Genomic DNA, 72,089 nt, shown 5'->3' on the forward strand with positions numbered 1-72,089 from the left:
ACAGTGTGGGTAACAGTGGTTAATACAACATTACTATTCAGAGAATGCAACACTAAAAATGCCATACGATACCAGAGTAAACACAACCAGTCCAGGATTTAGAGCTTTATTGCCAGGCAGTTACAGTTTTATTTAAATACATCCTATAAGGGACTATTACTGTCATATTGTCTGGTTCATTCAGTGCAACCCATACACAAAACAGTTTTTGTACTGGCAGCTGACTTTCTGCTACTTTTATATTTATTTGGTATGACTACTACAAGCAGATTGCTACTCACCAGCCTCACGATGCAGCCTTTGCAGCCTACTCACATGCGTTTCCTGATTCACAGCCCACTCAGCTGCAGTTGTAAGAGAAATAGAGAAATATTTAGCCATACCTATCTATCATATACACAGGCTGGACATTATTAAACAGTCACTGGTATGAATACTTAGACACTGCTGGGACATCACCCCTCTGCCTTGATTCTTGGATCCACTGATCAAAGAGCTCCCTCTTCCTCTGTTTCAAGTCGGCATAGTGGTGCTTGACCTGCTCACCAGTCCGAGGGATAACAGTGGCACTGGTGAGGTCATGGGCGAGACTGTCCCAGGGTTCCGCTTTATATTGGGATCCTTTGTACTATCCCTGCAGCAGTATCTCATCATGTTTTTTTACCAGAAGTCCTACCATGACCTTGGACTCATTGATGCCCCAGTGCTGCACCTGGAAGCACAATCCCTCTCCAACTGCACCCATGCTGCCTACAGTGGGAAGCTGCAACCAGTTATGAGCTGTATTCCTGCCAGTGGGGTTTAAATACAGCTAGTTTCCTGCCATTTGCAGTGATTGGACAGTTTTGAATATGCTGAGCTAAGCTATTTTATATATATATATATATATTGCTGTGTCTTCTCGGGCTTATCCCGTTGGTCACAGCCGAACTCCGGTCCGCCAATGTTTTGCAGTGGATTTTTACGCAGAGTTACCAGCCCTGACGACAACCTTCAACGGCACGCTTCATTCATGAATGCCTCCCACACAGAAGACGCTTTAGTTGAGAATCTAACCACAACGCCTTGCTGTGAGGTGACAACGCTACGGCAGCACGACTACCGTGGGGTATATATATATATATATATATATATATATAGATATATATATACATACATACATACATACATCTGCAAATAAAATACATCTTCCCTACTGTTGAATGACTCTGCTAAAATGATATGTTGGAGAAAACATCACATTTCTATTTTAAGGTGAGGAGAGTGGAATGTTGGGGAAGGATAGTAGCCATATTTGGGGAGGTAGCTTGGGTAGAAAGCACAGACAAGACAGACAAGACAGCATACAGGGGTAGTATAGAAATACATGTGCGGAGCTAAACACCTTGACAGGGAAAGGTGGCTTGGAAGTCGGAAGCCCATGAGTCCCCAAATGGAAACAGGGGACTGGAGGTCCCTGAATTCCATGGGCAGTCACTACTGCACCTTCATATTCCCAGAAGTGGCTGTGCTGGGGCTGTAGGGAGGGGGAGGCTGACCTCATCACACGGCCCCCTGCTGGCATCGCAGATCTCCCACCTGAGGAGCTCACTTCACACAGCAAGCCCCGGACCCCGACTCTGGGTGACAGTTTTCTGTCCACTCACCTCGGGTGAGCCCTATCCCTTGAGGGAGGTTCCACCCAAAGGTGGTGCAGGACCAGTGAACCAGGGAGGTCCCGGGTTAATCCCAGATGTGCTGGAGCCCAGTGCCATGTCCAGATGTGGTGGGAGAAATTGGTCCGCTGTGTCTGGCTTTCCCAAATGTGCTATGACGTTGCAGTTTTAAAACATATGTGGGTTAGTAATAGTCAACATAATCTAGGATTAAAATATCCAAGAGCAGATAAATCCACCAACAGAAGCAGGAACCAGCGTGAATAAAATAAATATAAATATCACAGTCACCATGTACGCTGTTCCAAACGGCAATAAAACGCCTTTCACTGTGTAAGCAACAAGATAACTGGCCTTGACCAAATAATCCAAGCAGGAACAAGTTGTAAAACAAACAGTCACTTTTATTATGGAACAAAAGTAAGCTTTCTCTCAGCCAACAGGCTTCTTCAGACTTAGATAAAAAATTACAACTAAGAAAGCTCTTAAAAGAACTGTCATTTGTCCTGATTGGTTGCAGAATTAGCAAAATTCATGTTTCTTAAAAATTTAAAGTTAAACACACAAGATAAGTCATACAAATCCATCTAAATGCTCAATTCACTAAAACGAGCATCTGCACAACAGATAGCCACATTATGTAACAAACAGATCACGGCACAAATACATATTAAAAAATACTAAAGTAAAAGAATGTGCAACTTCATAGGTTACTATTAAATATTAAACTAAAAAACAGTGCAAAGCAACCTAAATAATAGATCGATTCACAACCTACCTAAAATCTCTAACCAGTGTTCAAATCTCAGCACTTACATCAGACTAAAGTAAGGTTTAATTTGCACTCATATACTTCTCTGTGTAAGTTTAACAGCACAGGCAGACTGCTTTCATGAATATGCAAGGTGCTCTGCCATGCTGTATAGGAGCAGTTCCTGCCGTGCAGGAATAATTGATTCCTGCAACGCTGCTTGCTGAATCCCAGGGTGAATTTGTAGGTGAACCACTGAAATATAAAGTTGTTTGCTAGCAGCAACCTCTTTATTTGTTACAGATTTCATTAATGTGGTATTATTCAGATGATTTTTACTTCTGCAGAGATGATTGAGATTGATGGAATGGAATGACAAAAGTTTGAGCAGACATATTGTTGAAATGTTTTGAATTGGGAAGTTTTGTCTTTATTGCTTCATACATTTAGTTTCATTGCTTACTAGAAAAATGTTCAACACTACAAATTTAAAACATGGTCTAACAAATGATGCTTTATTATGCAAGGAAAATAATTTAATGCAATCAAGAAGGTGAATTAAAGAGCGCATGCATGTATGTTTCAGCCTAAAAATGTGTGCAAAGGGTTTACAATTTGAAAACAGCCCAAAGTAAACTTTATCCACCATTGACCAGATGCATTTTCTTTGAATAGGGGTTTCAATGCTGTTTCAATGAATGTGAATTTCAAAGGCAGAGAAGTTTTAATGCTAAGTCTGTTTTCCATTGTGAGACCATATTGCTTTGTTTAACAAATGTCCATCAGTGTTCATGCTTGAAAATGTGAAATAAAAGTTGTAAATTACATCCAAATCATCATTGTAGAACTAAAGCAGAAAACAGTATACACACTGAGAGGTCTGAACAGTGTTTATGGTAACTGGAGAAAAACAGACAATTATGGGATACTGAAATTGCTGCGGGAGCTCTGTATGGGGAGGGCCCAAACCATTACTCTGCCTAGAGCCCAATTTCTGGCTCTGGATTCATGGTTGCATTTCTGTTTATTTTTACATGAAGAATGAGGCCAGTAGTATTACTAATGGCAGCGGCAGCTTTCCCATAGATGGGCACAGCATTCTGACACAACAAGAAGCTATTGCCTGTACCTTCTATTAGGAATGACAAGAGTGGCTTTCCATTGCCTACTGAACGGACCTCAACAGCAACAGAGGACATCCTAACCCCTTGTCCATAGTTGCTGTAGGTGCTACACCAGAAGGATCTAGGGTAAAAGATGAGTAATATGAGGTACAGCAAAGATTTGGAGGATCTAAAGGAGCAGCACTCATCTGTCTCAGCAATCAAGTAAACATTTGTGAAGACACAAATTGCTCCTGAGATTTCTTCAGTTTCATTAGGTTATGTTAATAACATCTGTAACTTTCAACAGACAACAAAAAATTGGGATTGAGTTTCCCCACCTAATAAGAGCATTGGCAGAAAAATAGAAAGAAGCTACCTTTGAAATCAGAACCACCCCTAAAGTAAATAGACACCATCCCTGGTCCATATTTATAATATGTATATGGATATATATATATATATATATATATATATATATATATATATATATATATATATATATGGATCTACTGGGTCTATATTAGATCACCGATCGTTTAAAAAAGCGAATGGTAATTAATCAACCCTATGTAAGTGAAAGCTTACAATTTCAAACTGTCAGAACAGAGATTTTTTTCCTAGGGAAAAAATTCGCTGTTCCAAATCACATACACACAACACAGGCACACAAAACAAACAGCAATCCACACACATACACCTAAAATCTTACACCTAACCCTACACTAAACTATACACACACCACTAACTATCCACTTACCTTAACTCAAACCCTAACTCTAAGGTCCGTCACTATCACACACTCACCTCACCCGCTCCCTAACCCTAACTCACCTAACCCGCCAATACCCTCACATCCACACAATCGCACACATACCTAACCCGCACCTTAACCCTAACTCACCTAACCCACCCTAACCCTCACGTCCACACAATCGCACACTTACCTGAACCCGACCCGTAACTTTCCACCACAGCACTGAAAATACAGAAGTAACGGAAACAGACACCCAAATTCTTTCCCTAGGAAAAAAATTGTTTTTCTGTTGCTTTGATATTTTAAGCTTTCACTGCATAGGGTTTGATATTAGAACATACGAAGGTTTGAAACCTCGATGTTCTAATATAGACCCAGATCTACTTCACATAATCGAACATCCAAATGTTCGACTGTCATATAGCTGAGACCATATGTTTCAACATCTGAATGTTCGAAAATGTGAAGAAAAAAAAAAAAAAAAAAAAAAACTAAACATTGCTAGTAGGGGGAAAGGCCCCCTGCACCCCCACACCCCCTGTTATTTAAATATACCAACGCCGAGATTGCACTACATTGCAGTAAAGGGAAATTTTCCTTTTCCATGCTCTATGGAGATCCCCATTTAGACTGTTCGAACTTTTAAAAGTTCGATCATATGGTCTCGGTCATATGAAAGTCGAGCTTTTAAAAGTTTTACCATCTGAAGGTGACCCATATATATATATATATATATATATATATATATATATATATATATATATATATATATATATATATGTGTGTGTGTGTGTGTATATATATAAAATATATATATATATATATATATATATATATATTTTTTTTTTTTTTTTTTACATACATATGAATATATACATACACATGTGCAGACAGAGATGCGAAACAAAATTCAAACCAGTTGATGCCATATCACAATACATTAGGAACAACTTGTCATTCCTTGAATCCAATGTTTGTCAGTCAATTACTTATGACATACTTTAATTCAGTGAAAACTCATGTGGCACACATCCATTCATCCATTCCCTACTACAGAAGCATAAGTGAAAGTGAATAAGTATACTGAATGTCAAATAATTCTGACTGTGGCACAAACTGTGATACAAGCAAATCCCATGACTCAGGCAATTCATCTGTCTCATCTGTACATTCCTGAAGTGCTCTGCCTTCACTGCCCATGTCTCCCTACAATACAGTAGTACTGCAGCCATCAATGGTTTGTATGTCTCACTCTTCACCTTATTTTGGCAGTCAAGTGTCGTACATCACCTTTGACATTGTGCCAGCAAATTGAAGCCACTGCAGTTGTAGCTTCACCCTCAACATTCAGCGTTTTCTTCAGAACCACCCCTCCCACATACTTGTATCACTTCACATTTTCCACAATTTTCATTACTGCCTTACTTTTCAGATTATATGGAGTTCTGCATTTGAGGATATAACAGCTGTGGTGTCTGAATTACATTTCATCCTGTGTGCCTTCATTAGTGCATCCCCTTCCTCTATCACTTGCAAAAATCCATGTTCAGACTTTATTTGTAATGCCACATTATCTGCATAGGGCAACCTTCAGTCTCTTGGGTGATGTAGTCCATAAACAATATGAACAGCAATGGACTCAAAGCTGGAACCTAATGCACACAGTCCCATTAGGTGCCCACTCCCTGAGTTGGAACAGTGTCTGTACTTGTGTCATTGCCTCCTTGTACATAAAATGAAGTAATTCTTGCAATACTGCTGTGACTTCAAATCACTGAAGGACTACCCCAAAAAAGTTTTATTGGGAACTTGTTAACTGCTTTATCCAATTCTGTGAATAGTTAGTTGCAGTCTGTCCTCATTTATACACTCTTCTGAAATATGAATTTTTTAATAAAAATATTAATTTAGCATGTTTGCAATATATACAAAGAAACAAAAAAAAATCAACATCACATGTAGTTATACAGTAATAAGAATACATTGAATCATCAAGGTAATCTTATACAATTAACACATTAAGAGTCTTGGTATTTCAACAGTGACATTTCAAAATTATCCCAACCACTAAAAGTCTTAGTATGATTTATAGATCTTATTCTGATTACTTATTTTTCAGTTTCACACAGTATTGTTGTTAATCTTAAAAATTCTTTGAAAGTAGAAACTGAGTTTGATTTCAATTATTTTTTGTAATAACTTTTCTAGCAACAGTCTAGAGAGCCCAACACATTTTAGTTGTTTGGCTTTTGCGGATGCAGGGAGTAGAACATTCATTAGTATTACTGATCTAGTTAAAGATCAATTATGAGACCATAAACACTTAAAAATATAAAAAACATACTCATCTCTTCCCAATATACATGTAATTTTTCACAATCCATAAATGTGTCCAATCAGCTTTTACATCTTTACCATATTTCCAACAAATTGATTTACTGAACTTCAGAGATTTTATAGGGAATAACAAAACATTTCATGTATATTTCCACATAAAAACTTTCCAGTATAAACTTGAAGAAGTTTGACTAACTGATTTACATAACAAAGTTTTATTCTTATCATCTATTGAGTCACTCAATCCACTACTATCAAAAAGTTCCAGAAATTAGTATCAAAATTATTATTTTAATTATTATTTATAATTTATAATTAAGTTATATAACTTGAACAACCTTCCTTTGTAGATCAATCTACCTTCAGTGATAGCATTCATATATTTATATAATGGGAACTAGTGTTCTGTTCCTCTTCCCTAATATTATCTACAAATTCATTTAACTTCTTACTAATGGATAATATTACCTGGTTAGCAGACTCATCCAACTTATATTTTTTTCATTAAATATTCTGGTGACTTAGTTTTTACTTTTAAAAAGCAATCAGACCATAATACTAATCCACTTATTTTTAGTAAATTCATTTCAGTGTTATTTTGAGTTTCCTTAAATCTAGAGGGAAAGCACAAAAAAAATCCATTCTGATATTAATGATGTTTTAAAAAGATATTTCTTAACTATTTTAAGAATTGAGTTCATATATGTAGAGTCAAAACTTTGAAACAAATTTACTTCTAAGTTAAATTGTGTTAACCAGATGAAAGCATTGTTACATATTTCTAATTTAACATATTTAATAAACTAATACAAATGTAGTATAATCTCCAGCTTGATGGTTTTCTACTGACTAGTGTAAGTTGATTATATCCAGAGTATAACAGAGTTAAAATTTGCAACAATTGAATAAGATTCTACATCTGGGAAACTAATACAACTATACTCCTATAATCTTATACATTTTCTATATGGAATTCTCAACTTTTTAGGATACCATCAGAATGAAGTTATTTTTTTTTCCATTTTCTTTAAACCTTTTCTGTCAGGTATTGAAGCTATTCAATTGTGTGTGTGTGTGTGTGTGTGTGTGTGTGTGTGTGTGCGTGTGTGTGCGTGTGTGTGTGTGCGTGTGTGTGCGTGTGTGTGTATGTTTTTGTCAAGTATTAAAGCTGGTATGCAACATATAATATATATATATATATATATATATATATATATATATACACACACACACACACACACACACACACACACACACACACACACACACACACACACACACACACACACACACACACACACACACATATGTATTGTTTTATCATGGTGTGGATGGGAGGAGAAATGGCGTAGGAGTTATTCTGAAGGAACAGTATGCTGAGAGTGTTTTGGAGGTGAAAAGGGTGTCAGATAGAGTGATGTTTATGAAGCTGGAAATTGATGGTGTAATGATGAATGTTGTTAGTGCATATGCTCCACAAGTTGGGTGTGCAATGGATGAGAAAGAAAAATTTTGGAGTGAATTAGATGAAGTGGTGATGACTGTACCCAAGGGTGAGAGAGTGGTGATTGGAGCAGATTTCAATGGGCATGTTGGTGAAGGGAACAGAGGGGATGAGGAAGTGATGGGTAGGTATGATGTTAAACAAAGGAATGCAGAAGGTCAGATGGTAGTGGATTTTGCGAAAAGGATGGACATGGCTGTGGTGAATACATATTTTAACAAGAGGGAGGAGCATAGGGTGATACCAAGAGTGGAGGAAGATGCACACAGGTGGATTATATCTTATGTAGGAGGGCCAGTATGAAGGAGATTGGAGACTGTAAATTGGTGACCGGAGAAAGTGTTGTTAGGCAGCATAGGATAGTGGTTTGTAGGATGACGTTGGTTATCAAGAAGAGGAGGAGTGTGAGGGCAGCACCAAGGATCAAGTGGTGGAAATTGAAAAAGGGTAATTGTGAGGTGGAGTTCAGGGATGAGTTAAGGCAGGCACTGGGTGGCAGTGAAGAGTTACCAAATAGCTGGGTAACTACAGCAGAGCTAGTAAGGGAGATTGCTAGAAAGGTGCTTGGTATCACATCTGGACAGAGGAAGGATGACAAGGAGACATGCTGGTGGAATGAGGAAGTACAGGAGCCTATACAGAGAAAGAGGTTGGCAAAGAAGTGGGATTGTCAGAGAGATGAAGAAAGTAGACAGGAGTATAAGGAGATGAGGTGCATGGCAAAGAGAGAGGTGGCGAAGGCTAAGGATAAGGCATATGAAGAGTTGTATGAAAGGTTGGACACTAAGGAGGGAGAAAAGGACGTGTACCGATTGGCTAGATAGAGGGACCGAGCTAGGAAAGATGTGCAGCAGGTAAAGGTGATAACGGATAATGAGGGGAAACATACTCACAAGTGAGGAGAGTGTGTTGAGGAGATGGAAAGAGTACTTTGAGGGGTTGATGAATGAAGAGAATGAGAGGGAGAGAAGGTTGGCTGATGTAGGGATAGTAAATCATGAAGTACAATGGATTAGCAAGGAGGAAGTAAGGATAGCTATGAAGAGAATGAAGAATGGAAAGGCTGTTGGCCCAGATGACATACCTGTGGAAGCATGGAGGTGTTTAGGTGAAATGGCAGTGGAGTTTTTAACCAGATTGTTTAATGAAATCTTGGAAAGTGAGAGGATGCCTGAGGAATGGAGAAAAAGTGTTTTGGTACCGATTTTTAAGAATAAGGGTGATGTGCAGAACTGTAGTAACTACAGAGGGATAAAATTGATCAGTCACAGCATGAAGTTATGGGAAAGAGTAGTGGAAACAAGGTTAAGAAGGGACGTGATAATTAGTGATCAGCAGTATGGTTTCATGCCAGAAAAGAACACTACAGATGCGATCTTTGCTCTGAGAGTGTTGATGGAGAAGTACAGAGAATGTCGGAAGGAGTTGCATTGTGTTTTTGTAGACTTAGAGAAAGCTTATGACAGGGTGCCTAGAGAGGCATTGTGGTATTGTATGAGGAAGTCAGAAGTGTCAGAAAAGTATGTAAGACTGGTACAGGATATGTATGAGGGTAGTGTGACAGCGGTGAGGTCTGCGGTGGGAGTGACGGATGCGTTTAAGGTGGAGGTAGGGTTACATCAAGGATCAGCTCTGAGCCCTTTCTTATTTGCAATGGTGATGGACAGGTTGACAGACGAGATCAGACAGGAGTCCCCGTGGACTATGGTGTTTGCAGATGACATTGTGTTCTGTAGTGAGAGTAGGGAACAGGTGGAGGAGACCCTGGAGAGATGGAGATATGCTCTAGAGAGAAGAGGAATGAAGTTCAGCAGGACTAAGACAGAATATATGTGTGTGAATGAGAGGGAGGATAGAGGAATGGTGAGGATGCAAGGAGTAGAGGTGGCAAAGGTGGATGAGTTTAAATACTTGGGGTCAATAGTTCAGAGTAATGGTGAGTGTGGAAGAGAGGTGAAGAAGAGAGTACAGGCAGGATGGAGTGGCTGGACAAGAGTGTCAGGAGTGATTTGTGACAGACGAGTACCTGTAAGAGTGAAAGGGAAGGTCTACAAGAGGGTAGTGAGACCAGCTATGTTATATGGGTTGGAGACAGTGGCATTGACAAAAAAGCAGGTGTTTGAGCTGGATGTGGCAGAATTAAAGATGTTAAGATTTGCACTGGGTGTGACGAGGGTGGACAGGATTAGGAATAAGTATATTAGAGTGTCAGCCCAGGTTGGAAGGTTTGGAGACAAAGCCAGAGAGGCATGATTACATTGGTTTGGACATGTGCTGAGGAGGGATGCTGAGTATATTGGGAAAAAGATGCTAAGGATGAAGCTACCAGGTAACAGGAAAAGAGGAAGGCCTAAGATAAGGTTTATGGATGTGGTGAGAGAGGACATGTAGGTGGTTGGTGTGACAGAGCAAGATGCAGAGTACAGGAAGAAATGGAAACAGGTGATCTGCTGTGGCGACCCCTAACTGGAACAGCCAAAAGAAGATGATGATGATATATATATATATATATATATATATATATATATATATATATATATATATATATAGGTAGAGAGATAGTCTTGAGTAATATAATCATTGTAATAAATACTAATCAATCTCCAAAGAGGAAAAATCAATTCCATTTTTTTAATAGAAGTAACACTTCTTCAATTATTGTTTTCAAAATTATTAATAATCTTATTTACATATTGATAGATTATTTATTCCTAATTTTTTTAGTTCTTTGCCTTCCTAATTATATTTATCTTTAAACATACTATCAATCAATGTATTTAATACTAAAGTTTCAGTTTTATTCCTATTAAATTTCAGCAGAGATGCTTCTTGAAACTTTTCAATATCCTCATCTATTTCTTTGAATAATTCAAATCTCCTATAGTTAGTAAAATATCATCTGGAAAAAGTTGTATTTCAGATTAACAATCTCTGTTAATTATGAATCCATTTTTTTCATTGCTTCCTATTCTATTAGCTAAGGGTTTGATAACTACTGCAAATTGTAGAGGGGACAAGGGACACCCTTACTTTGTGCTATTGTATAAAAGGAGTTTTTGAGAAATGTAAGATTCAATTTTAACACATGCTTTGAAATCTCCTTTTTTAATATTACAATAAATTGTTCTGGAAATGCAAACACTTTTAAAGTTTTAAACAAGTAGTTCCACTCTAAAGAATCAAATGCTCTCTTGAGATCTAAGCTAATTAGGGACAATTTCTTGTTCATTCCTTTTGTTACATTTAAGATAGTTACTACCCTTTTTATATTATTATACATTACTCTACTTTATTAATTAATCTGCTATATCACTTAATCATGTAGCAAAAATGGAAGTAAATATTTCATAGTCTACATTTAATACCAAAATAGGTCTATATGAGAAAACTAACATCCTTAAAACACAAAGCCCTTCATTCACTGCTGGAAAAACCACAAAACTCAAAGTATAATAATGTATAATAACCAGAAAACTAAGGGCCACTGCTGAAGTGTTTTTAATACTTTCATTCATTTTATTTTTAAGAACTTCCTCAGAAAACATTTAACATGCTCAGCAAGGTATTAATATAGCAATTAAGTATGATATCATCTAAAATCTGTCCAGTAGGGTCACATTAAAATTCAAAAATTTCTTAATTATACTCTAGAGTTAAATATATACACACCTAAATTATGCACCTCAACATCTTCTTTGTAAAACTGATCAAATTCATTTAAATTATAATATCATATATCATAAAATATTTTTCACAGAAAGTGTTTTATTTAAGCCAGGTAGAAAATCAGTTCTGAGAAAAATTTGTCACCTAAGTTCTTGTTATCTTAACTTATTATCCTTTCATTGTTTAGTAATAGGTGAAATTACCAAAAATGAGAGATTATTTTGTCACTCTGTATTATCCTAAACAAGTCACTCAGTAATTCTAAAATATTTCATGGAAGCACACTAATATTTCCATTCTTAAACTATCTAACCCTGGAGCATACCATTTTCACTTTTTTAAACCTTTAATATCTTTCAGTGTAATAGGCTTATTCTACAGACATATTTGTTGGCCATTAAGTTTATAGGTTCATAGGTTCATAGGATGGTACTTGGCTATCAGCCCTAGGGCCTATACAAGCATAGCCATAACAATTCCCTGGCCTTTTCTTCCCACACTATTTACTTCCCTGGACCCCTGTCTAGCAGGACGACTGACGTGATACCCGGGGTGAATTTCCTTTCTTCCATCCAATCATCAAGGTTCCTTTTGAAGAGGGGCAAAGAGGCACTCTGCTTGACATGTATGGGCAGTCTATTCCAAAGTCTGGGGAGTCTCTGGGTCAGGAACCTCTCCGTCCAGCATGTTTTGTTTATTGTGATGACAAGGTTTAGATCCCTGGAGCATGTGGCTCTGAGGGATTGGGATTTCTTTAAGTGTAACATGTCCAACAGCTCTGGGTTTGACATGGCCTTGTATGTTAATCAGAGATCGCCTCGGAGTAGACGATATGTGACAGAATATAGCTGGAGTTTTTTAAGGCGGTCAGCATAGGGCATCTGCTTTAGGCCTGTGATTCTTTTAATGAGGTATTTCTGCGGCCTTTCCAGTTGTTGCAGATGTCTTGAGAGGTACATACCAAATGAGCCATTGTATTCTATAATGGGTCTAATGAGAGATGAATACAGTGGGACAATGACCTCCCTTTTTTTTGGATGAAAAGCCCTTAGTGATGAGGTGTGCCACATAGAAAGATTTCCTGACTGTTATGGTGATGTGGTTATTGAAGGTGATACCACTGTCGACCTGTGTCCCTAAGTCTCTTATCACACTTTCGGTGTTTAGTGTACTGCCACCTATGTGGTAATTCACGGGTACATGTTTTTTCCCAAAGGGGATAACTATACATTTCATGGCATTGAGCTTGAGCCCATGGTTCTGGCACCAAGCATCTGTCTCTGTAAGGCCCTTTTGTAGAGTATCAACATCATTTAGTAATATTTTCTTTAAATACTTGTCAGTTTGTAATCATCAGGATTATTTTTATCTTTATTAAGATCCTCATGATTTTTTTTTAAATTAATATACATCATTTCCTCTATGTCTGAAGTAAGCTTATTAGTTTGAGAATTTTGGGTATTTTTTTGTGCCTTTTTCTACACATCTTACTCCTATTAGATTATATTAGCTTATATATGTAGATTTTTCAAAGTCACTGCTTATCTGTTAAATTTTATTTTTTCTAAAGATATCACCACTTTGTGTTAAAACTGTTTGATTTTTGTCATTATTTTTAATTACTTCAAAATTATATAATTTCTTTATTTGTTGTTCAAACCTCACTTTGTGTAGTTCATCATGCATTTCTAACAACATTTTATCCCACTCTTTCATTTTTTTACTACCCATCTTCACATTCTATCTTTAATATGCATTATTAAGGAGTCCCATAGTATGACTTTACTAACCAGACCATTATCATTCAAAGATAAAAAGAAAATCTTGATTTGCTCCTTAAGGTAACTCTTAAATTCTGTTAATTTCATATATATACTGGTATTCTAAAAATAATATGAATTTTCCTTATATTCATTAACATATTAATAATTAGTGCATTATGATCAGATAAAGTACAAGGAATAGTTTTAAAATAATCCACTTTACTAAGTAAATCTATAGAGGCATAAATCCTACAAATTCTAGTCTGAGAACCATTCACATAAAAATAATGAGAGAAGAACAATGAGTTATCTTCTGCTTTTACTAGTAAATCAGCTAAATTACTACTATTCAATCTGTCAGTGCTTTAGCCAGTATTTTAGCTTTTTCTTGTCAACTTGTATCTTGTATATTAGATATGCTTTTCAAATCTCCTGCTAAAATTAAACTACCTTTCCAATGATTTTGTAATAAGTTTAAGTAATGATTAGCCACTCTTGCACCTATTCCAGGGATCCAGGAAAATTAACTAGCGTATAGAGTTTGCCATTATATTTAATTATTACAAATGTATACATTCCTTTGGTATCATTAATAGATTCCCTGGCCTTAAGCGTTACATTAGATTTTCTCCAAAGTATAGCAGTTCCTCTCCTCCTTTTGTTAAAAGAAGCAGATGATAATGTCTCATAAACTAATTTATTTAAATATTGCATCTTTATATATCAAGTGTATGCCTTGCAAGAATATAATGTATCCTGTATTTAATTTTAGATATCTCATGAATGATTTCCTTTTGTTATCATTATTTAGTCCATCTGCATTAATAGATAATCGATTAAAACTATCCATACTGTGTATTTAATAAGATTTACTTCAAAAGATAATATGACACATTTATCTACCATATTATTTAATTATAAAAAAGACTCTAATGCATTCCTCCAACACTATCTTAACAGTCCACATTTTTTTAATTCTTCATTTCTACAAACTCAACTGCTAAAATGTATAAATAAAAGCAAAGACAAGCCTACAACTATAACTGTATACATTTCTAATAAAACACTACCTGCCATGGATACCAAAGTTCCTAGTTTGCCCATTGAATAGACAATCTACTATACTACATCTCTACCTACAATAGCTAAAAATTCATCAAAAAACTAGCCAAATGCTACCTTTCCATATCAATAATTAATATAATATTATATTTAAGTCAAAACTAAACAGGTATTAATTTAGTTACATTGTTTGCCATATAAAACTATGAAAACTATCCCCATCTTTACATAAAAGTTTAATAATCTTTCAATCAAAAATATGAAATATTCCAAAAAATAGTGTACTATATACCTATTTATGTAATAGTAGCATAAATTAACCATTAAATATTCCTAAATATTCACTCATTCAACATTATTGCAACTAAATATGTAAATAAATTAGTTGAACACAGAGGGACCTGAAGAAATAAAGACATCTTTAAACGTAAAGGTGAAAGGTGATTTTTATCATAACTAAACTATTTATCATGCTAAAAGATGCACACATATTTTATACATCTAACAAAAGCTCTGAATTAACTTTTAATCTGGAAGTGTCTATATCTCAAAATTGTGAAACACTGTTAACATAACAAATGTCAAAATATGTAAAAAAATCCTTTAGCCTATTTAACTAATTCATAAAAATAAGTACATTACTAAGGATGAAGAGCATGTCTTGCTATTTCTATGGAGTCAAAAAACTACTTGCAATCTATATTACATTAAAACGATACACCCCTGGATTCACTAATCTACACTGCAGGACTAGCTTAGTCCTGCAGAGAAGCACCCATGTAGGAGGAGGACGGCAGCGTGCCATGCATATTAATGAAGACACACTGACCAAGCTCCTAGGCTTACATGGAGTATGTACGACTGCAGGGGGCGTGTCTGAGACCAGAGCTCTCAGAATATATACGCCCCTGCAATGAAGGACTGCAGAAAGGTAGTAAACAATGAGTAAGACCACCCATAGATGTAAGCACACCCCCAGCAACATCCCTCCACATGTATAAGGGCAATAGTGAATAAAGAAAATAAAAAGAAATATGTATTTGTAATTAAACGGACAAAGTTTAACCATACATGCGTGGGTTTGCCCATCGCTTAGTTACGGTTAATGCGGCTTAAATAACAAAAAGAGGATAAACCGCAAGCTATATGCAAATGAAGCAGTACAGCAATACTCTAGTGGGTAGGGCATTTGCCTCACGAGCAGTCAATCCCGGTTCGAATCTCACTGCAGCACAGTCTTTTTTACATGGCAAAGCACGGTATAACCAATAGTTTTGTTGCAAAACCCACTAAATAACACATATGTATGAACTAGAGTACTGCAGGAAATGTACATGTGAAGTAGCAGTGTCATAATGAATAAGGAACTAGTAACCAGATGTAAGCACAACTAAGCAGTATTAAGCATATATAAGCACTAGTAAGCATGTTTATGTGTGTTTGCGTGGAGGTAAGCACTGCCTAGACAGATTAAGCAATGTGGAAGCTAACTGAGAAAATGAAACTATAACCGAAAGTTAGCAGTGCTTAGCTACGTGCAAACCGGCATACAACTGGTTTAAAGTGCCTTAATCACTCTGTATCCAACGGCGCATGTTCTGCCCAGCCACAAAATAAACAGCCTCTGCAAGGATCAAACCCAGGACCATGCACACCATACATAAAGTTATTTAACAGTAAGCCATGCCAGATATACATAAATCTGATGTTTTCAGAAACATAACATCCAGCCCAGTCATGCAACAGTACAGCAAATGTATACCTACATCTAGATGTATGTGTGTGTAAATATAACAGAAACGACACATCCATATATGTAGTTTTATATATATATATATATATATATATATATATATATATATATATATATATATAAATATCCAGTAATATACACACACACACACACACACACACACACACACACACACACACACACACACACACATATATATATATATATATATATATATATATATATATATATATACATATATACATGCAAATGCTGACATCTACACATATATATGTCAACACCTATATGTCCACATATATACTGCAAGTTACATATATGTACACAGACACATATCTCGGTAGGTATAGACGGACATAGTTATAGATATGTAGGCAAATATATATATATATATATATATATATATATATATATATATATATATATATATATATATATATATATACCCATATAGGTATATATGGCCAGACATCTGTAGATAGCAATGGCAGATTAACAGAAACATATATGTCCACATGCACTGTTAATGGGGTTGGGAGGCCCCAAACAATATAAGTCTCGTACAAATTGGCATATTCCCCCCAGCCCAACACGTCCGCCCTGTAATACACTAACAAGTTAATTTTATTGTAAGTGTTTAATTTAAATAAGGATTTAAATTAGTCTTCTTTTATGTTTCACATGTTTATATCACATTCCCCTCTTCCCCACCCACTAGATTTGCTGACCAGTACAGGCCCATCGAACCCAGCCTCTCCCATATTTACTTTACCCACAGTTCCACCTCTCCCCCGCTGCACACATGCAGCCACCATCCCTTCCCTGTTTACCAGCCCGTATCTATCACACTACCACAAATTGACCACCCTCCACTCCTCCTCCCCTCGGGACTCATCCTGTATGTTGTCCCGACCCAAATATCCTAGGTCTGCCACATGCTGTATTCCATGCACATAGCCATGCGTACCTTTGCAGACATGCTTTTAGAAGAAAGTAGAATACCCAATTTTTGTGTTGTCCCACATGGGATGAATGTTTCCTTGGTAATAATAGACTTCATGTGTGACTTTGTTTACACTAACGGTTTTATTTGTAGGTATCGCAAAGCATACGTGGCACACAAGGTTGCCTGGTATGCACACGAAACCTAATAGCAATGTCTAATTCAGGTATACGGGAAACACACAAACCTGGTATACACACAGCACTACAGGTTCCCCTCCTGATAACTAAATTATTGTCTAATGAAGATGCACTGCTTTAAAGTGCTGTAATCAGTCAGTATCCAACGGCCCATGTTCTGCCCAGCAAGATACCCAATTTTTGTGTTGTCCCACATGGGATGAATGTTTCCTTGTTAATAATAGACTTCATGTGTGACTTTGTTTACACTAACGGTTTTATTTGTAGGTATCGCAAAGCATACGTGGCACACAAGGTTGCCTGGTATGCACACAAAACCTAATAGCAATGTCTAATTCAGGTATACGGGAAACACACAAACCTGGTATACACACAGTACTACAGGTTCCCCTCCTGATAACTAAATTATTGTCTAATGAAGATGCACTGCTTTAAAGTGCTGCAATCAGTCAGTATCCAACGGCCCATGTTCTGCCCAGCAACAAACTCAACAGTCTCTGCAAGGCTCGAACCCAAGACCATTCACACCATACCCAAAGTGATTTACCACTAAGCCATGGCAGTTATACATAACTCTGATGTTGTCATTAACATAACATCCAGCCCAGTCATGCAACAGTACAGAGAATGTATACCAACATCTAGAGGTATGTGTGTAATTATATCCATATCTAAACCGATACTACATATCTATATATGTAGATATATATATATATATATATATATATATATATATATATATATATAGTCTGAAATATACACATAGATATAGATATATATGAACATATATACATGCAAATCTACACACACATATATATATATATATATATATATATATATATATATATATATATATATATATATATATATATATATATATATATATATATATGAGACAACACCTATATGTCCACATATACACAGCAGGTTGCATATATGTACGCAGATGTATATCTCCATAGGTATATACGGACATAGTTAGAAATATGAAAGCCAATATATATACATGTATAGGTATATATAGGCATACGTTCATAGATAGCAATGGTAGATTAACAGAAACATATATGTCCACATGGACCATCAATGGGGGTGGGAGGCCCCAAACAATATACATATTGCAGTAATTGGCAACCCCCCCACCACAGCCAAACACGTCTGCCCTGCAATACACTACCAAGTGTTGCAGATCCCATAACCAGGACCTGACATGACATGGGCACAAGATGTTAACAGTACTACATCCCACCTGTATGATGTCAGGCTGGTTTTGGTAACATATCATGCAGTACAGTCTGGCTCCCATAAGAAATATAATATGTGGAAGCCTTCAACATCCCCAGGATACAGATACACAGACACAGATATGCAGATATAGATACACACACACACACACACACACACACACACACACACATATATATATATATATATATATTATATAGATAGACAGATAGATATGCATGTGACTGCACATACACACGCAGATATATGTACAGTGAGATACATATGTAGAAGATGCACACAATATGGAACAGCCATTAGGCCTACAGTTAACTCCTGAACAACTGGACACTGTATGGGCCACCCATACAAATGACAATCAATGCCTGCAACATATACCCACAGAGAGGTCATAGGAAAAACACCACACACAGGTTTACAGAAATGGAAAGCCTTTAATTGTGTACTATTACAGTTCCATATGCCATGTCATATAGCTGCTCAGACACTGACAACAATATAAACAGGGTAATGCAACTGTAAAACAGTTACACTAATACAGTAGTCTGGAAAGGTTCACAACTGTTGCTGTCAAGGCCAAGCCCTTCATATTGTGCAAGAGTGAAGACAGACTGGGCCACAGGATACCAAACAATCAACAGTATGTAATGCAGGTGTATAGTTCAGCAGCCTCTATCTCCACTCTGTACAAACTCAGTAGGTGGTAAAGATGTCATAACTGACACCATCATGAGTACACCGACAAACAGAACAGTCTGTATGGCAGGAGGCAGTAGGCTTGCATTAACCCAGTTCATGTAAGTAATGTAAATATAGGTGAAGTATACAGTACTGTACATCAAGATACCTTAAGGCAGCTCACCCCTGATACCTCCACATTTTGTAACAGCCTAGGTCATTTATGGTGCTCCCCCCAGACTCAATAATACAAGGCCATATACCACTGTTACATACTCTGGCCTCTGGAGTGCATACGGGCACACATGTATTGTGTAGGTAACGCCCACACATATATGGCCCCCAGCCCCACTACATGTGTGGGGGGATACAACAGCAGTGGAATGAAGGCAGCAATGGCAGTGTGATATACTCACAGCCCACTACAGAACAACCCCCAACAGCATGACATATGTGCAAAGCTTGGTATGTAGGTGGAGGACAGAGACTGGAACACAGGCACATATGTGGAAAACTGTTGCCATACACTAAGCAAGTTGCTGGTGTTACAGGATAGTCTGCAACATACCATTAGTCAGGGAATTGAGGTTAGAAACAGAAATGGATGTAGCCACATACTGATAACACTCAACACACACACTGCCAGTGTAATATCTGGTACAGGACCTGTGTGGTGGACAGACAAAACATGATAGGTATACCTCTGGCCAGCAAGAGGATAGGCCCACAGTTGTGAGCTATGGAGACAGACTGCATTCCATGGTAAACTAGTATGTACACGCACACCCTGTAACACCAGTACTATACAAAGCATAACACAACTCTACTCACAGTCTGTCTGTAGTTCCTGATCCTCCTACAAATATGTGGCTGCCCTGAGTGTGCCGGTTCTCCTGTAAGAAGTATTGCTACCTTCTGTCTGTAACACTGATGCCCACACACAGGAAGGATGTCCATCACACAGGAAATGTAAAGGGACCACGCCCACATGAAGTAGGGATGTATAGTGGGTGGTTGCCATGACAGTGGTAACTGGATGTACTACACATGTGTAATTATATATATATATATATATATATATATATATATATATATATATATAGCTATCTGGATAAGTATATGTACATATATATCCAACATATGTCCTAGACATGGAGTGTAGCCCTACCCCAGCCCCTATAGTCCCAAAGTCATAGTGCAAGGCGATGTCAGGTATGTATAGCAGGTATATTAGTAGACTATTGCTACTGTCATTGGGATTGTCGTCACAGACATGGTGTGTGTGGGAGGTCACATCTGCTTATAACATGTGTGCCATTGGCTACTGACAGACATCCTAAGGAGATCATTGTAAAGTATCGCTGCTAGCACATAGTGCCCCTGTGGACTGCAGCAGAGATATTGGCCAATAAATATGGAAATTCTGACACACTCTGTACAGTCCAGAGGTATACACATAAGCCCTTAGTGCAAAACATGTGTACCATGCCTGACAATATGGATGTAGATAGCCATGTAGATGGGTTTAGCACATAATGACTGGTATACATTTGCCACCATAGGTTATGCATTCACACATCCCTGTTTGGCCTGACACATAATGACCACTGGTACAGGGGTGCCATGGCCACATACTACCCACTAGATATTGACATACATCTGTACAGCATCCCACTGCTCTGTCTGACATACATGACTTTTAAGGGAGGCCCAACAGCAGTAGATCTGGCAAGTATCTGCACATGACATCTCATTGGGTAAGTACACTAAGCTGCTAGGCATGTAACAATGTACTGTGCAAGCTACAGGCAGACTGGCTCAACACTGGCCTACATCTCCTATGGAGGAATGCACATGTACCTGAATATATAGCATGCTCAACAGGCATGTCACAGCACAGGGTAAGATATACCTGTATGAAAGTGTGTAACCACAACCAATGTGAACACAGCCACAGCCACATATGGTAAGCCAGCATAATATTACAGTATATGAACTATCTGTTCTACACCATCCTCATATATGCCACTCACAGACTGACCCTGCATATACTGGGCTGCTACACGTTGTGGTCTGATGGCTGTCTGTGGTATGGGACATGTGTGTGTATGCCCCTACAAACATGTACACCAATACGGTACCATACAGTGGAGCAGCATGTAACATCAGATAGGAGGGGAACTAGAACAATGACATCTACCACAGTCTGTACACAGACTAAAGTACATATTAACAATACACACACTGTAGACATTTACTATAAGTACACGGACCTCAGTACTGTACAAACATCCACAGAATGTCCAGGTTATGTCATGTAATATAACCCCAACTGTACATAACATGTGCAGCAGTCTAATATATCACTGGCTTGTTATCAGAAATGATGACACTAATTATGGTGTACAGCACATATGCACCACTTCATGCACAACATATGTACGAAGGTTGACAGAGGTGTGGCTGGAAGCACATACACAGGGCCAATATTGACACGTTGCTCTGATAACCTCATAAATTTATTGTTGTAATGGGATTTGTTGCAACATATGTCCTATGAGGGATGTGAAGTCACTAACTGTTACAGCTTTCACCATCTACAGACTGCAATCCTCACGCTACCTTTTGCAGTCCGCAGATAGATGCTCCTTGGGTAACACATGAAACCAAAGGCACAACACTGCCCAGTCTGCAGATGACCCTGCAGATGGGGATCCCTCATAAACATGGAACTGACATGGCAGGTATTGAGACATGTAGGACAGCCATATCCACACACACTGTTAAACCAACATTACTCCAAATTCAGTATAGCAGCACTTATAGTCTGTAGTCAGGTCAGGCACATCCCTCTCCTGTTTGTTGCCCTGTTTCCACAGTGTATGTTGTTAGAGGTAAATACCCAATCCATCTGAGATGCTGTTTGCCAAACAACATATGTAGTTCCTGCTCACCGTGAATGAAAAGGGCCAACACCACCATGATGTTCCTAGATATTGGAGTGTGTTTCCAATTGGCTATGGGAATGTTACCACAGCAGTTCCGCATGCAATCAGCTAGGGGAGGGCTGAAATTCATGCAGTGGTCATCAGCTGATCATGAGCATCACTTGTAATACACATGCTGCTGCCTAAGTAAAGCAGGTGTAGGTCTTCATATTCACCAGAGAGGCAGACAGAGACAAAGACATGTCAGGGAGGGGTGGAAGAGTAAAACTGAAGCATGTTTGTGTCACACACCTACCAGCACAGGGTATCGAACCCCTGACAACTATGTAGTGCTATTACAGTTCTATGCAGTTATTGAATGTGCCACATGGGTTTCCTGTTGTGGAGCACTCAGAACATATATGTGATTGTGAGTGACAACTGCAACAGGGATACGTTAGCTATACGGTAGGTGACGTACACGTGCCTGTCCGCATGAACAGGTGCCATAGTCAGCACAGCCACACTCTCACAGGGATGCACACACATTGACACACTTGGCAGGGCCAGGAGTACAACTCATCAGTAGTGGTATTGCCAGAACACATCACTGTGCAGGTATCACATGCACCACATGGGTCATACGGAGGTTGTATGGACAAAGGGTATGAAGAGGTGCCTGACATCAGACAGCATGCTTCAGTATGCCCATGGGGGTTGTAGTGAGTGTGGATGTGAACATATGCACCATACAACACACACACAAACACACAGGGTGCCAGTACTGACATGCATGGGTGCATGTCTGCACGGGTGTGTGGTAGTCGACTGTGCCAGCAGGCTATACGAGGGTAGGTGATGGGTATACCTTGGCATCAGGCCACATGACAATGGTTTGCATTGTGGCTCAGGGCTGTAGTTTCTGCATTTGCCCACACATGCGGGCATTGCATCCCCCATCCAGTCACCTGGGTGACTATTGTGCATGGCCAATGCTGTGCATCGCTTGCCATGTATGCGTTCCTTAGTCCATGACATGGACAGTGTCTAGGATGTGCACACCTCCCACATGCATGTACGGTGACATGTGGAACTGTACCTGGGGAGTCTGGCCCATGTTGTGAGCACAGATTATCATCAGATGTGCCAGTCTTGCCCACCTGTGGCAGGAACTGGTAATGGGCAGCAGGTTTATCCTGCATCTACATTGATAGCATGCTAACAGCATTCCCTGGTGTCAGTGGCATCTGTCCATACAGGGCATGTTGTCAGGCATGGTATGTCCATTGTGGGTCACATGTGATGGCACCACAGGTGGTGCAGGTGTCCATTAGGGAACATGGGGGAGGTGCACTGTCTGCATGTATGTGCATATTGGACAGTTGGACAGGGTGCCATGCCCTCTTTAGCCCACTGCTATCACTCCATAGTTACTATCAGTGGCCAATATGCAGTGTACTACCCACATATTGGCTGTTGCCTAGGCATGTGTGTGTGTGTGTATGAGACATGGGTTGAGAGTGTGCTCTGGGTAGTACTGGGGTTGCTAACTGTGATTTCCTGGCCCTGATGTCATATGTATGTGTATGGCTTTGCACCCCAGCCTCTCATCTAGTTCACATCTGTTATCCCTGTACGGTGGACATAGTGATATATAGTAGGGCCACAATATAAGAAATATGCAAAACCCACTCCACATTGGACATGGGTGTCACACACTCACAACCACCTCTACACAGGATACGGGTTGCAAACACACACACACACACACACACACACACACACACACACACACACACACACACACACACACACACACACACACACACACACACACACACACACACACACCTGTCATGTCTGGGAGTAGAATCCCTTCCTAACTAGTTTATTACACTACAGCACTATGCAGTTATAGTACCCGCCATGGACATTACTGGAGTACTCCTTCCCCAAAGGTGTATTTTACAATGAATGACATCAGCAGGATTGCCAAAGTAGGGCATTTGAAATGTACTGCGAGTGACTAGCCTAAAATGCATTGCTCCCTACACAGACAGTGACACACACACAAAGCATCCACAACCGACATGTGTGGGTATAGAACCCCTAACAGATGTCTATATCATATTACAGCATGGAACTGTTATAGGACACACCACGGACATTACTCTAGAGCTCCTTCTCAGGTGTAGTCCACAATGAATGACATCAGCAGGATTGCCAAAGTAGGCTATGTGATATGTACTGAGTGTGACTAGCCTATAATGCATTGCTCTGTACACAGACATTGAAACACACACAAAACATCCAGAATTGCCATGGGTGGGGATGGAACCTTACCACAGTCCTAAATCACACTACAGCAGTATGCAGTTACAGGATGAGCTACAGAGATAACTGGGATGCAACCTTCCCAGAGGTGTATTTCTAGGTGGGTGACATCAGTAGCCTTGCCAAAGTTGAGTATATGAATTGTAAGGAGTGTGAGTATCCTGAAAAACATTGCTCTCTACACAGACAGGGTCAGATAGACACACTTGCCATGCCTGGGATTAGAGCACCTACCTAGCTACTTTATCACACTACAGCAGTACGCAGTTACAGGACACACTACAGAGATCACTGGGTGACAATCTTCCCAGAGGTGTATTTCTAGGTGGGTGACATAAGCAGTCTTGCCAAAGTTGAGTATATGAATTGTAAGGAGTGTGAGTACCCTAAAAAGCATTGCTCTCTACATGTACAGGGTCAGACAGACACACACATACAATTGCCATGCCTGGGATTAGAACACCTACCTAATTACTTTATTATACTACAGCAGTATACAGTTACAGGATGCGCTATGGAGATTACTGGACTACATTCTTCATAGAGGTGTATTTCTAGGTGGGTGACATCAGCAGCCTTGCCAAAGTTGAGTATATGAATTGTAAACAGTGTGAGTACCCTTAAAAACATTGCTCTCTACATGGACAGGGTCAGACAGACACACACACAATTGCCATGTCTGGGATTAGAATACCTACCTAATTACTTTATTATACTACAGCAGTACGCAGTTACAGGGCGTGTTATGGAGATTACTGGGCTACAATCTTCATAGAAGTGTATTTCTAGGTGGGTGACATCAGCAGCCTTGCCAAAGTTAAGTATATGAATTGTAAGGAGTGTGAGTACCCTAAAAAGCATTGCTTTCTACACAGTCAGAGACAGACAGACACACATGGACATAGCTGCCAAGTCTGGGGTTAGAACTCCTACCTAACTAATTTCTCACATTACAGCAGTTACAGGACATGCTACAGAGATTAATGGGCTACAACATTCCCAGAGGTGTATTTCTAGGTGGGTAACATCAGCAGCCTTGCCAAAGTTGAGTATATGAATTGTAAGGAGGGTGAGTACCCTAAAATGCATTGCTCTACACAGAAACAGACAAACACTCACTTACCAAGTTTTGGGTTAGAACTCCTGCCTAACTAGTTTAGCACATGACGGCAGTACTCAGTTATGGGACACGCCATGGACATTACTGGGCTACAACTCTCCCAAAGGTGTATTTCACATTGGATGACCTCAGCAGGCTTGTCATAGTAGGGCTATGGGGAGTATGGTGTGTGCATGAGCCATAACCCATTCATCTAGGGGTTGACACGCCACATATGGGCACACATGGGGTCTAATGTCACAGGTACATGTATACAGCTGCTAGATTACTACTTCCTTGTACGGTCATGTTGAACAGCTGGCACGTGCACCACATAGACTGTAATGCTGACAGATACTGGTGGCTAGTATCTGCAGTGAGTGACATCTGCACCTCATGTGTTTGGGGTGCTTTGGCTGTGTGCTGGGAGGGACAGGCCTGGATGGCTCCTTGTCACAGTCACCCTCTTCCACACATCTATGTACGTCTACCTTTGGCTTATTATAGTGTGTTGTCCTGACATATATGTCTGTATTCCTATCCACTGTGTGTGCAAGCCATGAGTGGTGCATACTGATGAGTGTCTGCACTAACAATTGCAACTGCCAGATATGTCTGGTCCACTGGTGTTTGCAGTCATGGCCTTCATGTTTTAAGTGTGTGAGCATGCCCAGTATGACCTTTCAGTATGTTGTTGTATGACATTGCCTTCATTTCTCTAAGTGTGTGAGTATGCCCAGTATGGCTGTCTGTATTGAATGTGTAGATCGTGTCCAGGTAGTTTGTACTGCAGTGCTGACCTTTGTGTTGTACACCGACAGGTAGCATGCTGTCTCTGCAGGGTATCCATCGATCATTTGGCTTTGACTGTTACTACATTTCTGCATAGCAGTGGGGAGCACACCTGACTGTTTCTACATTTCTATACAGGAGTGGGGGGGGCACATCTGAATGTTATTACCTTACTATGTTGGATGGGGGGGCACACCTGACTATTTCTACATTTCTACACAGGGTTGGGGGAGCATACCTGACCTTTTTTACATTACTATGTAGGATGGGGGGGCACACCTGACTATTTCTACATTTCTACACAGGGTTGGAGGGGCACACCTGACTGCTTTCACATTACTATGTAGGATGTGGGAGGCACACGTGACACTTGTACACATTTGCTATGACTGTACTGGTATGTCAGGTACTCCATTTCATTCTGTATTGCTGACTATCATGCTGACTAAAGGCATACCAGTGTTCTACAGATCATTGCTTTGGTTGCCCTACATATTATTGTCTGACTTCCTACACTTCAGAACTAACATCCCACTGCCTTCCCTGCTGTAGTCTGTCTGTGTAGGCTTGGGGGGTAAGTTAACCATAGCCATCATTCTGGGGCCATGGAACAGGCTCTTTTTTGGGTTTGTCTACACCTGTCCTGCTGGCTGAGAATGTTGTTGGGTATGTGACCCATCCTGACTGGCATGTGTTGGTCATCTGGACACACATGTCGCTCAGCACAGTTCGTGCAGTGGGTTTTGTCACCCTGTGTAGTACTGGCTACTATGGTGACTCCAGTATGTGTTACAGATGTCATGGTACCACTATGGGTGTCTACTGTCTGCTTCTATAACATTCAGTCACCCAATTCCCTTTCATGCTCACATCCATACCATAGCTACAGGTAACAACACATTCTACTCCATTTGGCAATTGGAAGGTTGATTGACTTACCTTGAAGGTGTGCCAGACTTGCGGATGGTGCTGGAGGGCTGCCTATGTCAGATGCACATAGTACACTCCCTATCCATGGTTGAGCACAGGTAGTGTCATGTTTGGCATCCCTTTTACTGCATGTGTGAGTCAGAGAGAGGTGTCATTCCCTGGGTTCCTACTGTGTCACTGCACGGGCTATGCATTGCCTCTTTGCCAAGGCCAGGGCATACTGGGCATACCTCCTTCTGCCTACTGGGACAGGCTCAGGCTGTTCCTCCTTTGGGTCACTCTGTGCCTGTGCAGGCCTTGACATTGGTGGGGGGCTGTGTGGCCCTGCCCCATGCAGTTCCTGCTGCAGCTGTTTCCACAGGATCATATTGTGTAGCATAGCACATACCATAACAATTTGGGTACATGCAGCTGGTGAATACTGCAAGGCTCCACCAGATGTGCCCAGACACCAGAACCGTGACTAGAGCATCCCAAACACATGCTCTATTATATGTCTGGCCTGTGCATGTGCCTCACTATGGCATTGTTGTTCAGTTGTATGTGCATTTCTGATGGGTGTCATCAGCCACGGCTCCAGTGTGTACCCAGCATCCTCCACAAGGTGACCGTAGGGGATGACCCCCTTGGCAAATCTCTGGTACAGCTCTTTCAGATGCCATATGTGGGAATCATCATAGCTTCTAGGGCAGCCAGCACACACATTCATTATAATGCCCTGGGCATCACATATGAACTGGCAGTTGATGGAGGGGATGCCCATGTGGTTGATGTAGGCCCTACCCTGCTCACCAGGTGGTGCTTTGATGGATATATGCGTGCAGTCTATAGCACCCACTACCCCAGGGTATTCTGCTATTTGGTGGAAGAGACGCATATTGCTGGTCAACACCTCATGGTTGTTGAGGAAATATACGTGGTCACTGGCATGTGCTGACATGGCATCCAGGAAATGTTGGAATACTCTGGATGCTGATGCCTGTGAGATCCCCATGATATCCTCAGTTGTGCTTTGGGAGGTACCTGTGGCTAGTATACCTAGGCCTACACATACCTTGGTATCCACTGGGATGGGTTCCCCTCGGTCAGTTTGGTGTGTCAGGTGTGGCCAGCACAGCTCAACAATTTGCTGTAGGAGGTCTCTGTCCACCCTATAGCACTCCACTATCTCCAGCTCATGTAGCCCCTGGTAGGTTACCCTGGGTCTGTACACTCTTCTCCATCTCCTCACTGTGTGTTGTTCGGCAGCATCCACATTCTCATCAGACTCAGCCTCTTGCACATGTTGTTCTATTTTGCCTGCTGCAGCCTCTATCTATTTGGAGGTTTGTTTGTTAAAATTTCCCTGCTTGTATACACCGGTGGTGCAGAGTGTGGGAAAAATGAGAGGGTAATGTGTTTGCATAGTTTATAGTAGTGTTTTGATCTGTGCTAGTCTGCTGCCTGTGTAATTGGCTGATTCTGACACATTTCACCTGCCAGCTACACTAGTTCTCCTTGAATACCTTCCTACTGCTGTTCTCCCTTCCCATTGCCTCCCTGTTTAAGCCCGTGTGTGTGTGTGCTGCGCAGAGTGCTCAAATGTGCACACTGCTGCTATTTCCAGGTTTAACTTCCTTTTTCTTGCTGTAAAACCCGGTGCGTGGCGCGCACACCCGCTTACGTTTTGTAACGAGTGCTAGGCGGGTTTAGTAACACCCCCTAGCTTAGCTGTGCTAAGCTAGGAACAAACCAGAGCCACAGGGCTCCAATCCACTTACAGTATGCCTGACACCCCCCCATGATGTCACCTACCTCTAAGGCTTGCACACAGCTATTCATACTCTTACACTGTTGGGACCTGACTCACATGCTGGTGAAAACTGGGATTCACTAACCTTCCCCTCATTTGCATAGGATTGCCTGCTAATGCATAGTTACATGTGTCGCAATTTGCCTCCCCCCTTAGCACCAGTACTCACTGGCCATGTTGTCTTCTGCCTGCCATTGACTTGCATTGCAGAATAGTGATTTTAGTTAAAATGCTTATTTTAGGTTTATTTTTTATTTTCCCCCGATCCCGTTTGCGCACTGCTGCCCTATGCTTAAACAGCCAAGATTGGTTAAAAAAATAAAGATGATTTTTTTATTTTTTGTATTGTTTGCAATGCCAATGGCCTTATACTTGGCCATTGGCATGCTTCCTCAATGATATGCAGCCTTTATTTGGAGCTGTCATAGCTCCGTTTTGGATTTTGCAGAAATGTACTCGGTTACTAACCGAGTACATTTCTGCAGATAGCATAGATTTCACCTGCAAATGGAGTGATTTGCATACCAGGGCTTAGTCCATGCAAGATTAGTGCAGGAGCACTTGTGCACACCCCTACAGGCTGTTCCTGGATCGCACGGCAGACATATTGCCTGCATGGGCTCCTGCACCAAGCATGCACTCCGTGCAAGCTTTTTAGAATCTGGGGGACAGTGTGCTTATTTCAAATCCCATTCTCCTTTCCCATGTTGTAACATGTGAAAAAATCTACTTTACTTTCTATCAAAATGGTTGTACTGAGTCAGCAATATAACACTCAAATTTCAGCTTTGACATTAAATGAGTTATTTCAAGTAGCATTAATGAATCTAATAACATAACAACATGTAAAAATGTTCAAAGTTCACAAGAATAAGATTCAAATTTCAGCTTTCAGATTATTTTCAAATATTTGTATATGATTTTCCATGTAAATTATATGAGATATTATACATTAATATTTCTGCATATGCAGAGATATGTAATACTTATGTGTCTTGAGATAAACATTGTGTAAGCTGTACTACATTAAGATGATAATAATAGGTACTGTTCTCTAATCTTACTTTCTACAAGTCTGAATATTTGTGTGTTGTAGCAATCACCATACTCACTAATGTCATGCTGTGTGAGAGGAGTTTGATACCTCTTGCTGACCACTGCTGTCACTGTGGGTAGTCTAAAGGCAGACATTATTACAGGTATACATATGTGTGTGCGTGTGTATTTGTTTGCACATATATCTACACACACACACACACACACACACACACACACACACACACACACACACACACACACACACACACACACACACACACGTATATACGTATATGTACATACTTATATGTATACATATATATATATATATATATATATATATATATATATATATATATATGTATAGAAAAACAGAGTGATGTGCATATCTATCCATCTTTCTAGTTTTCCTTCTCTACTTATATACATATATAGATACACAAACACACATCTCTCTCTCTCTCTCTATGTATATATATATATATATATATATATACATATATATATATATATATATATATATATATATATATATATATATATATAATGGGTCTACTTCAGTAGACCAAAATACCACATGATCGACACTCGAAGCACCGAGCCTAGAAGAACGAACGTGCACAATACAGAAACCTCACATAAGCGAAATGCCAGTTCACCATCAACTACCCCCATGCACCAGTGGAAGAACGGAGTCTCACAGGTCCTCCCTGCAAGTTGAAACAGCAATTTCTATATTTGTAGCAAGGTAGTGTAGTCTGCTCACAGTGAGATTGCGATACAATGAGGATTGGAAAATACACCCTTTCCTCACTGTAGTGTGATCTCAGAGTTGGTATATATATATATATATATATATATATATATATATATATATATATATATATATATATATATATATATATTTAGTGAGGTGTGTGGGGGGCATAGCCCCTTCACAAGAGCAGACAAGGTTGAACGGCATTGTGAGTAAGTGATGTTAGTTCATGGCAGCTTCTGTTTATTTCATATAGTTTCCGTGGATGCATGGAGTAGTGTGAGTTAGTTGGGTAATGGCAGTGCAGGATGTTCCGGTGTAGGAAAGTTTGTTTATTTTGTAGTTGCTTTATGTGTAATCTGTTATCTGTTAAAGTATACTAAATAAGGTTTTTATTTAAGGTTTTTATTAACTACATAGGAGGAAATTATTTAGCATAGGTTGCTGGGAATGTGTTTGCGCTTACTAACAGTATTGGGAACATCGTGTAGTAAGATGTTACTGCGGTCGGTGTGGATTACTAGTCAGAACGTGTTGGTGTTTTGTAAGCTGATATTCTGACAGTCGCTTATGTGAAGTTTTGTTATTGTGTAATTGCATTCTTTTGGGCTTGGTGTTTCGAGTGTCGATCATGTGGTATGTCGGTCTAGTGTAGTAGACCCATATACATATACATATATATATAACTAAGAAGCAATGTACAGGGTCAACCAACAGCACAGTCTTGCCAACCAGATCCCAAAGGCTCGAACGAAGCGGAACAGGAGTAACGTGAATACTGTCAGCAACCAAAAGTATCAACAACAGCTGCACCACCAATAAAACTCAGCCGATGATAAAAACCCAGCTTTAATTCCACTAGACTCCACAATACAGGTTTAGCGCTTTCATCTACTACAGGTAGACTTCTTCAGAACCAATTGTACCAGATTACGTCAGCTTATTTATAGCAGTTTTGGCGCCAACAATACACATAATACATAAAAATACATAAAAGTACATAAATATACTATTTCTCCCTACAAAGTAGAAAATGTTAAAAAATGTATATGAGACAGACAGGGCCAGTAGTATTATAAATAAAATACTAACCTATCTAAAAAATGTATGAATACACTGTGACTACTATGAATAAACATATAAATGTGTAAAAATGAACAAAAATATACAAACATATATGTTTATATATATTGAAAAATGATGATGTAATAGGTATTACAAATCTTGTGAAATATACAAGTGAAATAAGCAACATATGTGCAGTATAAGAAGTATAAGGAATATAAGGAATATAATAAGCAATATAATACGCAAGCATGTATATAATATATAATATATAATATAAAGAGCTTACCAACCACAATGGGGGGGTAGGGTTTGTGCGAAAAGATAATAATCTTAGCCACGGTCCAATAGTAAAAAAGGTTTAATACTAATGTTTTCATTTAGACCTGGCCATGAAGTAGCGTCGCACAAAATCTGCCATTTGGTCTCAAGGCATGACAATCCTACCTTCCAATCGCCTCCATATTCACTCACCCCTATCTGATCTATTATAGAGAATGTAAAACTGTGGTGGGAGCCTTTTTCACTAATATGCTTACTTAGAGCGTTATTCATATCAACCTTTTTAATTTTGTATAAGTGTTCATATATGCGGTTCATATTATCAAACAATCCTCTGCTCTAGTATAAAAAAATGTGTTTTTTTAAAAACTCTTTGATGTATGTATATGTTAGGGATTAGTCCTATGGACAAAAACGAGAAGAAAACAACACATTTTTTTATACTAGAGCAGAGGATTGTTTGATAATATGAACCTCATTAGAGATTATGAGGTCGCATTTATTTGAATATATGTAATTTAATCTTATGCCTTAAGGTAGGCAATTTAGGAAACACACACTGTTCTTGCAGTTAGAAACACTCTTGCTGTTAAGGATATACCTTACTTGTATATTGTTGTTTTAGTTATGTACTTAATACATTCTTAAATACTTTTAAATATATATTTCTTAAGTTTGATTTTACATGTTCATTCTTTTTACGTGAGTTGGTTTGTTGTATAATGTCAAAAATCAGTTATAGAATGTGAACGCAGGGGCGCTAGTACTCTCGAATACAGTATTTAATAAAAGTGAATCTCAGGAAATTGAATAATGTCACTTCCTGGTTTTCAGGATACTTATGTAGCGTTTTTTATCTGTATATCATCCTACCTCTGATGAAGCTACATATAATTGTGGCGAAAACGCTTGTTTTACTTTTTAATAAATTGCGTTAAGGTTCTTTTCGTGGTGCTGCTGTTTTTGACAAGGGACCTCTTTTGGACTTTCTATTTGTTTTTTTACGTTTCGCTTGGTTAATATGACTAGGAAGCCTGCTCCAAAGAAAGGGCAATTTCTGAGATTCATATCTGCCTCTCCAGTGTGTTTTATTTGAGTCACTGACTAAGTTTGGATCCCTAGACCAGTGACCCTCATGCTGTTTGACTTGCAGATGTGTAGCAGCTCCATCAGGGCTCGATTTATGAGTCCTTTGTAGGTCATGCATAGATCATCCCTTAGTAGTTGTTAGGAGACAGAGTAAAAGGATAGGGCTTTTTGTCTATCTGCATAGGACATGTTATGTACACCATGCATTTTCTTTGTGTGGAACCTCTGAACTTGCTTCTGCTGCTGTAATTGCTTAGTGAAGTACATGCTAAATGGCACATTGTAATAGATTATTGGTCTAATGAGGGCTGAGTACAGCAGGGCTATATTTTCATTGAATCTGGATGCCATATATTTACTTACAAGTTATGCTACATAGAAAGACTACTTCACCACTGTGGGCACATGTAGTCAAAGTTCAGGCTGCTATCTATCTGTGTACCTAGATCTGTCACATCTGAGTCTACTCTTAGGGTGTGCTATTGATGTTGCAATTTGCAGGGGTATTTGGCTTCCCAAAGGGTATGATAATGTATTTTTTTGCATTTAGTTTGAGGTCATGGCTCTGGCACCAATCATTTGTCTGAGCTAGGCTCTCCTGAAGGATATCTACATCACTGGAGCATTCATTGATTGTAGCCAGCTTGCAGTCATCCACATACTTTGTCATCCAGAGGCCATCCACGTTATCCTTGACTTCAGAGAAGTATATTCCAAGCAGCAGTGGTTCCAGCACCGACCCCTGCAGCGAACCACTACTAAATGGCCTCTTGGAAGATCTGGATTCACCCACTTTAACCACACATGTCCTGTGCATGCGCCAATTGGCTATCCATTTGGTGATGTAGGGATTTATTCCCAGTTTTCTGAGTTTATTTATAATACCTGAGTGGGAATTTTGTGAAATGCCTTGGCCAAGTTAAGGTAGGTGGTTTATACTGTTTTGCCCTCATCCGTTACCTTAGTGACTTTCTCAAAAAAATCCGCCAGATTCAGTAGGCATGACCTGCTCCTGACAAAGCTGATTTGGGTTGGATCCAGTGTTTGGAGGTTTCCCATGTCATTATTTATCAGGTCCATGTTTATTCTTTCCATGATCTTACATATAAGACTAGTCAAACTTATGGAGCTCTAATTTCCCAGGTCAGTAAAGGGCCCCTTTATGCAGAGGTATGACTGTTGTTGTCCTCCACTTTACTGGGACAAGGTCAGTCTTTAGGCTATGATTAAATAAAAATTCTAATGTGCCTGATAAGTCCTGATTTAAGCTGTTTAAGAGGCAACCTGATATATCATCAGGAGTCATTAAAGCTGTGCTTTTAGCTTTAGAAAGTGCAGTGCCAACCTGTTCTTTTGTGATAATTGTCGATGGAATAATAAAGGTTATTTCTTGAGGGAGAACTGGTGGTAAAGGGGGGAGGCAAAACTTAAGCTGAATTTGTCAGCAGCAGATTTGCTATACCTTCCAACTGAGTATAGGTGATGCCATCTTCAACTAATTCCGTACATTATTGGACATTGCCCTTAAGACTGAAGACATAACTGAAAAATACTTATGCTTATCCTTAGCTTTGGGGAGTTATTTTAACCTCAAAGTCTGCATTCAGAGACTTGACTAGGTCTTTGATTCATTTTTTAGACTAATGTGGGACTTTTTGCTGTATTGTGCACATTCCCTCCTACATCTCAACAGGATTTTATCTTTTGTTGTACAACCTATTAGTACCACAGATCCAGCAAGGTGGCTTGCTTTTACAATCTGACTTGGGTTTATTTTGGTCTGGTACTGTCATTTCTATGCAGTTGTTTATATTGTCATACAGGGATTTTGTGTATGCCTCTGCATAGGTATCTGTGTTTTCTGGATTTGTGGGAGCTTGGAAACTATGAATGCCATCCTTTAATAGGGGGTAATTTACCATAAAGAAGTTTTTAAAGTGTTTGGGGTTAGGTGTGTGGACTAGTTTTACCTTTATTTCAAATGAGACAGCTTTGTGGTTTGATATTACCAGTGAGAGCATCATATTTGGAGAGGGGGGTGCATCACTCTCCCATATTTGTGAGTACCAGACCAGGGATATTTGTTCCCATAGTGGGAGTGCGGACTAGCTGCTCCATGGAATTTTAATTTATAAACTCAAGAACTCTTTGGACTTGCATGTTAGTAGTCATGTATGCCTCCCAATTAATGGATGGGTACTTAAAATCACCCATGGCTATGGTAATGGACCTAATGGTGAGTGATTCTAATAACGTCAGGTATGATGTATGGGTTTCCTGGTGCATGGTTGGGGACCTGTAGCTAGCAAGAATCATCATCACCATCATCATCAGCCCTCTTTTTCCCATTTTTTTCTGCATGGGGTCGGGGTATCATGCTAACTGTTGGAACTCTCTCGATTCAGTGTCACACTCCAGCCTTCTTCAACACTCATGCCTGATGTCCGCAGATCTTCTTTCACACAATCCATTCACCTCTTTGCTGGACATCCTCACTTCCTCTTACCTTCTTCCTGTCTGTCCCAAATTTCTCCCATGGTTTGTTGGATATGGAGTAGCTCAAGCAAATCATCTTGTTTGACCAGCCTTGAGGTGTGATTATTCTTTATGTAGATAGACACATTTCTGCCTTTTGTTCTTTCATGTTCAGTGGGTGGTCAGAATATATGAAGGTCATAATAACCATGCACTGACAGAGTGCTTTCCATGGCATTGAACCATGTTTCAGTAACTTCACCTATGTCAGCCTTCTCCAGGGTGAGAAGAGCTTCCAGGAAGTGCAGTTTCTTGTTGAGACTCCTAGCACTATGTAGTAACACCTTTAGCTTGTCCTGGTTAACTTTTCTTACATTGTAAGGCTTGTCTGTTTGGCAATGACTAAAAATGCCACTATAGGGGTGGATAATATTTTGGGCACTATCCACAATCCTAGAGGTGACCAGTGAAGACCATCCATGGCAAAGCAGCTTGGCCTGTCAACCTTGTCCTCCCAGGGATAAAATAGTAAAACCCCTTTGGAATGACACCAGTAGCTAAGCCAATTGTTAAAATCGATCATTTTCTGCTGGTATTGTGGTATCATCCTTGGAGGTGGTACACTGCTACTCAGTGCTAGGTTCATCCCTGACTGTGACATATTTTGAGAGCTATATCTTATTTCTCTTCATAGAGTTCAAGGAGGTACATCTCAGTTCATTCATGCCCACATGGATGATGACTGAGTCATACTTGTACTTCGGGATAAGTGACCTGAGTGTTTGTGTTATCTGGCAAATCCTGGTGCCTGCCAGGTAAATAACTGTGACCTTCCCCTTATGTAGTCTGGTAAGAGGGACATCAGTATGTCTCACAATGGACTCTTCTATGACCAGAATATTGAGTTGTGGAGAGTTTCACCTTATAGGCTTGGTAGTTGAGACACAGTGAGATGCGTGTTTATGTGTTGTGATGGGAATTGTCTGGTTTGTGTGCATGCAGAGTTTCTGAAGGCTGCACCTGAGAGGCCTTTGAGGTTTGGGTAAGTTACATGTGAGCACCTCCCATATGTGGATCTCTGTGTGCGGTCTTTTGAGGGTGAAGTGAGTATGTGTGTATGAGTCACTGACAACATGTTTGTTGCTTTTTGTGTCTGTATGTGAGAGTCTAGCCTTCAGTTCCAATGTGTAACTACATCTCTTACATACTTTATTTGCCTGTTAGAGAATTAATTGGTTTTCAGTGTATATAAGGCAGATGTTACATTTCCTCAGGATGGCCATGGCCACCAAGCTTTATGCAGAGCAGCAGGAAAGTGCCTATCCTTGGTTGCCTGTCCTAATGTGTACTTGAAAGGATAGACGTGAAGGGTGTTTGTAACTGGATGAGGGAAGGGTGCTTACTTAGTGTAATCTGCAGCTAAACAAACCCAAGATGCTACCCAGCACCAAACCAGATGATCTCTGAGCAGCAATAGACCTGGGTGCTATAATAAGGTAAGGTAGACCTAAATAGTCAGAGATAAATGTGTAAATGCTACTCAACATGCAAACTAGTTGCCCTGTGAGTAATGTGGGACTGAAGTAACGTTACAAGGTGTTTTTTAAAGGGAAATTTCAACTTCTGGTGATTGCATGTGTACAAGTCACCAGTAATAAGCACTGCATGAAGCCCAGCATCTTGCAAAAGCAAGACTTATATACGATTGATAAAAAAGCAAATATTACACTATGTCCTAAGGCCAATCAGGTAAGCCCACAATGTGCTTTCCACCAGCAATTCCCATCTCATAAAGATGAAATCAACTCTCTTCTGCCAAAAGAGTGCAGACTTTGTTCTTCTTAATGTAAAATTATTGGTTTGTAGCCCAAGTGTTGAGGAACCTCAAACAGATTCCTAATACTAAGAAACACTAGATGCAAGGTATTTCAGTGCAGAACAGCAGCCCTTACAGCCGTTTGAACATACAACTTTAAACTTTAAAGAAGTGCAAAAAACAATGAATAGCACAGTAAACTTTCACAGTATAATGAAAATAAGCAATGCTTTCAGATGTTTGCATCTGAACAGAGCACTGGCACACTCTGCAGCTTTAAGGAAAGGTGGAAAACTTATGCTAGCAATGGAAAAATAGAAAACTGACTACTCAGCCCTCTGGTCAATAAAATGACTATAAGCCCTTTTGTGTGCTTCCCAGTTTAGGCAAACCAGGTAAACACCTACTGCCATTAGAAGAATAATCCCAGGCTCCTAATGCAAAAGCACAGTAAAAGAGCATCTGGAGTAAAATGCCACCACAAGCAAACTTAAAATTAAGGAAAGGCAATAACTGCTTCAAGATAGCAGTGAACTTTAAACAGCTTATAAAAGTGTGATAATTAAATAAACATACTTTGCTTTGTAGAGATGAGTCAGAAGCCACTCAGTTGTGCAGAATTTATAAAGGCACTAAAAACAAGGTAAGCCGATTAATAAGCCATCCAATCAATAAAACAAATGCATGCAGGGATCTCGGGATCTCTTGTGTGTTTTCCCAATATATACAGACCAAGCTACCACCCACTGCTACCAGTTGGAAAATCCACTGTCATCTTGATGTAAAAACACATAAAAGAGCTTGCTAGTTTGTATAAATGCACTACTTAATCCAACAGCTAGCTGGTTAACAAATTTGGAGCAAGTAAATCAAAAGAACAGACAATGAGGCAAAATGCACTTTTGTTTTAAAATAAGCACAAATAAAATAAAATAATTCTAGATAGAAACAGCAGTGTAGAAAGGGAGAAGCTTACAAATCTCAATTTACAGTAAGGGTGAGCAGCTTAAAATCACCAAGTTTAAAAAGCAGATCAAGGAATGGGAAGGTGAGTTGGAAGAATAACAAGCAGGGAGTTATCAACAGTGCTTGAGTATTATCAGAAAAGATAAAGACACACACATTCTGTGTATTTAAGCATCACTGAAGAAACAAAATAAACCAATGAAAAAAATGCAAATTGTGCAGCCTAGGTCATTTAAGTGTCTGTGTGCCACATAGAACAAAAACTCCAGGCTAAGCAGATTTCTTAAAACAAAAACAAAAAAAAAAATGAGCAGGTAAAACAGAAAGCAGCTCTATCAGTTTAAGCAACTTACCAACAAAAAAATATAGATTTACTTTTCACACCCAGCAGGGTATCACTAACAGTGACTATAGTTTTTTGCAGGCTTTGGGTCTTATCAGAAAAAGACAAAGACACAGAAATTCTCTGTGTATTTATGTATCTCGCCAGAAACAAATTAACCAATGGAAAAAATGTGAACTGTGCAGCCTAGATAATTTAAGTGGGTCTGTTATAGACCCATCAGCCTAACTAGTCTGATCTGCAAGGCCATGGAATGGACTATCATGGACCTCATTAACAAGGACATTGGCAACCTCGAAACACTTGATCCCACATGATTTGGCTTTGTCAAGGGGAGGTCATGACTGTTAAATTTGGTTGACTTCTTTGAGACTTTCACCAAAGTCATGGGACGAGGGGAAGACAGTGTACACTACCTACTTTGACCTGGCCAAAGCCTTCAACACTATTCCCCACTCAGGTATACTAGATAATCTCTCTCATCTAGGCATCAATCCATATGTTACCAGATGGGTAGCTAACTGGCTCACTGATAGAATCCACCTAGTCAAATTATGGGAAGCCACCTCAAACAGTAAAACAGTAGATGCATAATGAGTGGCATACCCCAGGGTTCAGTCTTGGGACCTCTGTTATTTGGGATATAGATTTCTGAGGTGCAGGCCAAAGACAATGGGCAATGGCTGACCAGGATTGCAGATGACTGCAAGCTGGGTGCTGTCATCAATTACCCTAGTGATGGGGACATCCTCCAAGAGTGTCTCACCCAAACAAATGACTGGTGTCAGAAATATGGCCTCAAGCTGAATACCAAAAAAATGCATCATCATTCCTTTTGGGGAGAGTGACATCCCCACAAATTAGCACATTAATAACAATGTCCTAAGCATGCAATCCATCATGAGGGATTTGGGCACCCAGGTTGATAGCAACCTGACTTTTGACCACCATGTTGCTTCCATTGTATGGGAAGTTTTCTACATGGCCCACCTCATAAGTAAGGGTGTCTTATCCAGGAACAAGGAGGTCATAACATCCCTCTATTCTTCCCTTATAAGGCCCATTATTGAATACAATGCCCTGTTTGGAATGTACCTCACAAAGCACATGCAGCACCTAGAGAGACTACAGAGGATCCTCACCAGGAGAATCCAAGGCCTCAAAAGGCTACCATACACAGATAGGCTAAAAGCCCTATCCCTCTACTCAGTTTCATACAAACTCCTCAGAGATGACCTCTGTCTGGCATACAAGGTGATCTCAGACCCTGCCTTGATGGGACTACTGCATATTCGCAAGTCAATCTCCACTTGAGTAACCCAAATGCGCAGCCTCAACCTGGTCTTTGACATCAATACGACTTGTTGGCAGGACAAATCTGTGTCCCAGAGGCTCTCCACTCTGTGGAATAGACTCCCTCTCCACATCAAATGAAGTCCCACTTTACCCCTTTTTAAGCTCAACCTGAATAACTGGATGGGTAACAAAAAATACATCCCTGGGATTTCACCTGTGTTCCTGCTGGACAGGGGCATCAGGTGCTGACTTGCCTAAACATGGGCTAAACTCTTTGCTAGGCTTGTATGGGCTTCATGTCCAATAGCCTAGTAATTTCCTATGATCCTATGATCTGCTACATAGAACAAAAACATCAGGCCAAGCAGATTTCTTAAAGCAGAAAACAAAATGGAGCAGGTAAAACAGAAAGTGGTTCTATCAGTTTAAGCAACTCACAGACAAAAAAAAAAAACAGATTTACTTTCCTTACCCAGCAGAGATTCACCAACAGTGGTCGTAGTTTTGCAAGCCTTAAGTCTTATCAGGAAAGAGAAAGGCATGGAAATGTTCTGTATATTTAAGTATCACTCACGAAACAAATTAACCAATTAAAAATTAAATGTGACATGTGCAGCCTAGGTAATTTAAGTGTCTATCTGCCAGAAGAACACCAGGCCAAGCAGATTTCTTAAAACAGAAAACGATATGGAGCAGGTAAAACAGAAAGCAGCTTTATCTTTAATTTTGTATTTTTTTAATTGGGAGCAGGATTTGTGGGGAAAAGTAGCATTTTTTTCCTTTTAGTGTTGAGCATGAGTTATGAGATACAAAGTCAAGTTTCAGTTTCTGTTAAAGACTCCTGAGTAATTTTTTGGAGGTTTGCTATATTGTCAGATGTGAAAATGAGTGTGGAGTCATCTGTGTACTGTATTAGGGAGGTCTGTTATGTGGATGTGTGGCAGGTGTTGATAAGAATGTTAAAGAGGTGGAGACCAAGGATAGAGCCTTATGGGACACCGGTAGTGAATCTGAGGTATGGAGAGAGGGTGGGGTGGCATTTTATTGACTGATACCTATTAGACAGGTAGCCTTTGAACCATAGAAGGGTGGGCTGAAAGAGACCTAATGAGGATATTAGAAGTAGAAGTTTGCTGTGACAAACTGAGTCAAGGGCTAGTGTGCAAGTCTAGAAATAAGGAAGAGACTAGTTTGCCATTGTCTGCTCTTGGCAGCATCTATATAGGTTAGAAGGGCATTATTAATACTATTGCATGGGGGATAGGAATTTTTCCTGCAGGAGATAATTTAGCCATTGTTTTTAAATATATTTTTCAAGTATTTTAGAGAAGGGAGGTAAGATTGCTATAGGTCTAAAGTTAGTAATGTTTGTTGAATTTCCTCCTTTCTGGTGAGGAGTAATGTGTAACTTTTTTCAGAGACAGAGGGAACATGGGATTCCTAGACTGACCTATTTATAATGGCTGAGACAGGGAAGGCAATGCTATTGGCTACTAATTCAAAGTATTCACGTGGAAGGTCATCAGCTGAAGTAAAGCATAGTCTGAGTTTGCTTAAGAGTAGTTTTGTATAGGATGTGAGCACAGGTTTGAAGGCAAAAGTGGATGTGGTGATATATGGCTACTGAGCAGAGCAAGGATTAGATGTTGGGGGATCCTTGGTTAGGGATACTATACTTTATATGAAATAAGATTTGAACTGTATTGCAATTTCAAGTGATGAGTTATTGGGATAGGGGCTATGGGTGAATTTGTGACCAGGATGTAAGATTTCTTTAATGGCTGCACAGAATTGTTTAGGGTTATAGTCACTATTATTCTGAAAGTTAATATAGTACAGTTTTATGACTTTATTAATTTGCTTTTTAGTATGATTGTGAGGCATTCTGAAGTTTTTAAGATATTGTGGTGTTGTATATTTTTGCCATTCTTTCCGTGTTTTTTTTTCTCTATCCTGCATTAACATTCTTCTCATTTTGGATAGCCAGATTGCATTATTTGTTTTCAGTCTCTTCCTTCTTGAAGGTGGTGCAAGGCTATTTATAATATTCAGGAAAGTTTTACTGAATTCATTTACAGGATTTAATTTTAAGAAGTTCCAGTTAACAGCTGATAGGTTAGTAATGAATATTTCTGGGTTAAACTTGGAAAGGGTGCATGTTGTTTTATAAACATGCTAAACAAGTGGATGTGTGAGATTTCTGGGTTAAACTTGGAAAGGGTGCATGTTGTTTTATAAACATGCTGTTTAAGTGGATGTGTGAGATGTCTGGTTGTATAGATTAGAAGATAATCAATGAGACACACACACATAGTACCTATGGTGCTATATGTGCTAGGGTTTGATACTAGGATCTAGTCTAAGGGAATTTGATGTATTGCTATAATGTGTGGGGTTATTATTTGTGTCAAAGCAAATAAGTTTACACTACCTTGACATTCACATCACCTAGTAGTATTTTTTCTTGTGGAATTGTTATAGATGTCCAATGTTGTATATCTTCCAGTATAGCTATATTGTCACCAGAAGGGATGTAAAGACCAGTTAATACATATTTGTTTATAATTGTTTAATTTCAGGAAAGTAATAAGAAGCTCTGCTGAATTGAATTTTAGAATAGTTTTTGTGTAAGAGGAAATGTGGTACTTGTAGGAAATATTAAAAGAATACGACCACCTTTCCCCTTTATACAGTCATCATGGATGACAGTATTGCTGGGAGGTGTAATTTCAGAGTCGTTTGTCAGGTTTAAGCAAGGTTTCAGTTAAAATGAGAATATCAGGTTTATGTTGGTTAATGCAGGCATGTAGTTCAGCATTTTTTTTCTTATGCTTTAACATTTATGGCAGCAAAAGTTAGATTACCAGGGTTGGAGGTTGACTGTTATAGGGTTAGAATAGTGTGTGGAAGAGAGCTGCCTTGATGCTCATTGTGAAAGGTGGGATCACGATTAGGGTGAATGTCTCATTCTAGAAGTGATTTTAGTATACTGGGAAATTACTGACACTTGTTTTTGGAGTGTATTTTTCTGCTTAATTTTGATTTGGTTTAGTTGAAATGTATACACACACACACATATATATATGTATATATACATATATATATATATATATATATATATATATATATATATATAGTTCAAAAAAATCACAAAATCCAGCACTCGCAAATAGATCAAACCTTGTTATATAAATTCCAAGAAGTTCCAAGAAGTAGGGACCCAAAAACACTTAAATAAGTGAATTTAAAGCTTTATTCCAGTAGAACAAACATTCAGGCAGCTTACATAGCAGTCATTCAGCTCCAACAACACAGACCAGTGACCGGTTTTGCTCCCCTGGCATCATTAGTGTGAATTTACCATAAAGCAACCGCCAATATTTATATGCCATGACCCATGTTTTAGTTAAAGACACAGAGGTTTTAAAGTGCACATTCCAATATACAGCACAGTGTCCAAAAAGACACATATAAACAACTTATAATGGATGACCCCAAACCTCAGAGACTTTATATCCTGCCAAAGATACATAAAACAGTTATAAACCCTTCAGCTAGACCTATAGTGTCAGGGAGAGGTTCCCTGACAGAACCCTTGTCAGTATACCTAGAACATCAGCTAAAACCACTATTGTATCTGGTTAGAGCCAGATTAAAAGATTCTAATGATTTCCTATGTTTGATGAATGACTTGCAAGTGAGCTCTGATTCTTTTCTTTGTACCCTGGATGTTCAATCCTTATACATGAATATCCCACATAGTGGGGGTATTTGGGCCCTTAAACATTGGCTTTAAGTGTATGGTATGTATCCATCTAAACATGTTGATTTTTTTATTACCCTTGTACAATTTGTATTGGAACATAATGAATTCTATTTTTGTGGTCACTGTTACCTAAAAATGAAGGGAACGGCCATGGGAACTACATTTGCAACAATTTACGCACACCTCTTTATGGGGTATTTAGAGTGGCAACTAATATATAGTGACAAGAACCCTTTCAAAAGAGGGCTGATCATGTGGCATCATTACCTGGATGACTGCTGGTGTATCTGGTCAGGAACTATCATAGTTTGGTCAGAGTTTGTTAAATATTTGAATTCCAATGAGTTTGGACTTGTGTTCACTGATAGAATTGAAAGGAACAGTATTGACTTTGTAGATGTCAAGTAAGACAACAGATGGTTGCATGATTACCAGTTTGTATAGGAAACCCTTCACTAAAAATGCAATTTTAGAAGCCAGTAGCTGTCACCACAAGCATATTACTTCTAATATACTGAGATCACAATTTCAGAGATTAAGGCATATCTATATTGAGGAAGAAGGACATAGAACTGAATTAGTTAATATGGGTGATAGATTTGTGAGAAGAGGTTATCAGAAAAGTAAAATCACGAGGGAACAAGCCAAGGCATTAAATTATGACAGAGTTAACTTCTTAAAATACACATGTAGTACAGGATGATGGGCTAGTACAAACTGGTGCAACTAGTTCAAAAATCAGATTTGTTGTGAATTATGGCACAAACATTTTTAAGATCAGAGAACTGGTTGCTAAACATTGGTAAATATTGAAATATGACCCCTTTTTGATCAATGCTTAGACACCAGATGTTCCTATAATTATAGATGTGGAAGGAACACTGGTGAGTCACTCTCATGGTATAAAAACATTGACTGGCCTAAAGGTAATGAGTATAACAATATACCTAGTGGTAGTAATGCCTGTGGGAATTGTGTTTATTGAGGGGTGGTATCACAGAACAAGTCATTCACGTCAATCATTACATCTAAAGTTTTTGATATCAGATATCTGATCACTTGTACTGAGTTGGTAATCTATATGGCTGACTGCCAATGTGAGGAATTTTATATCAGACAGACCTCAAGAAATTTAAAAAGTATCATTGTAGTGCACTTGAGTGATATAAGCTGTAAACGTCGAAGATGTGCACTTTACAAACAAAAAATTGGAGCATGTTTCAGCACAATTTCTATTTGTTGGAATTGATGTAGTGAAAGGTAATAGGATGTCTGACATAACTAACCATGAGATTTTAGATAAAAAAGAAAGAATGTGGATGATGAGGTTAGGGGCCTTATGTAAACCTGGTCTTAATGACCATTGGTAATGTCTGAATTGCATTTTTGATTCATTGTCTATCTTCAATAATATGTGCTTATATAGGTATGTTTGCACTTATGTGTATTTATACATGTGTGTATATATATATATATATATATATATATATATATATATATATATATATTCTTTATGTCTACACATATATTACATCTGGTTTCAAATAACATATATGTATTTGAGTATATATGTGTCTTTTTAGACATTGTTCTGTATATTGGAATGTGCAATTTAAAACCTCTGTGTCTTTAACTAAAACAGGGGTCATGGCATATAAATATTGGTGCTTGCTTTATGGTAAATTCACACTGATGACGCCAGGGGGCGAAACAGGTCACCGGTCTGTGCTGTTGGAGCTGAATGGCCACTATGTAAGCTGCCTGAATGTTTGTTCTACTGGAATAAAGCTTTAACTACACTTATGTAAGTGTTTTTGGGTCCTTTTTTCTTGGAATTTATATAACAAGGTTTGATCTATTTGCGAGTGCTGGAGTTTGTGATTTTTTGAACTGTGTGTATATTCCGAGCACCGCATTTGTTTTGGCATGCACCATTTTGTTCTTGGGTTGCATATGTATATATATAGATATCTATATCTATATATATATATATATATATATATATATATATATATAGAGAGAGAGAGAGAGAGAGAGAGAGAGATCCCTATCACTAGCTCAAAGTTCCAAAACTTTGAAGACCATATGGCCGAGACCATATGTCCAAAGTTTCAGAACCTCAAAAAAAGAATAAAAAAAGCATAAAATAAAACAACTTACCTGTACAGAGGTGCCCCCTGCACCCCCACACCCCCTGCTACTTAAATATACCAACTCCGAGATCACACTACAGTGAGGAATATAGCAAATCTCGAGTTCCTCTCTATACGGCTACCTCAATAGAAGGTGTTGGAAATTCCAAAACTTCGGACATATGCCGCCGGATTCAGTGAGCTCTGCACAGAGTGCAGGAATAGTGCAAGAGCTGCTGCACACAATATGGCCCACGAACGATCCAGGATCAAGCACCCAGGACACACATGAGCGCTCCTACACTATTCCTGCACGGACACCACTGCTATATGCTAATTATCTCATTTGCTGGTGAAAACCATGCAAATTAGGTGAATTAGTGATCCAGGAAGCAGGCAGGTGTCTGTGCAGGAATAGTGTAACCTGCAGAAATGTATTCAGTTACTAACTGAATACATTTCTGCAAATTATTCAGTTACTAACTGAATACATTTCTGCAAATTACAAAACGGAGGCATGACAGCTCGAAAGAAAGAATGTATTATATTTAGTAGGCATGCCAATGGACAAATATATGGGCATTGGCATGAAAAATAGTTTAAATATTACAAAATAAAAGAAAAATTTTGGCTGATCTTGGCTGTTTAAGCATAGGGCATTGGCACGCAAGCAAGATTGTGCTGAAAATAAAAAAATGTGAAAAAGCAATTTTCAAGCAAATCTGCATTTTGCCATTATAGTTAATGGCATGCAGAATGAAAACAATGTCAGGGAACAGTGGTTGCTAAGGGGAAAGGCTCAGTGTGAGTGCAGTAACTAAGGAGTAAGACAGTGGGGTATGCAAACATGGGGAAACTTACTGAATCACATATTTCTTCTGTCAGACTGCACCTAACTGTCTAGGTGCTTTAGTACAGCCGTATAAGCAGGAGATGAAAATGACATCAAAAGGGGGTGTGCCATGCTTGTTGTAAGCACATTGGAGCATTCTTGCCCAGGTTTGCACTTAGCTAAACACAGCTAAGCAAGGGTGTGTGTCTGAAGCTGTAATGTCTTACATCATGAAATGAAGATCGCGTTCTTGGACAGGGGAGGACCATTTCTGCTAAAATGTGTTTACCTTGGTTAAATGGGTTTGCGTGGTGTGCACACACGGAAATTGCAGCACTGTTTACATTTAGCCAGCCTGTTTGTGTGGCACTAATGAGGGCTTAAAAGGGGTTGAGATGAGAAAGAGAAAAAGGAAAATAAAGGGAAATAGCAGAATAGAGGCACTCAAATACAAGTAATAGAGCTGGCAGGTGGAATGTATCATACTCAGCCAATCACACAGGCAGCATTTGCAGCACACCACTATAAACTATGCAAACAACTTGTAGTCTGTTTTTTCCCACAAACTCTACACCACCAGTATATACAGATAAGGAAATTTTACTGACAAAACTACCAAAATGTTAGGGGCTGCTGTTGCTCTCATAGATCAGTATGTGGAAGAGGCTGAGGGTGGTGAAGAGGACAATGCTGACAATTGCCCCAGACTTTTGAAGAGGAGGAGGAGAAGAGTGTTCAGGCCGAGGGTAACCTACCAGGGGATACATGATCTGGAGATAGAGCACTATAGGGTGGACAGGGACATACTGCAGCAAATTGTGGAGCTGTGCCAGCATTGCCTCACATCCAGAACAAACAGAGGGGAACCCATCCCAGTGGATACCAAGGTATGTATAGCTCTAAGAATATTAGCTACATGTACTTTCTAAAGAGCAATGGGGAATATCATGGGGGTCTCAGAGGCATCTGCATCCAGGATACTCCACTAGTTCCTGGATGACATGCAAACACATGCTGTGGAGCACATTAAATCCCCCAGCACCTGTGAGGAGCTGACTGGCAATATGCATCTTTTCCACTGTATAGCAGACTACTCTGAGGTTCTGGGTACCATAGACTGCACTTACATCCACAACAAAGCACCACCTGGTGACCGGAGTAGGGTCTACATAAATCGCAAGGGATTCCACTCCATCAACTGCCAGGTCATGTGCGATGCCCTGGGCATTATCAAGAATGTGTGTGCTTGTTGCCATGGAAGCTATCATGACTCCCACATCTGGCATTCCTGACAGCTGTATCAGTGGTTTGCCAGGGGGGAACATCCCATATGGCTATTTAGTGGGGGTTGCTGGCTATGCACTGGAGCTGTGGACGATGATACCTATCAGAAATGCACACACACCTACACAAGAATGCCATAATGAGGCACACGCACAAACCAGGATCATTATAGAGCATGTGTTTGAGATGCTCAAGTCATGGTTCTGCTGCCTTGACATATCTGGTGGAGCCTTACAATACTCCCGAACCACATGTGCACACATGGTCGTAGTATGTGCCATGCTACACGATATGATCCTGTGGAAACAGCTGCAGCAGGAACAAAATGAGGAAGGGCTGCACAGCCCCCACCATTGCCAAGGACCCCCACAGGCACAGAGTGACTCGGAGGAGGAACATCCTGAGCCTGCCCCTGTAGGCAGATGGAGGCATGCCCACTATGCCCTGGCCTTGGCAAAGAGACAATGCATAGCACATACATTGACACTGTAGGGCCCCAGGGACTAATCTCTCTCTCTCTCTCTGACTTGCACGTACAGTAAAATGGATGCCAAACATCACACCCCCTATACCTAACCATGTATAGGCAGTGTATCATATGCATCTGACATAGTCAGCCATCAAGCACCACCCTCACAACAGCTGCAGGCACAAGGTAACCCATTCTCTGTAACAAATTAAAAAATGGGGTGAACAGTTCTGATAGCATATCTATGGTATTGATCAAGCATGTAAGGGAATGGGGTGGTTAACTGGTATAGCAGCAGACAACTGACAGCTCTGTGGGACAGCAGGATGTCTATCCCCAGTACTGCCCTAGCCACACTATGCAGTACCACTCTAGTTAACAAATAGCACTGCAGTATATGTTGTGAGCCAAATAACCAGGGGGTCATAAGTCATATGCATGGATGTCAAAGTGGGGGTCCCATACCCACCACCAACCCCACACAGCAGATCAGCTGTACACAACCATACAGAATTGCCTGGCAAAAGCCTCCACATGGCGAAACCCATAAAATCCACACCCACAGACTCTTACACAGTGATATCACAGCAGGTCTGGCAGTGACAGTATGGCTTTGAAAGGTATAATGTCTGAAACTACACATGTCTATGCCAGAATAATCTGACCTGTGGTTGATACTGTTATGCCCATAGTCTGAAAGATAGGCACACCACCATGCTACGTGGGACCAAAATGTTAAGCAAATATCAGCACAGTCTGTGCAGATGTGTAACGTGTACAGTCGTGTCACCCCCCCCCCCCACAGTACCATAGAAATGCAGTAACATGTTTCTAGATTTAAGCAGCATCTAGCTGTCACCCAGACTGATGGTGCAATAGTAACAGAAAGGAATTGTCAGTAACACTCATAGTCAACTCACTGGTGCTATCCCAGGTGTGTCTCCTGCTGGGAGACTGGGAACATATGATCATCATATGATTTTATGCTCAACTCCTGAGAGACTTGCTTGGCTACAAACATCTGCATTACAAGCTGAAGCTAAATGATACTTGCAGTAGTGAATTTTAGTCTTCTGTTAAGTACAAACTTGCAGTTTTAAAAGTACTGGATTTTCGTTTTTTTTCTGTTTCCTAATTGTGTGTTTCTGAACAGTGTGCTGTGTGTCTCTCTGCAATTATTTTGTTATAAGAGGGGATGGTGTTATCACATCTTTTTTATCTGATATTTAGTAGCCTAGAGGGATTCCTCTGTACTTTAAGTGGTAGCCTCAAAGTTTGAGAAATCATTTCATTTTATGCTCATCTCCTGAGAGACTTGCTTGGCTACAAACATCTGCATTGCAAGCTGAAGCTAAGTGAAACTTGCAGTAGTGAATTTTAGTCTTCTGTTAAGTACAAACTTGCAGTTTTAAAAGTACTGTATTTTCATTTTCTTCTGTTTCCTAATTGTATGTTTTTTATGTGTGTTTTATTACACCCCCACCCCTGGACAAGAAAGCCACAGTGAAAAACTTTTCAAAAGCAAACTTCACGTTACTTGAGACCAAGGTGGAAAGTTTCAAAGCCCCCCATGCTGAAGGATAACACTGTCCAAGCTGCAAAATCCTTTACTAATGCATTCTACGGGCAGTTATAAGAATGCATGGATTGTGCCATCCCAAGCAAAACTAAGACTCACTCCTCCAAGAAAAGGAAACCAGTTTGGTGGACTCCTGCAATAAACAAGCTATACAATAGAAGGAGGAAACTAGTACAGAAAAGAGTAAAATACCAAGAAGGGAAGACATCCTTGATCAATATCAGCAAGAAACTATGCTCCCTCACAAAATCATCCAAGGCGAGCTTTGAAAGAAAAATTGCCAAGGACTCCAAAGATAACCACAAGGCATTCTTTAACTATATCAAGAATCTAAGTGGTAATTCCCAGATCTGCTCAGAGTTAGTGCAGAATGGCACAAAATACACTGAACTGACCAATATCGCCAACATCCTGGCAGACAGGTTCAGCACAAACTTCACCCCCCTCTCACCCTCAAAGGGCCCATAACAATGCCAGAAGAATGTAGAGTCTCTGAAATCACAGACACTCAGGTTAAAACAGCCCTCTCTAAAGCCAAAAACACAGCATCAGTGGGACTGGACGGTGTTCCAGGCTGTGTCCTACATGAGCTCAAAGATGAACTAACTCCTCACCTAAACACACTGTTCAAACTCAGCATCTCCACAGGCTACATACCCGTAGAGTGGCACACAGCAATTGTTATTCCGCTCCACAAAGGTGGAGCCACAACAGACTCCTGGAACTATCGCCCTATAAGCCTGACTAGCTTGGTCTGCAAGGCTATGGAGTGCATCATCATGGAACTCATTAACAGAGACATTGGGAACCTCCAAACACTGGACCCTACCCAGTTTGGCTTTGTTAAGGGCAAATCATGTCTCCTAAACCTGGTGGACTTCTTTGAGACAGTTACCAAGGCTATAGATGAGGTAAAGGTGGTACACACAGCCTACCTAGACCTCGCTAAGGCCTTTGACATCATTCCCCATTCTGGTATTTTACACAAGCTCACCAGCCTTAACATAAACCCCTACGTCACAAGATGGGTTGCCAACTGGTTCATGGACAGAACCCACATGGTGAGAGTTGTGGGAGCTAGGTCCGACTCTAAACCGGTTATAAGTGGCGTTCCCCAGGGCTTGGTCCTAGGACCTCTCCTGTTCGGCATATTCTTCTCAGAGGTACAGGCAAGCACAGGAGGACTATGGCTGACCAAGTTCGCAGATGACTGCAAACTAGGGGCTATAATTGACTCTCCGGCTGACACAGACATCCTCCAAAAAGATCTCACTGAGATGGATGCCTGGTGTCAAAATCATGGCTTCAAGCTAAATGCCAAAAAGTGCATAATCATCCCCTTTGGAAAAAAGAAAGTACCCACAAACTACCACATAGGTGGTTGACCCCTAAATACGGAAGACATAATAAGGGATCTGGGGACCCAAGTAGATAGTAACCTCTCCTTTGATAATCACATTGCCAAAGTGGTTAGAAAATCCTTCTATATGGCCCACCTAATCAAAAAAGGGTTTGCATCCAGATCGCAAGAGGTCATTGGGCCCCTCTACACATCACTCATCAGAGCCATCATATAATACAACGCCCCATTTGGGATGTACCTTACAAGACACCTGCAACAGCTGGAAAGACCACAGAAGTACCTCACCAAGAAGATCACTGGCTTCAAACAGATGCCCTATGCAGCTTGACTGAAGAAACTCCAGTTGTACTTTGTTGCATACCGCCTACTCAGAGGTGATCTCTGCCTGACATACAAGGCCATGTCCAACCCAGAATTGATGGACATGCTCCACCTAAAGAAAACCTTATCCCCTCGAGCCATATGTTCTAGGGATCTAAACCTCACCACAACAATAAATAGGATGTGCTGGAAGGATAGATTCCTGTCCCAGAGACTTCCCATGCTTTGGAACAAGATCCCAATATACATTAGGCAGAGATCCTCACTAACACTCTTCAAAAGAAATCTTGAAGAGTGGATGGGAAACAGAAAGTTTACCTCAGGGATCACTTCAGTGGCTCTGCTGGACGGAGACACAGGGAACTAATCTAAGGGGGTGGCGAAAGCCAACACATTCTGGCTAGGCTTATAAATGCCTTCGGGCAGATAACCTAGTACCTACCTATGAACCTATCAGAATGCACTGCCCTGCTACAGATGGCCTGCAACTGTCACATCTGACCTACAGGCCTCTGGCAAATGCCTATGCCCCACCCAGAGTGCCATTTAGGGAGTGTCATGGGGTCCATAACACCAACATAACACAGTCCACAAAATGCAAAGAAAGGTCATGCTGACAACTGCTAGGACCAAACCTGCCAGCCTCAGGGAGCCAGAAATCAGCACAAATCAATGGATAATGGGGTGATGAAGGTCCAACAAGAAGGACACCAGTGAAATACTGCTCTAATAATGTTATAAAGTTGATGGAATGATTTGTAGTAGCATGGAATGTGCGATGGGTATGATGTCTGAAACCGCAATGTCAACTGTCTGTAATATCTGACTTCATCCCTGAGTGACTTGCAAAACACTTGTGCTGGAAAACCACACTTGTATGGGTAACCAACAGGATATATGAGTCATGGATGTGGACATTCTGTGATACTCTGTACAGTCGACAGGCAGGGCTTGGAGTGTAAACATGGGAATACACCCACTGCAGACAGGCCTAACCCTGAAAGATGGTGACATGTCTGCACCCACAAAACTCTGGGCCACAGCCATGGGGAGTAGAGTACCCCTCCTTGATCATTCATCCCATGCAACGTCCTGAACCCAACATTTGGCCATACAAGCATAATGAGGTGGGCCATACATATATGTGTGACAAACACACACCTCCAGGATGGTCAAACAGTCTGACACACACAAGACCCTCCAAGTTCAGTCAAGCATTGAGGAGAGACCAATGCAAAGTACTGATAGCTATAGCCAAATATATCTGCCCAGGACACCCCCACATATCCTATGCCCTACAAATATATCTGGAGTCTGCCTGTCACCCTGGTCCTCTCTGATTTATATTACTCAACTGTGGACTGGAAATCAGACCAGGCCAGAAAAACAATGCACAGAGATTCCACCATTATAATATATCACCAATGTGCTGGACCATTTCCACAGCACCAGCAGTCAATTGCTTGTAGGCACACCCCTGAACAGGCTGGATAGTGCAAGAATGCATAGCATTTAGCCCATATACCTTGTGTGTGCATCGCCCATCCTGTATTCTTCTGGTAAATCACCGTAATGATTTGAGGAGGTATGTCACCAGGTATTGAAACAGTACATGTTGGTGTCAAATGTCATATATGACAGATGTCTGCTAAAACCAGCCTTTTAACTCTTGCAACCCATACATTACTAAGAGAAATTGTCACAATCATTGTATGGCCCATTGGCCTACATTTCGATAGGCTATCTCCAAATATCCTGCACCAACAGGTTGACAGGTATGGCTGTAGCACAAAACAAACAGGACTGGAGTACAACAATCCCTGGAATGGAGTCCCACATGTACTATAGAATGACACACTGGACATGCTCATACACTTAGAGAAATGTCAGTAGGATCTAGGAATGAACAGGTCTTCCCCACCCAGTACACTTTCCATTGCCCCACCTTAGCAGTCCTGAAGATGTCTGTCACCATAGCAGTCACTTTTATTAGCCCCAGCACGTGTGATAACTGCATAACAAGATAGTACAATTAACTAATTAGTTAGGAGGTCTAATCTCAGTCCTGGCAACTGTAAAAGTGTGTGTGTGTGTGTGTGTGTGTGTGTGTGTGTGTGTGTGTGTGTGTGTGTGTGTGTGTGTGTGTGTGTGTGTGTGTGTGAGTGTGTGTGTGTATGTTCACAACTAAAAGATTTTGAGTCCATTCAAACTCAGTACATGTCCACTTTTCCCAATTTAGCAGCCCCGCAGATATCAGTCATCTTAGAAGTGCCTTCCCTCAGGCTTCAGCCCCATAAGCTCCATGGTGTGTGCGATAACTGCATAACAAGATGGTATGAATAGCTAGTTGGGTAGGAGTTCTAATCTCAGTCCTGGAAAATGTAAAAGTGTGTGTGTGTGTGTGTGTGTGTGTGTGTGTGTGTGTGTGTGTGTGTGTGTGTGTGTGTGTGTGTGTGTGTGTGTGTGTGTGCATATGTGTTCACAACTAAAAGCTTTTGTGTCCATTCAAACCCTGTACTCCTCCCCTTTCCCCACTTTAGCAGTCCTGCAGATATCAGTCATCTTAGAAGTGCCTTCCATCAGGCCTCAGCCCCATAATCCCTGTGGCACTAGCAATAACTGCATAACATGATAGTATAAACAACAAGTTTGGTAGGAGCTTGAATCTCAGTCATTGCAAATATGGAAGTGTGCATGTGTGTATGACAGTTGTGAGTGCATGACTGAGGTAGTTGCGTGTTTTTTTATAGCTGAAACAGTTTTATGCCATTCCACCCATGACACTTCACAGCTCCCCACCTTATCAGTCCAGATTATGTTAGTCCCTTATCAGCAAACTTGGCCAGCTGTCAGTCCTGTAAGCTCACTAGTGTGCGTGATAAATGCTTAACACTGTACTACAAATGACTAGGTTGGCAGGGGTTTTATCTTCTGGCAAATGTGTGTGTGGGTATGTATATTTGTAAGTAGTAGTATTTTGATATGTTTCCCACCAGCTGCCCTACTTTATCAGTCCTGCCGATGTCATTCCCCATATCACCACCTTTGGCCAACTCTCAGCCCATTAAGCTCTGTAGCACATGTGGTAACTGTGTAACACTATGATACCCATCACTAGTTCGGTAGTCACTAGTTAGGTAGGGATTCTGTTTGTAGGACAACATATTTTGATAGGTTAAACACCCACTGCACTACTTTATTATTCCTGCTGATATCATTCCCTTCATAGGTTCACAAATGTGTAGTAAGTAATGGCCAAATAGCCTTAACAAGCCTAGCACATAGAAGTGCCCTACCATTGTGCCACCCGATGTTATGTCCCAGTGCCTGTATCAGGTATAGCCACTGCAGTGATCCTTGGGTTGAACTGTCAATTACCCATCCATTCATCAAGTTTCTCTGGAACTGGGTCAGCTAGGTGCTCTGCATGACATGTATAGGGAAGGTGTATTTCAAGGCATGTGCGGCCTCTTGGTGAGGGACTTGTCCCATCAGCATGTTGTGATTATTGTGGTACTGAGGTAGAGGTCTCTACAGTGTGTGGTGTGGATGGATTTATATGTAGCATTCTTAAACCAGCTGGATCAGACATGGCTTTGTAAGTCAAGCACAGATAACTGCTAATTAGTTGATATGACACAGAGAATAGCTTGGGTCTGCTGAGTTTTTCTGTGTAGGATGTGTGTTGAATGATTAGGAACCCCTTTGTGAAGTGCTTCTGTGGCTTCCCTAGCTGCAACAGGTGTCTAGTGAGGTACATGGCAAAGGGGCCATAATACTTGAGGAGTGGTCTAATGAGGGCATAGTAGACAGAGATCATTACACCTGTCTTCCTGGATGCAAAACCCTTGGTAATGCAACGTGTCATATAGAAGGACTTCCTGACCACAATGGCAATGTGGTGCTAGAAGGAGAAGTTGCTGCCAACCTGTGTCCCCAGATCTATTATAATGCATACAGTGATCAGTGGGCTCCCATTGGTGTGGTACTTACTGGGAACTGAGTGTTTTACCAAGGGGGATGATAATGCATATTGTGGTGTCAAGCTTCTGGACATGCTTTCCACACTGCTCAGTAGTCTCAGTGAGGCCTTTCTGTGGGATGTGTGCATTACTTGTGGAGTCAATGGTAGTTCCCAGCTTGCAGTCCTCTGTAAACTTGGTCAGCCCAAGTCCCTCTGTGTCGGGCTGGGCTCCTGAGAAGTAGATTCTGGACAGGGCACTACCCAGTACTGATCCCTGTGGGACTCCACTTGTGACTGCTTACCAGTCTGACCTGGAGTTTGCCACTGTAATACTTGTGTGTTTTGCAAAACAAACAATAATATATGGGTTGATGACTAGTTTGTGGGGTTTATCAATAATCCCTCACTGAGGGAGGATAACACAAGCTTTGGGCAGATTGATGTAGGCTATATGCAGTGCCTTACTGTCATACACAGCCCTGGTGACTCAGTCAAGGACATCAACCAGGTTGACCAGGCCTGATCTGCCATTCATAAAGCCAAACTGTGTGTGTCCAGAGTTAGGAGATCATCTATATCTTGGCCAATCAGGTCACTGATGATGATGTGGTCCATACCCCTACATAGTGGACCTGTCAGGCTAAGGGGCCTATAATCCCCAGGGTCTGTAGATGTTACCCCTTTATGTAGAGGGATGACTGTAGCAGTGTGCCATTTTTCAGGGACAAAGCCTGAGGTGATGCTGTGACTGACCAGGGTGCACACATTTAATCCAAGGTCACTTTGTATGTCATGTAGAATACAGTCATGTATTCTTGCCTGTGGACAATGCAGGTCTAACCTGGCCTGCAGTACTGCTGGGTGCCTGCCATTCATCTGCTATTGTGATTGTACACTTGTGGGGGGAGAGAGGGGTAAAGCTGGCACTGAATGTATTGCCAAGACTGTAGCCAATATCTGTTGACTCAGGATAGGTATTAGCATTGTGCAGTAACTCACAGCACTTGTGTTTAATGCTGTGGAGGTTGTTGATGTAACTATCAAAGGCTTCTGTGATTGTCATCAGTGTCTGCTGCATGTCTGCCTTCACAGATGCCTGTAGAGGATTCCATGAGGGATCCCAAGTTGTGTTTGAGGTTAAGGGAGATTAACAGTCACGGGACACTACCTTTCTCTGCAACAGTGTCCTCCTTCTGTTGTACACTTTAGTAATGGCAGGGGCCATCACATTGTCTCCCTGTGTTTGGAGGACAGTGTCTGGGTTCTGTTGACTATGGCTAGTACCATGCATTCATGTACCTGTTTGTACAGTGCATATGTGTATGATTCGACAGTCATGCAGCTATTTCCCATTGCAATGGGTACAGTGAAGTCATCCACCCCTGTTTTTATGGCTGCAAAGTCAACTTTGCAGAGGTTTTGCAAGGTGGTTACCTTTGTGGGGGGTGTGGCTGACATACTTCCATGTTGATTACAGCCTGTGTGGATCTCACCAGTTAGGGATTGACAACTGTGGATGAGCAACACTCCCATATTTAAGTAGTCAACACAGGTCAATGTTATTGCATCCTTTACTGGGGGTCAGTATGAGTTGGTCCAGGGCATTGGAAATGATGAATCCCAGGAAATGTTGGGCCACTGTACTGGCACTTGGCTACTTTCCCCAGGTGATGGAGGGGTAGTTGAAGTCTCATACTATGTCAGTATTGTGTTGGACCTTCATAGATGGCAGGGTGTTGAGAAATGTGCATTGACAGTCTAGGGACATGGATGTGAACTCATATCATGCTATGGTCTGTATTGCACTATTACCCCAAGGCAGGTGTACATGAAGTATCTCCAGTGCATTATGCTGAGATACTAGTCTGGAGGTGTTCCTATCCATAATGAATATAGAGACATCACTACCTGTGGAGGTGCGGTGTGGTCCATGTTTGGGGGCTGACAGCTGTGGTATGCATTATAGCCTGATACTACAGGGCTGCTGTCTACTGCTGTGAACCATCTCTCCATTACAGTAGCAATGTTAATGTCCCCCACTCTGATAAGTGCTTTGAGTGACTGCATCCTGACAGATGTCTACTGTTGAGCAGCATGACCCTCAGATTGCATACCTGTCTAGCTGTTATGGTGGTAATTACATTAAGAACACTGCCTAATAAGGCATTATAGGGGTGGCAAGACACTAAGCCAGTACCTGGAAACCCAGCACTGACAGATGTAGGACATCTGTCGCAAGTCATTGAGTTCTGTGAATCATGTCATCCCAAGCAGAGATATACTGGATCCCCTGAGAATGACACAAAACACATAAGACAACGTTGCAGCCAATCATCTGTTGATAGTACTGCAGCATAATTCTGGATGATGGCGGTATACTGCCCAGGGCTACTCTCACACCTGCCTGGACCACATAATCATACAGTTCAACCATGTCTCTTGTCATGTAGTGCAGGGAGGTGTGTCCCAGGTCATTCACAGCCACATGGATACAAAGTGATACTAGTAGTTATTGTGGAGTGCCATGACTGGCTGTGTAATGTGCTGGATGCTGGCATGTGATATATATTTGGCTATTACCTGCTCCATATTCAACTTAGTGAGTGAGATATGTGTGTGCCTCAGTATTGAGTTAACCATGATCACTGTATTGTGCAAGGTGTTTAGCCTTAGGATCTTAAGCTGAGGGACACACTGTGTAGGTTAAATATGTGCCCATTGGTATGTGCCATGTCGTGGTGTCTGAGTGGGAGTCTGTCTTGCTGGTCTGTGCTGTTTGGATAAATGTCCATTGAGTGCCTCTGTGAAGGTTGGTATGTGGCTTTTCACTGTATGTCATGGCTGTCAAAGTGGGTGTCATGGTGAGCTATGTGTTCCACATGGTGTGGTGCAGATGTTGATCTTATCTTCTTGACCTGCTAGTCCAGTCTTTTCTGGAGAGTGCATATTCCACATTGGATGATATACGGTAACTATCATTGGTCTGAATGTTTGCTGTTTAGAGGGGAGGGTTGTCTGTGTACATAAGGGAGATGCAACAGTGCCTCAGAATGGACAAGTGCACCAGGTTAATGGGTGAAAGCACAGAAAACTGCTCTTCAATTATGCCAGGAGGGGTGGACATAACTATTAAGTACTGGGGATACTTCTGTGATGAACGGGTAATGCTGATGGCTCCCAGATGTGCCACACTTATTGATACAATAACCTGCTGAAGTGCCAAGCCATAATGCTATTTGAAATGCAAGACAGAAAGAACTAGCATGATGTAAGTGTGGAATTGAAGGCAGACTTTCTGCCACCTGTAATACTTTACCTCAGCTGTGCAGTTACCAGCAGCTTTGGCCATGTGGAAGTTCAGTAGATTCTGTAGCATGAGTGGTAACTGTGGAACACTGTAGTAGACATAACTAGATAGGCAGGAGTTCTAATCCCACTACTGGCAAGTGTGTGTGTGTGTGTGTGTGTGTGTGTGTGTGTGTGTGTGTGTGTGTGTGTGTGTGTGTGTGTGTGTATCATGTACTGTCTGGCTTATACCATTTATGTCTTGTGTACTACCCTTCACACTTCCCCTCATCCCAGTCTAGTAGTCCTGTTGATGTCATCCACCTTAGAAGTACCTTTGGAGTAGGTGAAAATGTATAAGGTATGTGGCATGTCTGACAACTGTGTAGCACTATAGTAGAAATAACTAGATAGGCAGGAGTTCTAGTCATACTATTGGCAACTATGTGAGAGAATCATGTAGCATGTAGGTTATACCATTTTTGACCTGTGAACTATCCTTTACACTTCCCCTCACTCCAATTTAGTAGTCCTGTTGATGTCATCCACCTTAGAAGCACCTTTGGACTAGGTACAAATGTAAAAGCTCTGTGGTGTGTTTGATAACTGTATAGCACTATAGTAGAAATGACTAGATAGGCAGGAGTTTTAGTCTCCCTACTGGCAACTGTTTGGATGTGTTTGTGTGGGAATCATGTAGTGTGTGGATAACATCATTTCTGACCTGTGTACTACCCTTTACACTTCCCCTCACTACAATTCAGTAGCCCTGTTGATGTCATCCACCTTAGAAGTACCTTTGGAGTAAGTGAAACTGTATAAGCTCTGTGGCGTGTCTGATAACTGTGTAGTAGTGTAGTAAAAATAACTAGATAGGCAGGAGTTCTAATCACACTACTGGTGAGTGTGTGTGTTTGTGTGAGAATCATGTAGTGCATGGATATTTCCATTTTTGACCTATGTACTACCTTTTACACTTCCCCTCACTCCAATTTAGTAGTCCTGTTGATGCCATCCACCTTAGAAGTACCTTTGGACGAGGTGAAAATGTATAATCTCTGTGGCACATCTGATAACTGCGTAGCACTGTAGTAAAAATAACTAGATAGGCAGGACTTCTAATCTCTCTACTAGCAACAGTTTGGATATGTGTGTTCATGTGAAAATTATGTAGTGTGTGGGTTACACCATTTCTGACCTGTGCACTACCCTTTACACTTCCCCTCACTCCAATTTAGTAGTCCTGTTGATGTCATCCACCTTAGAAGTACCTTTGAACTAGGTGAAAATGTATAAGTTCTGTGGTGTGTCCGCTAACAGTGTAGCACTACAATAGAAATAACTAAATAGCCAGAAGTTTTCCTCACACTATTGGCAACTGTTTGGATGTGTTTGTGTGAGAATAACATAGTGTATGGGTTGCACCATTTTTGACCTGTGTACTACCGTTTACACTTCCCCTCACTCCAATTTAGTAGTCCTGTTGATGTCATCCACCTTAGAAGTACCTTTGGACTAGGTGGAAGTGTATAAGCTCTGTGGTGTGTCTAATAACTGCATAGTTCTATAGTAAAAATAGCTAGATAGGCAGGAGTTCTAATCCCAATATTGGCAAGTGTTTGTGTGTGTGAGGATCATATCTTGTGTGGCTTATACCATTTTGATGTGTGTACCATACACGACTGGTGACCACCTCCCACTGGCATTACTTTATATAGTGTGGTAACAGCATCTGCCTCACATGCAGTTAAACCATTGTACAGTCCTCTGTATAGATGTGTCTGGAATATCCAGATGTTTGCAACCTATACGTGGTTGGAAATGGTCTGTGTGCCTTAACAATGCTTGTGTATGAGATATTGTAGCCATATAGGCCACAGTGAGTGTATTGACACATATGGCAGCATCAGGTATCATACCTGTCTAAAACATAATACATTGTAGGTGCAATACATGAGTCCAGATGCTTGGTTTTACAAGCGAACTGTTCATGTTACTGGTCATGTTAAAAGCTGGAAGAGGTGTGGACTGACATATTGTGGTCAAAATTTGTATGTAACAGGAACACCTTGCATCTTAACAGGGGTGTGTACACATTTATATACACTGTATACCACTAATGTGTCACACATGTCCCTACCTTAGGCCGTTTGTCCAGCCCATTTTGCTGGCCTCTGTCCAGACATCTTGGCACTGACAAGTTGTGAGGTATGCTACAGGAATGTTGAATTCATGTCAGATAGGCCCCAGTGGTGACCACCGTGATGCAATGCAGTTAACGCCTCCACAAGTGAGCATGCACATAAAGCAATATAGCTATTACATAAAGCAATATAGCTATTGCTGATAGCTGTGTGCGTGCTAAATTGCATGCATTTCACATGCCTTGGGTATTGCCAGGCAACAATAGAACAATGTCATACTCACCAGCTTCAGGCTGCTGTCCTATATACAGAGCAGAGGGTCCTAGGTATTTGTGAGAGGGAGGTATTCTCAGCAGACTCACATGTGGCCTTGGTACAGGATGGATGCAGCTTAGTAAATTGCATTTCCTTCACATGCCTGGTGTATTGCTAGACAAAAACAGAACAATGTCATACTCACCAGCTTTAGGCTGCTGTCCCATATGCAGACCAGAGGGTCCTAGGTAGTTGTGAGAGGGAGGTATTGTCAGCAGACTCACATGTGACCTTGGTACAGAATGGATGCAGCATGTCTGCACATTTACAGTACTAACCCCAATAATACACAATGTTCTGTCCTCACCATAGATGTGCACCTCTGTGCATTAGCAAACCTTATCCACAACTGCAATTGGACATGACACATGGATCTAGATACAATACAGATACATGTATGTCTGATACATTAGTGTACTAATCCTCACTGAGCCCTTACCTGTACAATCCCTGTCCATTGTGTGGGTGCTACCCACCTCCAGCATGTTGACCTCTGTACCCTGGTGTTGTACTGGGGTGTGGGACCCAAGGTCACCGGGAATCATATGCTACACAACATGGTTGTGTGATAAATGAAAAAGAGAAATATGAAGTCATTTGTGTGATGTAGTGATGACTGTACTCAAGGGTGACACAGTGGTCATTGCAGCAGATGTCAATGGGCATGTTGGTGAAGGGAGCAGAGGGTCTGTGGAAGTGATGGGTATGCATGGTGTTAAAAGGAATGCAGATGGTAAGATAATAGTGGGGTTTGCAAAACAAATGGACATAGTCATGGTGAATATGTACTGTAACATGAGGACGGAGCATAGGGTGCATTACAAGACTGTAGTAAGATGCACATAGGTGGAATATATCCAGTATAGGAGGGCCAGTTTGAAGGAGACTGGAGACTGTAAAGCTGTGAAAGGAAAAATGTATTTATGCAGTATAGAATGTCGGTCTGCAGGATGATGTTGTTGATCAAAAAGAGGGGGAGTGTGAGTTCACCAGCAAGAATCACATGGTGTGAATTGGAAAAGGGTGATCATGAGGTGGAATTCAATGAAGGATTAAGACCAACACTGGGTGGCACTGTCAATTTACCACATATCTGGTGAAGTACAGCAGAGCTACTAAGGGAGATGGCTAGGAAGGTGTTTGGTGTGACACGTGGATGGAGGAAGTAGTACAAGGAGACCTGGTGGTGGACTGAGGAAGTTCAAGTCAGTATACAGAGGAAAGAGGGTGAGGAAGAAGGAGTGGGGCTGTCAGAGATATGAGAAAATTAGACAGGAGTGTGAGGAGATGAGGTGCATGGCAAAGAAAGATGTGGCAAAGGCTAAGGATGAGACATATGAAGAGTTGTATGACAGTTTGTGAATTACTGGATGGTTGTATTACTCTTTGCCATGTTCAGTCATTTTAATTGTTTTGCTAACAGCTTGTTGTATGTCTGGCCATTGTGTATGCCCTATCATGAATTTTTTAGCAGTGGACTGTTCACTTATTTATTTGGACTGGGGGGGGGCAGATGTGACTGTCATGTATCCTTTTGTATCCAGCTGTGCATGCTTCCCCAGTTATAGGTGGTCTATCAGCAGGTTATGTATGTTTAGGCATTTTGAGACATGTATGTGTGTATATATATATATATATATATATATATATATATATATATATATATATATATATATATATATATATATATACTGTATTTCTTTCTAAATAAGACCTAACCTGAGAGTAAGCATCATTTTTCCAGGGTGTTCATGATATAAGCCCTACCCCAGAAATAAGCCCCAGTTAATATCGTCAACAATACACAACAGACGTGTTGAATTATAAAATAATATTACTTTCACGTGTTGACTGAGGTTATCATATTCTGTTTGCCTTTTTCGGTCCATTCGGATACCCAAATTCTTCTCTTTGCAGAAAGTCATAAGACTCTTTCACTGGGAGTCCTCCACGATTCTTACCATAACCCTAATCATCACTCACACTTGACGGTTGAGATCCTTGGCCCATAAACCCATGCAGGTGTACTTTGATTGGTCAAAGTACAGACAATGCGCAGGAAGTGCACACTCATAGTAAAGAGCAGCTGTGGTAATGTCTTCCCTTCATAACCGGCGCCATTTTGTGTTGCCACTCTGGTCTTGTAAGTCTTCAATTATAACCCCAGACAAGATGAGTGAAAAAAGAAAGAGCTATTCCATTGAGTACAAGAATGGAATCATGGAGGACTCCTGGGGAAAGAACCTGATGGATTTCTGTAAAGAGAAGAAGTTAGATCTCTGAATGTTCTGAAAATGGCGAGCAGAGTATGTTAACCTTAGTCAACAGGCTGACAAGGGAAATGATAAGATGTGTAAGTGTGGATCATGTCAGCAACCATTACTTCCTAAGCTTGAAGACATCATCTGTGAATGGATTGGTAACAGGAGAGCAAAGGCTTTGGTTGTGCGCAGGGCTGATATTCAAGCATTTACCCTTGCAATAGGACCACAGTTAGAAATATCCCCAGAAGAATTCAAAGCATCACAACATTGGCTGTATGGCTTCCTTCAGCGATATGAACTATTTCTAAGATGATCAATAACACTGTTCAAGCTGGAAGATACTGAAGTTATTAAACGTGCACTTGCATTAAAGTCCTTTGTTGATGGTTTTCTAAATACCATCTCTCCAGCATGATTGCTATGGATGAAACTGCAGTGTTTATGGGCCATGGATCTCAAACAACAATTGATCACAAAGGGGTGCCTCGCCAATCTACATTCCCTCCACTGGTTATGAGAGTGGATGCGTTACCTGTATTTTGGTAATTCATCTAGATGGAAAGAAAACCCCACCTCTGATCATTAGTAAGAGCAAAAAAGATAAGATTGAATGTGTTTATAATGATTCCCGCAGGAATGACTGCTTCTCTCTAGACTCTTGATATTGCAATAAACAAGCCATTCAAGGAACATTTGCACATTCAACTCAATGACTACATTGAAAATAGAATGGAGAGAAATCAGCATGGAAATTTTGTGAAGCCCAGCCTGCAAGAGGTCGTGACTTGGGTGAAAAATTCATGGGATAAAATCACTGACAGCTGTGTTGCTAATACACTATGAGCAGGCTACTTGGACAAGCAATGCTCATTTAAGGAGACCTCTATTGCTAGGTATGACAGACTGGGGCCAATGGTCCTGCAGGAAATGGAGTCGCAAGAAATTCAGGCTTAAATTCGGGAGTTGGACACTTATGACAATGTTCCAGAAGAAGATGACATGACTGTATTTGAATAAGTGTGAAAGCCAAGGTGCAGATATTCTGGAGTTGAAATGTTTATTGCAATGTTTATGTAGAATTTTCACACAACTGTGAACTCATTATTAGAACTGTTGTCCAATAATAGAAAAGTATGAAATAAATGTCAATTTGTGTACATGAATAAATGTCATTTTTGTACATGACGAAATGTTGATTTGCGTTCATTAATAAATGTCAATTTTTGTACATGAATAACTGAATAAAGGTAGATTGTTGTATGGTGCGGGTAAATAAGACATCCCCTGATAATAAGGAGAAAAAATATAAGACCCAGTCTTATTTTTGGGGAAATACGATATATATATATATATATATATATATATATATATATATATATATATATGGGTCCCCTTCTAATGGTCGACATTTCAAAATGTTGACATTCATATGGCCGAGACCATATGATCGACATTTTAAATGTTGACCATGGGGGAACTGGCATCACGCTACAGTGCAGAATGGAAAGATTTCCACTTCCACACTGTAGTGCGATCTCAGAGTTGATATATTAAAGTTACAGGGGGTGTAGTGGCGGAGCCCCCCATGGGGGAGCAGGGGGGCAAAGCCCTCCACTGCTAGCAGAATTAAGGTAAGTTTGCATTTGTGTTTTGTGTTTTACTTGAATAGTAGAGATTTGAAATGCCGATCATATAGTCTCAGCCATATCAAGTAGACATACATACATATATATATATATATATATATATATATATATATATATACACACACACATCTATATATATATATATATATATATATATATATATATATATATATATATATATATATATATATATATATATATATATATATATATGTGTGTGTGTGTGTGTGTGTGTGTGTGTGTGTGTATATATATATATATATATATATATATATATATATATATATATATATATATATATATATATATATATATATATATATATATATATATATATATATATATATATATATATATATATATATATATATATATATATATATATATATATATATATATATATATATATATATATATATATATATATATATATATATATATATATATATATATATATATATATATATATATATATATATATATATATGTGTGTGTGTGTGTGTGTGTGTATGTATATATTTGATATATATATATATATATATATATATATATATATATATATATATATATATATATATATATATATATATACACACACACACACACACACACACACACACACACATCTCAGTATTTATTGGTAATATATCAATATACTGTTATACACATATATGTATCTCCATACATATCTGTCTCTCTTTCTATGTATACGTTTATTTTCATATATATATGTATATATATATATATATATATATATATATATATATATATATATATAGATAGATAGATACTAATCCTTCTTACTTCAACGGTGTATCTTCCTTATTGTAAACTGGCTGTAAAGAAGGGTATGTTTCAGAAAACATCCTAAACCAGTACATCTGAGGTGGCTTACTGATAAATTACTCTGGCTATGGTGTACAGGTACCTGGGTTCAAGCTACGCAAGGGCTATTTTGTTGCTAGGCAGAACACGGACTGTTGGATACAGAGTGATTAAGGCAGTTTTGAGCAGCTTTACGCATGTTTTCATGGGTTTGCACAATGGTAAGTGGTGCTAATGTACTGTTAAATGAATAGGCATTTACACAGTGTAAGCTTCGCTTACCAGTGCACAAATCTGCTTAGCATTTACATTTAAGCAATGCTTAAACCTGCTAAGCATTGCTCAGCCCTGGTAACCATTGGTCACATTCCAGTCTGATAAAATAGCAGGGTAATGATATCTTTAATAAGTGTATTGAACTTTTTGTACATAACATACTTCTATATGCTGTCATTACAGTAGCAAGGGGTGTGACTATAATGTATGGGACATCTGGGTATACATGGATAGTCCCACAATCTTTTTTCTTTGTATTTATTTTATACATGGGTAGCATCCCAGGTTATATGCAGTCACACTTGCATGTTACACAAGCTACACTGCAATGGTTGACAAAAATAGTTTAACACATGCTGTACCATTACGTTAGTACTTTTAACAGTGCTTTTCCAAGTTAAAGTGGATTACAGATTGTAGTGCTAGAAACATACACCCCTGCATGCAAAGCTGGGACTCTGAGTACTGACTATCTTGTTCTTGGTGTTTGAGCTGTATGTTTTTATGTATCTCCTATTGGATATTGATCTGATATTATGATATTAACTGTAGACTGCTATGTTTTTTGGACATGTCATTGAGGACTGTTGTCATGTAGTAATGGCATACCTTTCAGTTTCAGACATCTATCTTTCAAAACATCCATCCTAATGCATAACCTGTAGGCTATCTACTTTCTGTCTGTCCTCTGTACAGATGTGCAGATGTCAAGTATTGCTAAGGCCATACCACTATGTAGGTGCCCACATCGTATTGTGCTGTGGGCCTGGACACTGCTGCTAATTCAGACATATGGGACATTCCTTAGTGTGGGCTTTGCCCCTTTTAATTGCCTGTGTAACTGACATTGCAGAGGTAGTAGGCTACAGATTCACATACAGTAGGTGGCAATACATCACAGGACAGGACATGTGGAGACAGCCAAACAACATGGGGACATATCCTCATATTTGTGAACAGATTCTATGTCAACAGTGCTGTTATACACAATGTGGATTGATAGATTGACAGAGTTTGTGTGGACATGCATTTAGTGAGTGACTTCACGACTGACAGTGATATGTCTCTGACATACCTCTCCACTGGCATGCTGTCCACAGACTGGCCACATGTTTGCCTGTTATGTTTTGTCCATTCCCCAGACAGTTGGTGTCCTTGGTAAATCAGTTGTAGACTCTGGGGAATGCAGTCAGTAAATACCCACATCTGTTGGTATTACTGACATTATATTTCTCATGAAGGATTTGTTACAACAAACCCAGTAACATCTGCAGCTGTCTCAATGTATTACAGTAATATGACCACTCTACCCCTGTGTTTGTGCCTCTGTCCCCAAATGATGTCAGGCTTTATCCAGATGTCATTGAGGCTCAGACATATTTATTATTATTACTTCTTGCCTTCATTCCTGCTACCATCCCAGTGATGTAGTAGACCCACAGACATGTCAGGGAAGAGGCCATATATATGAGTCCTGAGCCTGTACATTCTGAGGTGAACTGGACATGTGAGAGGCCTGTGTATATCTGGCCATTGTTTACAGACTGTCAAGATTGTGTACACATGCCACGTGTACATGTTATTTGGGCTGTGTATGAAGGGGGGGGTGGATGTATGTGTTATGGCTCCTTCTTTATCTAACTGTGCATGCTGCTGCAGTTTCTGCTGATCTATTGGGTGTATGTGTTTGTAGGGACAGACTGAGACATGTTCTGTACCAAGGTCAGGATTGAGACTACACTGAGAATTTGGACTGTATATGTAGGGCTAGTGTGTGAGTGGCAAACAATGATGTATTTGTTCACACAGTTGGTATACTCTACTGTTCACATGACTTATGTGACTGTGACTGTGGTGATATTGGTTGTGGGTATGCACTTCCACACTGAAGTCTGTTTGTCAGTGGTATTACATCCCTGGAGTGCCTGATATATTTGCAAATACATGTGTAATTTCCCATAGCAGATTCCCTAATTAAATTAAATGTGATATTTCACTAAATATATGTTAGAGCACACAGAACAGTGTTACTACAGCAACTGTGTTAGCTTATCTACACCAGTACTTCAGATACATCCTCATTTTCATGACTTCCTCCCACCACTTTGTCAGCCTTGGTCCAGATTCATTACAGTAAGGGGTTCTGAGCATACCTGTCAACTGGCTGTAGTGTTTCAGGACGTCCAGGTGTATTGCTCATATTTCTGGTCTGGTTTACAGATTATTCTCATTTCTCTGCTATAGTACTGTGATGATATGATTGTTGTCAGAAAATGAGGACATACATTTCATTTACCTACCTCACATCCATCAGAATATGTATACTGAAAAAAACATGTCCCTCTGTCAAGAAGAGTGCAGGGGAACAATGACCTCTTCCTTCATTAAAGAGATGTGCCACATAGAAGGAGTTTCTGACCACAGTGGCAATGTGGTGGTCAAAAGAGACATTGCTCTCAACCTGTGTACCCAGATCTCTTATATCGCCTTCTTTGTTCTGGGGACTACCATCAATGTGGTAATTCATGGGAACAGGGTTTTCACAAAGGGGATGAGAACACATTTTCTGACATTGAGCTTAAGGCCATGGCTCTGACAGCAGTCATTGGTCTCAGTGAGGTCTTTCAGTAGGATCCCAATATCACTCAGGCAGTTAATAATAGCTCCCAACTTGCAATTGTCTGCAAACATTGTCAGCCAGAGTCCCCTCATGTTGGCATGGACTTCAGAGAAGGTGATACCAAACAATGAGAGGACCCAGGACAGAACCCTGTGAGACTCTGCTTATGACTGCTTAGCAGTCTGACTTAGACTCCGCTATTTTCACACTGTGAGTCCTATCTGTGTCCCATTGTGCAACCCACCTAGTGATATAGGGGGTGATGCCTAGCTTAGTGAGTTTCTGCATGACGCCTGAGTAGGGAATGTTATCAAATGCTTTGGCCAGATCACAGTAGGCTGTATTTGCCACCTTGCCTTCATCCACAGCTCAGGTGACTGACTCCAAGAAGTTGACCAGGTTGATTGAGCAGGTATGACCTACTCTTCAAAAAAGTAAATTGTGTGGGATCCTGAGTCTGCGAATTTCTATATCCCTGTTTATTAGGTGCATGATGATGCATTCCATAACTTTGCATAACAGACTTGTAAGGCAGTTGAGGCAGTAGTTTCCAGGGTCTGTAGTTGTACCTCATTTGTGGAGAGTGGTGTCTGTAGCAGTGCACAATTCAGTAAAGACAATGCCTGAGTTGAGGCTGTGCTTGAACAGGACACACAGGTGAGGTGCCAGGTCACTCTGTAGTTCATGAAGAGCACAGCCAGGGATATCGTCAGGTCCAATAGAAGCTGTATTCTTGGCCTTGGACAGTGGTGTTTTAACCTGTGCAGCAGTAATACTGGGTGCCTGGCAGTGTACTGGTACTTTGATTGGTCCTTTGGGAGGAAGGGGTAAAGTTTGCACTCAGTATGCCACCCAGCATATTGGCAAAATTTGTTGGCTCAGTCTAGGAGGTATCATAGTCTAGTAGCTCAGAGCAAATCTTGGTATTGCCACAGAGATTCTTTACATAACTGTATGAGACCTTGTGGTTGTCTTTACTATGTGCTCCAATTCTATTTTCACAACTAACTTTGTAGTATTTGATGAGGAATCTCAACCTTTAACTGAGGCTGATAAAGGTTTTTTTCCAGTCTTGAGACTTCACCTTATTCTGTATCAGTTCCCTGCTTCTTTTGTACAGTTTCTTTATTGGCAGAGACCACCAGATTGGCTTCCTTTTTTTGGAGTTGTGGGTCTTGGTTCTATTGGGTATGGCAGTTTCCATGCATTTGTGTAAGTGTTCATAGTGCATTGTTGTTTGATTCAGCAGTCATGCAAAAAGTCTCCATTATAAGGTTAGCTACCTCTGTTTTTAGGAGACCATAGTTAGCTTTGGAAAGACTTTTCATGGTGGTTACCTGTGCAGGAGGTGGGGTGGGTGGTGGGAGGGATCTGGATTTCCAAAGGTGATTACTTTGTGGTCAGATATAACAAGGGAGGAGTTAACTATTGATGTACAGCAACAGTCGCCCATGTTAATAAGGACCAGGTCAGTGTGATGGGTGAGTGCATTGGTACATGAGTAGCTTTCCCAGTTAATGGTAGGGTAGTTGAATTCAACCAGTATGAGAGTGTTAGGTCAGACACTAATATTCACCAGGGTGTTTAGGGACATGGAGTGTGAGTCTTGGGACATGTTTGGGGACCTATAGTATGCTACAACCTGAACCACTGTCTTACACAATGTTTGCTACAACTGCAGGATCTATCATGCATAATGTTAGTCTACCACTCTGGAGGTGTGTGCATCCTTTATGAATATGGAAATACCACAGCCTTTGGAGCTTCAGTCCAAGTTCTGCAACCAAAAGGTGTGGAATGAGTTATAGGCTGGTAGTGCAGGGATGCTTCCTGCTGCCTTTAACCAGGTCTCTGTTACAGCACAGATGTCATTGTTCTCCATTTTAAGGAATACTTCAAGTGAGTGCATTTTCAGATTTAGACTTCTAGGGTGCAGCAGCATGACTCTCAAATTGCATGTGTTTGTATATATATTTGCCCACATATATGCATCTCCATCTATATATATATATATATATATATATATATATATATATATATATATATATATATATATATATACATGTTTATACAGAGAACCTGACTGATTCTAAAGACTCCTTTCCCTTCTGTTGAATGACTGCAATAACTGATATGTTTGGAAAATCATCACTACTTCATAGAGCGCGGATGGTGTAATGGTACATTGATTTGATTGCAGTTTACATGGCCCTGGCTTCAAGACTTGGCAGGACTTATTTTTTTGTTGTAAGGCAGAACAGTTGCTGATGGGGAGGAAGGGATAAGGGCAATAATTAAGAGAGGTCCCTAGCTTGGGCCCATTGACCCCCATTTGACAGCCTTTGGACAGATTTGTTGCAGTAAGAGGTTTAGAGTATGGATCTGATATCCGACTGCACTACATATATCTAATATCTATCTATCTATATATATATCTATATATATATATATATGTGTGTGTGTGTATATATATATATATATATATATATATATATATATATATATATATATTTCCTTTTATATATATATTTGCTTATATATATATATATATATATATATATATATATATATATATATATATATATATAT

The sequence above is a fragment of the Protopterus annectens genome, chromosome 3.part1 (assembly GCF_019279795.1).
Source record: "Protopterus annectens isolate FY-2018-M chromosome 3.part1, PAN1.0, whole genome shotgun sequence".
In the NCBI taxonomy this organism is placed as follows: domain Eukaryota; kingdom Metazoa; phylum Chordata; order Ceratodontiformes; family Protopteridae; genus Protopterus; species Protopterus annectens.